Source organism: Salarias fasciatus, chromosome 11, assembly GCF_902148845.1.
Source record: "Salarias fasciatus chromosome 11, fSalaFa1.1, whole genome shotgun sequence".
Classification (NCBI taxonomy): Eukaryota; Metazoa; Chordata; class Actinopteri; order Blenniiformes; family Blenniidae; genus Salarias; species Salarias fasciatus.
In genome coordinates, this window is record NC_043755.1 from 5,497,028 (window position 1) to 5,557,774 (window position 60,747).

Genomic DNA, 60,747 nt, shown 5'->3' on the forward strand with positions numbered 1-60,747 from the left:
GTTTATAGTTCATCCAGTCACACAGTGCTTCATGTTTCTGAACTCCGTCACTGTGTCCACAGACCGGAGTCGTCTACTGGTCAACGATGCAGGTAAGATGTGAGCATTGTTGCAACATACACAGATTAAGAGAAACAGAAATAAAAACACATTTTAAAGTGATGTAACCATTTTATTTTCCTCCCTTGTTCCACTCCAGGCCGTGAACTTTGCCTTCATCCCCCCTGTGGCACGAACAGCGTTTGTGGGGGGCATCGCTCTGACCTTCACCATCTTTTTGTGTCACCTCAGACAACAACGTGGCAGCAAAACTGAATGAACCCGAGACCTTGCAGTTGCAAGATTTGGTAAAATGAGGACTTTAACTGAAGAGAGTTTAAGGAAAGACAGGACATTTGAATCCAACCAGGAAGGAAGTTAAACCAATCAGATCATTCACACGTCTGTGAATGATCTGATTGGTTGATGCGAATGAAGTGTGAATCTAAAAGAAAGACAAGGGTAGAAAATCCAATCCAATGTAATTTCAAATGTATGCATAGAGGTATGTATATACCTATGTGCAACATTCTATCCCACCAGTCACTATTGTGACCATTAACATACATGCTGATTCTGTACACACACCAAACTATGTTAATTTCAAATTTGTAGCCATACCCAAGCTCATGTGCGCTCAAAATGCTCCCATTATTTTGATGTTAATATATTTTACTAGCATTTTCTTTTAGGGCTTTGTGGCAGTCATCCTCTTCTAAAGGTACAAACAGGAAGTAAACAGCTCTAGTCATGTGACTATTTACTATTTACACCTTTCATCCAAGCACCGTGTTATTGTAGGAATAATTCCAGAAAATGCATCGAAAATCTCTCAGTTGCATTTTTAGAGTCTTAAAACTAAAAATACTTTTTTACGGTCACTATTGTGACCAATGGGTTGAAAAAGGACAAGAATAGAATAGAATAGAATAGAATAGAATAGAATAGAATAGAATAGAATAGAATTGAATAGAATAGAATAGAATAGAATAGAATATTACAGACTTATTGTCAGGACATTTGGGTTGTACATTTAACTTTATGAGTTCAAAAAGTGTAATTCAAGTATTGAAGAGGTTTAACCTTGCTGTGCTGCGCAGTGTGGTGTAATTATGTTTTAATTTCTGTCACCTTAAAGTATAATGATTCATTTTTGAAGTGAGAAAAACTATTTGTCACCATTGTGTGTCGCTATTCTGCGTACCGATTACTCAACTGTAAATTCATGACAATGATAACTATGCAAAACACGGACATTTAAATGAATTCAATGGAAATTTAAATTTGTGAAAATAAAAAATTGTTTATGTTTTGGACTTCTGTTCATGTCTCAACTAGACTGGCTGCAGGTTTTTTAATTCTGGATTCTTTAATTGCTTTGTTTGGATCCTTTTTGGATTTGGATACTTTCTACACCCAAAAAAGTATGCTATTTCCCAAGCAAAGAGACTCATTTTTATTAATCTGAAATCCAAAGTATTCCCTTCACATGATCAATGGATTAAAGATGTTTTTTATTTCATAAAATTGAAAAAAAAAAATATGTGATATCGACAAAAAAAAGTCTTGAAATTCTGAGGTTCAGTCGAAGATGACAGACTTATGCAATGAAGATCTCATGTCTGGCTATCGGATGATTTATTCATTTATTAATTTCACTTTCATACATTCATATCTAATTTCTATACAGCTTTTCTCTCTTTTTTCTATTTTCTACAATCATTATTGACAATTCGACTGTTGCTGGTGTTTTTTCTTTCTCTTGGGGTGATCCGTTTGTTGGGGAATTTGTAACTTTCACATGTGCGACTGTATCCGAGGGTTTTATGTCCTGGCTAAGTGACCTCTGTTGGACACAGTGTCTCCTCTCATTCTGCTTCGAGCTCTTCTTGGCTATAAATTAGGAATTATAGCTAAGTAATGTATTTGTTATTAATATGGTACAAAATTAATCCAGAAAAAATATTAAACATTAAAGCGCTTGTGGGTTCCCGATCACATCCTTTAAAGTGCATGTTCTCTCTCTGCATGCATTTGGAGAACCTACATTTTTTTAGGTGTAAATGTTGTGTGTGTGTGTGTGTGTGTGTCGTTGTTTGTTCCCTGATGGACTGGTGACCTACCCAGAATGCACCCTGCATTGGCACATTGCTGATGAGACGAGCTCTGAAGACTCTAATTTGGATAGAGTGACATAGATGGTGGTATAGAAGGTGGATGAATCGGACATTATCTTTAAAATACTATGATTTGACAAGGGCAGCAGTCGTAGTAGTAGTAGCATCAACCATAACGCGCGGTCTCCTCCACGAGAGGCGCTCGTGCTCGTGCTGTCTCATTCTGATCGAGCCAATCAGCGGCGCGAGACTACAGCTCTCCTGTTATCGCGAGAGCTCGACCCTTCCTTTTCCCTTTCCGCTCTGAGCCCAAGATGGTAGGTAACGCTAGCTGGAAATTTAAAGCTCGATAGTTTGATTATCCATCGCAATCCTCCGAGTTTAACTGTCTGATCTACCGAATAAGAACACTCACATGTTGTAATCATGACTTAAGTTCCAACCTGGGTGTTATTTAGTGTATATTGGCCACGCTAATCATGTTAGCTTAGGTTCTTTTGAAGCGATACCGGTGGCGTCCGGACAGCCCCGTTGAGCCTTCATGATAATCAAACGACTGTTTAAAATGTCTCTAATACTCAGCTTGGTGTTAATTATGTCGTTTTTGGGGTCAATGAATATTTTAGAGCGTTATGTAGTTAAGAATTCTGTTCGAGTGTGAGTTTTGCACCGCCTATGCTAACAGCTAGCTCTGTAATGTCAACGTGTGAATGGGCCACTGCTCCTTCACACACTGCTGAGATTATAAGTATTATCTGTTTCACATTTAAGGGTAAACTTTTAACGTAGAGACTGATTTGGATGTGAAAGCGTAGAATTTTGGTACCGAATGCTGAATCTGAAGACCGCCTGTGCTGATTGTACATTTGTTACTTTGTAAATAAAAGTTTTTCTTATCTTTTTAAGGGAGTTGACATCAGACACAACAAGGACCGCAAGGTTCGCAGGAAGGAGCCAAAGAGCCAGGATATCTACCTGAGGCTCCTGGTCAAGGTGAGCAGTTCTTGCATCTTAAGTAGTGGCACACGTGTCTCCTGTTTATGCTGTTCTTCCAGTCTGTATTCTTGATGGTGTGATTTTGTGCGTGTGTTTGACTGTTGCCTGGCCTTCTTGATGCAGCTGTACAGGTTCCTCGCTCGTCGCTCAAATGCTCCCTTCAACAAGGTGATCCTGAGGAGGCTGTTCATGAGCAGGACTAACAGGCCTCCCCTCTCCATCTCCCGTCTGGTCAGTCCCATTTCATGTAGCCAACCTTGAATTTGTAATGTTCGTTACTGTGACTAAATGAAACAAAGGATGTTTCTGTGCTCAGGAGTAGAGCTGCTGTCAAGACCTACATTGCTATGTAGAGTGTATTTTGCTGAGACTATTTCATGTTAGAAATGCATCGAATTGTATCAATGGCAACTGATTTCTGAAGAAATTCTGTTTCGAATATTGGGTGATGCATTTACAGCGTGACATTGGCTTTTTTGCCCCACTTGTCGTTGGTGATCAGATACCAATGCAATTATTGATCTGTTTTTGAAATGACAGTTAAAACAAGGAGAAAGTGTTTTTTAGGTTTTTTTTGAGTACAAAAAAAAACCTTGGTTCAAATGTTATTCCCAGTATTTTTGCTTCATTCCTGCATAATACGTTTTTGCTGTAAGTATTTCTTCCTAAAAGCGAAGCTTCGTTTTACATTTGCAAACTCTTTGCCGATTGAGCCTATTCCACATCAGACCATCTTATTCTTAACCTGATGATCTCAGATCAATGGATTGACACATTTTTTCATGTTCAGAGGTCCCAAATGAAGGCTATAAGCAAAGTGCGCATAGTTCCGTGACAGTTAAGATGATTACTGCCTTGCCGTTTAACTTCCTGGTTGTTATTGCCTTAAACACTGACACTGTGGGAAAAATATAGTGTTGTGTCAAATCTATCTCGCTTTTTCTACACTGTGCTGTCAGTTTAACAAATGTTTTTCATGCAAACTGGATACACCTTGTGTATGCGATTGCATTGCCAGTTAAAAAAGTTCTTGCTTTGCCAACAGATTCGTAAGATGAAGCAGCCCGGCCGTGAAAACAGAACTGCAGTTGTTGTGGGAACCATCACTGATGACGTCAGGATTCAGGATATCCCCAAACTCAAGGTAAAAAGAAGTCAGCCACTGTTAATCTTTGTGAAAGACCTCTACCTTTTTTTACCCGAACATTGAGCCTGTGGGCTGTCTCTGAAGAAATTGTCGTGCTTCTTAATCCACAGGTCTGCGCTCTGAGGGTAACTGACGGTGCCCGCCGCAGGATCCTGAAGTCAGGGGGTCAGGTGATGACCTTTGACCAGCTGGCTTTGGCTTCTCCTAAGGGACAAGGCACAGTGCTGCTGTCAGGTAAATACATATTTTGATTTGTTCCGTTCAGTTTGAGAAGTGCCGAAAAGGTGAGAGCGCTGTTTAAAAACCTATCTTACAGGAAGACGTTTCTCCTGCCATGTTTTTGAGTGATTGTTTACAAACTTGATTAAAAACTGGGGGAGCTCTCCTCTTAAAAACCACTGAAATTCATGGTCCTCTGATTGGAAATGTTCTGTTTGGCCTGCATCTTTTCTCGACGTGTTCATATTAATGACAGTTGATTTGTTGCTCACTTTTCTAGTTGAAATCGGTGTGCTTGTCACTGCGTAGACATAGGAAATAGATTTTGCCCAATATTTTTATTCTTGATCCAGTAAAACTACATCATGGTTATCAATTACCAGCAGCACTGTGCTGATAAAGACTATGAATTAGTGGAAGTTCTCAGCACTTTGCTCATGTTGCAGCACTCAAAATACTTCAGGGTCTCAGTTTAAATCAGCCAAATTCACAGGACTGTATTGTGAACAATAAAATGGTTTACACCTCATTGTTACACTGTGGTGTCACACGGTTTCATTTTGGAGTGCTAACATTGTAATATAAATTCAACATTTCCATCTTTTTTGGTTTTTAGAACTCTGTAGCAGGTAAATCAGCTTTACATGTCCAGTTAAATGCATTGAAAATGTTTGAGTGTTGTGTTAATTGGTCAAAGAACTTGATTTAACAGATGTCAATTGATAACTTTCTGCCCACGATATTATTTTAGTGACTAATCTGTGATGTTTCTGTCTTTCAGGACCCCGCAAAGCCAGAGAGGTGTACAGGCACTTCGGAAAAGCTCCTGGAACTCCTCACAGCCATACCAAGTACGTACATACTGACTGGTGCTTTTGTTGAAACCAAAGACTCTTCGGGCCCTTTCACAGCAGCTCTGTAAAATCTGGATTTTACATCAAATCAGGACTTTCTGGGGAAAATACTCATTTATGCATGTTTGAAAACTCACCTGAAGTCAGTTTCTAACTCTTTCTTTGTGTCTGCTTCTTCAGACTCGCACTGTCATTTTTTTTTTTTTTTTTTTATTTATTTATTTATTTATTTTTTTTTTTTTGCTATTCAGATGTATTGTGCTCCACATGACTTCCTCTTACTGCAGCTGTTCAATAGTCCGACAGTCAGCTTCGAGACTGAGCAATTTCAGGGGTCCAGAGTTCACCTCAAAGATCTGTTTCTGAGTTCAGCGGAGCTTTCTAAAATGCATAAATTAGTATTTTCCCATGAAGTCCTGATTTGGTCTAAGACCCAGATTTTACACGGCTGCTCTTAAAAGGCCCTTAAATGACTGACATCAAAGGGCTGTAGAATGAGGGACACTGGGTTTGCTGTTCATTCATTTTGGAGTTGGTGTGTATAAAATTATGGGCTCATCTGCTGCATGGTTGTGCTATGAAATTAGACCAAAAAAAGCACGATTTTATGTTTAAAGCCCTAATACTTGAATACTTGGACCCGAATCATATCATCTGGGTTTTGATTTAGCTCCTCCTTTTTCTCTTTAGTATCATATAAGCTACATAAAATGATAGTTGAACAAATTAAGCTATGGGAGAGCTTTTTCTTTAATGAGGAGTCCAAACCTCTGCCTCCTGTGAGTTCCATCAATGTTTCACTATTTCTGCTCTGCCCATTATAAGGTAGTTTTAACTGATCGGAACCTTCCTTTGAGGGTGTCGATGTGAAATTGGCAGTCAAAAGTGCGGTCTACCAGCCAGAATCATCTGATCTGGTGCTGTACACATGTTGACCTGCTCAGTCACGCCATCAGAACGTTTATATTGCATACAGACCCGTTGATAACAAAGCCGCTGTCAAAAAGCTACTAGATTGCAGTTAAGAAGACGCAGAGACAGAGGAGGTCCTGCTGATCAACAGATTTGTCAGGAAGCTGCTGGGACTGTGAGACACTTTGTTTACCGCTGCGTCCTGTTGACGTCACTGCGTGGATGACCGCGGCTCTTTATTGTGATTCGATCCCTCCGAATTCCAAGGAGTCAGTGACAAATTGCCTTTACCGGTCAGTTCGAGTGTGAGAATAGAGAAAGTGCGACTCACAGTGGACAAAATAAGAACAGCAGGTTGTTTTATTGAAAACGTGAAGTTGATGTCTTTATATTTTCCACACTTTATACTTTGACCCTCTTGTACTAAAACTGTTGCAGAGGAAGATTGATTTGGTTCTTTTTTAGCTTAGCTGTCAGATAATCAATCAAAAGTTACTTATCTGTGTATGAATACAAGTTTATTGGGGGGGTGGGGGGGGAGTGTTATTTCCTCATGTTTGTGTGAAATATTTGAGCTCTGAGTCTGATCTGTCACCATAGCTGGATGGTGATTCACAGGATGTTGTGAATACCTTTCCATGAGAGGTTGTTTTCAAATCCCTAATCAAATGCATTACAGGTGTTGTTATTGAATTACAATCCTTTTATGTATATATAATCAACCAGACTGATGGAACTGGGGCTGGTATGAGGGTAAAGAAATGCAGTGTGTCTTGCCGAAGGTTAAAGCTTTGTCTTTCTTTGTTTTCAGGCCCTATGTCCGCTCCAAGGGCAGGAAGTTCGAGAGAGCCCGTGGTCGCAGAGCCAGCCGTGGCTACAAGAACTAATCCACGTTTTTGTTTATCATGCCTTCTGTCAGAAATAAAAGATTGGCTGTAGAAATGAATTGTCTTGTGCTTTGTTTTTAATACTTTTCAACAAACACCCTAAACTGGCTTTTCTATTTAAGTCAGCTTCTGTAAATAAACCAGGATGTTGACTAATGGGGGGTAAGTGCCCCCCCAATCTTTGAGCAAAATTTAAAGTATGAGGGATTCTTTTGATCAGCGTTTATCGGCCGGCTGATAACAAATGGCCTGGCAGGAAGCGCTGCTCTGTCAATGATTGGAGAATGCGGGTGGGTGTTGCGGTGCTTTCCTTATCGTCATTGGGTTTCCTCTCCGCCGCTCAGAGCTGCTGCTGCGTCTCCAGACACTTCCTGAGCCGAGCACCGAGCCGCCGCTATATCACAGCACAGCGGCTATCTGTCGTCGAGAGCGGGGGGACAAGATGAGGTAATGCCGCCTTCTCCGTGGCTTCTGTTGCACCGTAATGGACCTTTTAGTGACCGTGTTCTCCCCGGGCAGAGGTTAAAGTGGGGAAAACGTGTTGTTTTCGCGTCGGTCGTGCTGCTGGAAGCACATAACGCCCGCTAGCTAAGCATGTCTGCTAACTTTGGTATGCCATTAAACCAGGTGGGAAGTCTCAACGGGACGTGTCAAAGTGTAACATTTCAGTTTTATCGTGGCGTGGGCGAACCATGGTAGAAATTTGAAATTTTAACTCGGGATATTGCAACTGGCTTGGACTTGGGCTACACGTTTACTAGCAAACTGCTAACCGATGCTAACTGTCGCCGCTGTGTTGCGTCTGTCACTTTACAGCAGCCGCCGTCTCTGAAAACCATTCCCTCCTTTTCGTATATGACTCAAACTGCTCCCTGCAGCATCAAACTCCTTCATCTCCTTCAGGATCGACAGCGTTTAATAAAAACGTCTTCGTGGCTTAACTGCGGCGTAGCTGTTAACACACAGCTAAAGTTAGCTTGCTAACAGGCTGGAGTATCGATTAAAGTTTAGCAGTGTGGCACAGCTTTGACATTTGATCATGACTGCTAATAAACAAATAGTTTACTGTCCTACTAAAAAATCCCCTCAGTTCAGAGTGTTTTGTCGGTGACACTTAGACCAAAAATACCCCGAAGTCACCCAACAGGAGCCTCATTGTGTGGGGGAGACAGAATTAGCCTGTTATTATTTCTGGGTGTCCCCGCCCTGCATTTCAAGGACGTAAGGTGCAACAATGGGCATCGGTGAGGTGCTTTTCTGTGGGTGAGCTTTATCAGGACAGGACATCAGCCAAGTATTGATTTTGTCTGCACGACGGCTTGCATAATGTTTCCTGCCTCTTAGAAAGATGTGAGGACATTAATAACAGTTGAAAGATAAAAAGTCCCGCGGTGCCACTAAAGTACTTAATTGTAATGATCAGGCCACTGTAGACTGGACATCTGTAATGAAAATGCTTTCATTGTTTGGAGTTTTCCATTGTATTCTGTGTGCTAGTTTTTGAGCTGACGTATTATGATCCTCTTTTTTTTTTCATTAGGAAAGTGTGACACAGCTAAACTGTGCATATTGTGAAAGCTGTTATATTCTGTAATCTCTATGTCAGCGATTTCAGACAGACGGAATGATAAGACAAATTTCAAAAGAGATGCTGTGTCCCTGCATTCAAACCAGACAACAATACAGAATACTAATTGTGGTTACACATTTTAAACTCATTCAGTCAAATTCAAGTGGAACAAAAGAGAATATTGTGGTTCTTTCCGTGCAACCTTTCATCCAAATGAAAGTGGTGCCTCAGCAATGCGGTCCAAGATGCGTGACTCTGAGTCACCGTGTGCTTGAGTTCTGACGTACCTTTGGTCAAAAGGGACGAGATGGATCTCGTATTGCTTCACCTTGTATCTGTAATCTCTTCCTCTTATCGTCGCGCTTCTTCTCTGAACTAGCTGCAGAAGTCTAATGCAAAGTAACTTTTTCTTACACAAGAAAATCCATTCACAGTGTAATCCCATTTATTGGGTGAGGTTTTTTTTTGTAGCCACTTCCTGTAAACATTCGATTTGAGACTCACTTGAAATCAATTTCACACTGGACTGTGACTCACTTGACGACTGTTGTCGTCGCTTGTCCTCACACAGGAACAAAGATCTTTGGGAGGGAACGTGAGGCTCCACTCGCAGACGTAAAGATGACATAAACTAAGGATCTGCCTGGAACTGTCTCCCCGTTTGTCTTTTGTTTCTGTTTTTATTTTTGTTCTTGTTGTATTTAGTTTTTCTTGTTGCCCCACCTGTCTTACCAAGTGTATCAGTAGTTTTACTCGGATGAATTGTTAATGTATCGCACTACTGTGTAAGGGACTGGCCTCTTCACTCCTCTTGTCTGCCTCCCATTTATCGCTGAGATTCGAGATAGCAATAGAGGTATCAAAGGTCTTGACAAATCTGCACTTATCATATCTACATGGAATTAATTACAGCACTTTCCATGCAACAGACTTTACAGAAATCCTTTCCTGTGCATTAATTTAATTTAATTGTTGTTGCCTCCTTGTTCAAGCAAGGTGTGTTGACTTTTTTTGTTCATACTTAAAATGGATCATTTTTAATGCAACTAAGTTTCACTTTTGTCTTTTTGTGTAATTATTTAAAGATTTGTTGTTATTGTCAAGTAGCTGCTTAGCTGCCTTATATTGCTCTCAGTATAGGTGGCATCAAGTTTAAATGTCAACTTATTTTTATACATATGCAATCTTTGTGAAGAACACTTTTGTTTGTTTAAATGACTGATTTTACATCTTGAAACTCTATTGTCTTTGAATATGTTGAAGTATTTCCCATCCACCTATCGGCTGGCAGCAGACTGTAGAAGCTCTTCAGATCAAACTGTGATGGGAGTTTTCCAACTGTGACCCTGAAATGACTGAAACTTAGTGGTTCCATTTCACCGGAGGATTACGCAGAAAAACAGGAGGTTTGAACTGGAACTAGTTCTTTTTTGCTTTGAAATGAAGAAACATATCTGAAAGGGACAAGTAAGAACCAAGCGTGTTTGTTTTTTTGTGACTTTGCGAGCACCGAACAGAACAACTGATTTTTAAGAGATTTTAATTTTCCCGAAGAGCGGCCAGACGACTGACACTCTTCCAGCCTGGGACCGTCGGAAACCATCACGTAAAGTCGGTCCGGCCGATAAACTTCCCCCACATTGAGCAGTGAAGATGCGATCCCCGGAACCGTCCTCGCCCTCCCCGGCAGAAGCCCTCCTTCACGGCCAGTTCGTCAGCTGGGGGTCCGGCGGCGGCAGCAACAATAACAGCTGCCCCAACAGCCCCGGCGGTCCGGGAGGGCTCTCCCCCGCCGCCTCCCCGACCCCGGCGCCGTCGTCCAACTACGCCTTGACCCTCACTCACACCCACATACACGTCCAGCGCCTGTCGCCGCGGCCGGGGAAAGAAGCCCGCCTCCTGCTGCCCCTGTCGGAGCTGGTGGGGTGCAGCTGCCCCCGGGCCCCCGCCCCCCCTCTGCTGGTGCTGTACTGGTACCCGCCGGGAAAACGGCGGAAAGGAGTGTCTCGGCGCCGGCAGGTGAGGGCCTACCTGGCAGAGAGCAGGCCCGAGGCCGAGCGGTGGTCGGCTGCCGTGCAGTGTCTGCTCAGGGGGGTGACCGTCACTGCTGACACAGGTGAGTTTGTTCCAGCCGCCGCTGCTTCCTTCATGTTGTGAAATCTGATGATTCCATTATCCTGTGTGACGTCAGCGCATTTCTTGAACGAAATGGAATGGATGGATAAGGGTTTTACTTTGTCTGACCTTTCTTTTAGTCACGGTTTCCTGTTGACTGCAGACAGCATCGTAATGAGGCTTTATTCCACGTTCGATTTATGTCCCCTTTGTATATGCTTACTAAGTTTAGCTTAATGTCATAGCGACCTAAGATCTCTCTGTAATGTGCAGCAGGTTGAGGTCACAAGTGGTTTCCTGAACGGCTCAGCGTTTTATTGGTTAACAACAGAATGACAAAGAACAAAAGGAGATTAACACTAATACTTTTTAAGAGGCTGTGAGATTTAGTGTTTAATTTGTTGTTTGTTTCTCTTGACTATGTTCCCCTCTGTGGTTCATTTGTCTAAAACTTTTTTATTGTCCTTCCTCTTATCTGTCGTGCACACATGGCCTGTATCATTTGATGTCAAATGTGGAGACAGAGGGTGGGGCTCTCTTTCCCATTTGCAATACCCCCAGCCCGAGTTATCGACCTGATAGCCAGACCCCCGCTCACTGCCCACTTTCCAAGTGTGCGTTCTTTTGTTTGTTTTTTTTCCACTGTTACCAACACGTTCAGCTTTCCTTTCCTCCTTTTGTAGTTGTGCTTCTTTTTTTCTTGGAGCCTATTAGTGATCGCTCCAGTAGATCTCTGTCGTGTTGTAAACCCACCACATCACTGTCTCATTCCCCAACAGCAGCACAGCTCTCATCCTTTACTGCTTATTCCCAGTCTGCTCTGGCTTCATTCATAGCTCACTGAACCTTTCTGAACCACAGCCTGATTCGATTCTGTACTTCTTTTTTTTTTTTTTTATGCCACTGAACAGTTTAGCTGTGGTTTGTTGGTTTTTTTTTGCTGATTTACTTGATTGTGGTTTATTGCATAACCCCGGATTATTTGAGAGTGCAGCCATTCACTCGTGAAATCTATCTAGCATTTGACTGATTTATAGTCACTATAAATTTGATTGTACTATGCTATCAGATTTAGAAAGAAGAGATATGAGGATTCAACTACATTTGTTTTATTGCTTCTTCTCACCAATCGGCTGTATATATTATTTAACTCATTTTCAAAGCTTTTTTTTTTATCACCGTTGATGGCTCCTTCAGGAATTAAACAGATGTGCTCTTTATTTCTTAATTTCAATGATAAACTAAATAACAGCAAAGAGTGAAAAAGGTTATTTGAGGTGAAATAAAGGCATCTTAAATGGTTGAATGCTCTCAAAAGTCCGGGGTTAGTCAGCGCTGTAAAAACAGCTTAGCTTATGTCCTAGTTGGCTGCCTTTGTAAATGCAGTGGACCACCTCCTTAGTTAAGAATAAAAAAAAAAACGGTGCAGATCTTTACTTATTCATGCTCTCCCTTTTGTGTTTTCTGAACAGAATTTTCAAGAAGTCTGCTACCTCGACCCCGGCGACTACTGTTACTGGTCAATCCCTTCAGTGGAAGGGGCCAGGCCATGCAGTGGTGCCAGACTCACATTCTGCCAATGATAAGAGAGGCCAACATCAGCTACAACCTCATTCAGACAGGTAACAGGATCTGCAACAGAAGAAACCCAAACACCACTTTCATAATTTATCTTTTTTCTTTCCATTTAAGTTGATTTCATCCGCTCATCCTCTGTGTGCACGTGGTCGGCTCAGAGGAGACCAGTGGTTCATAATTGATGTGCTGTTCTTTAGCATGAAAATCGCTACGTTATAAAGCAGCAAAGAACTGTGTCTGTTTATGATCCATCACAAAGAAAAGATAGGATCATTTTAGTGTTTAGAGCAACTTTAAAATGAAGTTTTCCAATCAGAAGATATCAGAAGAATAATAGATTTGTTTGTCTTTTCTCAGAACGTCAGAATCATGCCAGAGAGCTCATCAGAGAGATTTCTCTCCCGGAGTGGGACGGCATCATTATCGTCTCTGGGGACGGCCTGCTGCATGAGGTGAGGCGCTTTCGTTTGAAGAGCAGGGTGGCATTAGGGGTGAAGTAAAGCAGTAGTTGGTTTATCCTGAATTATTTCTACTTTTTTTTTTTAAATTACACTTCATTGTCCACCAGTGTGATGTTTCTATAATTTCTGTGTAATGTCACTTTAGGTCATTAATGGCCTGATGGAGCGCCCAGATTGGGAACAAGCAATAAAAACACCGGTCGGCATTCTACCCTGCGGCTCTGGGAATGCCCTGGCTGGCTCCATCAACCACCACGCAGGGTGAGTGTGTCTCTTATTTATAGCTGTAAATCGTGAGTCTTCTGTGACTGAAAAAAAACAACCTTCACAGCTCTAAACTGGACAGCTTCACATCTCAGTTTATACCTTGAAGCAGAGTTCTGAATTTCATCTGCCTATGTTTTGTGTGTGTCATTTAAATAATACAAAACACACCAGTGAACATTCAGAGGCCGTCGATATTTCCCTTCCTCTAAAGAAAGCAGAAGACTGTCTTGCACTTTTGTTTTTTACAGGTCAAACTTTATTAATGAGATGCTGTTGCTGGTGTTTTCTGTCTCCGTCAGGTATGACATGTGCCTTCGTGAGCCTCTCCTCCTGAACTGCTGCTTTCTGCTCAGCCGGGGCGGCGTCCGGCCCATGGATCTGGTCTCTGTGACGACCAGCCCGGCTCCCTCGAACAACAGCCGCGCTGCAGCACCCAGGAGACTTTTTTCCTTCCTCTCTGTCGCCTGGGGCTTTGTGTCCGATGTGGACATTGAGAGCGAGAGGTGATTGCGTACTTGCATGAGTTGTTGGGTTATTAAAGCAGAAGTGATGATTCATTTATGAGACATAACCCAGCCTTTTGAGGGGAAAAAAAAATCAGACATTCATTTGAAATGTGTGATTCTTCCAGGTACCGTGGCCTGGGCTCAGCTCGCTTCACCCTGGGCACCTTGGTGCGAATTGCTTCTCTGCGATCCTACAAAGGTCGTCTGTCCTACCTGCCTCCCTCCATGGTCGCCACGTCGCCAGATGCCACACCTCCCCCACCCAGGAGGCCGCTCTCCCGCAGCATCACCGAAGGCCTCGAGGGCTTCTGTCGAACACCCATCCATCGCACCTGCTCCGACATGGGCATCAGTGAGCAGAGGAGTCTCCGGAGAGGCGAGGGAGAGAGGGAGAAAGAGGAGAGGCAGAGGGAAAGGGAGAGAAGAAGGGAGAGAGCCAGGGGAGGAGGGACTGGTGTGGTAAGGGCAAGCAGCTTGGCAGAAGACAGAGAGAGGGAGGGGGAGATGGAGATGGAGGCAGAGGAAGAGAAGTCGGGGACCTGCTCGGAGAGGTCAGGAACAAGTTCGGAATCAAATGAGAGAGAGGAGTGCCTCATGGGGAGGGAGGACAGGTTATCGAGGATTAAGGATGAAGGGGAGGAACAGGGAACGATCGAGCAAGACTCTGGCGAGATGGAGGACGAGGAAGAAGACCTGGGGAAGGATGGGGAGGGCAGCGGGGGTTCGATGGAGGGGGAGGGAGTGTTGCATGCTAGAGAGCTGGGAGATAGCTATGGCGTGGACATGGGGCGGGAGGCGGATGAAGAGCCAGACGACCAGGATGAGCTTCTCCAAACCAGGCAAGCATTAAGAAAGAACTCCGCCCCTTCCAGCCAGATCGCCAACGCTCTGTTCAGCCAGCCCCTCAGTCAGCAGGTGGAGTCAGATTCCGGTACCTCGTTTGGGGACGAGGACATGGACTTGAATGGGACGTACTATCAGAAGGAACCTTACCCACTGGACGTTGCTCGGGAGCGAGCCCTCACCATCTCCTCGCCCTTTCGCCACTCTCCTTTCTCCTACAAGCCCAAGAACTTGGACCAAAACCAAAACGCCTCCCGGCCGAGGCCCCTGTCACTCCTCCAACACTCCCACTCAAACTCACTCCCTCCTAAACTCCCCTCCCTCTCCCTGTCTCTGTCACCCACGCCTCCATCCTCCCCTTCTTGCGCATCCCCACACGCTTCATCCTACCTCACCCCCCGTCCGAATACCCCGAGCTCCAGCTCGCCGTCCCCCTGTTTACGCACGCCGTCCTCTTCTTTTAACTTTGATATTGCTGAACCAGCAGGACCGCTCAAGAACCGTCCATTTGTCTCACTGCCTTTAAATCTACCAAGAGATGACTTGTTACCGCCCCTCGACCAGCCCCTCCCCACAAGAGACTGGGTCACCATCGAAGGGGACTTCGTCCTCGTCCTCGCCCTTTATCAGACCCACCTCGGGGCCGACCTCCACGCTGCACCCCAGGCCAGGTTCGACGACGGGCTGATCCACCTGACCTTCGTGCGGGCGGGGATCTCCAGAGCCACACTACTGAGACTGTTCTTCGCCATGGAACGAGGAACCCACCACTCCGTCAGCTCGCCGTACGTGAGCCACGTCAGCTGCAGGGCCTTCAGACTGCAGCCTCTGTCCGCACGGGGAACGCTCACCGTGGATGGAGAACTCGTCCCCTACGGGCCTCTGCAGGCGCAGGTCAGAAAACACTGATGGCTCTCTTTATACACTCTCTTGCCTTTATTGTCTCACTGCATTGAAATCCTTAAGAAATGAGGAACTTTTGTTCAGCATTGGTTTTAATATGTAGAAATATTTTCATAAATCAGCTTTGAATCAACCATTCTTATCAGTAATTATCATGTTTTTTAATTATTTATTCACCTTAGGACTTATTATAATGGTTTCTTTTGGCCTTCCTGTTTCAGGTTCATCCTTCCATGGCCCGTCTCATAGTCGGAGATTCAGGAGTGAAGATCACCAGATTCTGATTCAGGGAATGGTTGAATTGATTGACATATCAGCAGTCTACTGAATTACATCATATCTATGTTGCCATCGACACTCTATGAGAGAGGTTGAGATACTTAACGTAGCCAGAACAGCAGAAACTGCTTTTCTAGGGATTAATGAAAGGGATAACCCACCGAGCCACGCATCATTGGAGCATGACTGCAGGGATTATTAGCGAATTTGAAAATGGATGAGAAATGCGCCTCATTGCACAGCTGCAGGATTACGCTCGGGGAGCGTACCCTGACAAGCATGAAAAACTGCACAGCCCGGGATAATAAGAGGGAAAAACAATCGAATGTTTATGGTTTCGTTTGTGCAGATAGTGCATGTGTTGGATGTATACGTAGTAGTATGCATGCAGAGACGCACTGCCTGATTTTTTTTTATTTTTTATTTTTTTTGCCTTACAATGAGAGTGAGGGAATCAGCCTAAATTCACAGAAAGTTGTTTTCTAAGCTCGACATCTTACAGACTTAACAATGAGATTAAATCGTGCCAGTTCTCGATGAAAATTCACCCCTCTCGCTGTCTAAGTGTTTGAATAGAAAAGCTGAACTCCCTCAGAGGATTGCCTTATCTGCACTGTACATTACAGTTGTACCTTTGCCCTCTTGTCTGAAGACGCAAAATCTTAACCTCTGTCCACCTATCAGAGTCCACCCTCCACATGAAAAACAAAGCTGTTCTTATAAATTCAGAGATACTGGTAAAAGCCACCTACCTAATGTTGTCTTTAAGCATGCTACATAGCCACTGTTCACTGTCAGTGGAGGAAAATGCAGTCGTCAAGTGTTTGCTTGCTCATGCAAGTGATTCAGCGCAGGGCAGCCAGATGAAGCTTTTTGTGTTATTAGTAGAAACAATGGGGCCGTTGAACGGTGACCATCACTGACATTTTTATGTAATCTGCCTGTTTTTCTTAGCCAATGGATGCACGAAGACGATATCAGTGATGTCAGTTTTTGTAGCATATTGAACATAAATTGTCTGAACAAAGCAAGCTTTTTATGCCAGTGCTTTTAGCCTGTTCGTTTCCAGAAAATCTCAGAATCACAGCCTTAGGCCTCAGCACTATTTAGTGTCTACAATACGTCACTTGTCTCTGAGTAACCATCTTTCAAAGTGTAATTAGAAGACATTACTTGCCTCAGATAAGGTGTAAGTAGTGCATTTATTTTGCACAAAACTGGAGTTGAGACAGCACAGAGAATCACAACACTAGAATGCATAACATATTTTAGCTACGGCCTAAAGAGTAACACTGAGTCAGACACTTAGTTCCAAGAAGTGAATGCACTAGAATTTGGAGCCAACTCCAGCTACTAATACATGGATTTCATGACATTCATTGCCTGGAATTAGCTACATGTTGGTATTTGAACCCTCATAGCTTTCAGAAAGTGTAACTGACTTTTGACAAAATCATTTAGAAACTTTAAAAACCTGCTGCAGAGTTGAACAGGGACACGCAAACAACTAAAGTCCAGCCGAGCCGCAGTGTCAGATCACATATTGGAACATGAGATCATTTGGTTGAAAACAACACAAAAAAACACAGTTGAGAATTAACCAGCAGCATCCAGCACCGACTTGTGAAGAAAGTGAATGTCAGGGCTGTGAAATATTTGAGAATTAAAGAAAAAAAAAAAGATGCGATCCTAAATGAAACCAACCAGTGTCCTGAATGGGGAATTATTGTGTTGTAGAAATGAATTTTTTGATGATAAAACTTGCTGATATACTCAGTCTTGACAAAGTGTAAATCATTAGCATGTGCAATGCACCAATCAGTGAGACCACGTGCCAACTGCTTGGGCCATCATCGACTTACTGTAACGTCTCGGTCATGCCTGGACAAATCAATGCCTTTGTGAAATAAAGCCTGTAAATTCTGGCTGTTGATCATGAACTGTTTAAACCTGACTGCAGAACAAAAAAACAAAAGAAAAACAGTAAAACTTTTGCTTACCAGGCTTTTTTTTTTCCTTTTCTGTCTTTATATTCTCTCATCCGAGGGCACTAAGCAAGTAGTCTACCACAATTACACTGCGCTTATATAGCTACAGAATGTGAATACACAATTTCAAATCAATTACCAAATAGGAGAGTTTACACCTTTATTGGAGTTTCATTGCCAAAACATTTCCTCTTGAAGTTCAAGAGCATGGTGATAGTTTACCTTCCTCAGCATTTTGTTGTGTATGGCCACAGCTGGGACCACGGTGTTATATACCTATTTGATATGATCATGTCGGGGGGTATGTGCCATCAATATTTCTGTAGTGGGCCGCCTGCAATGAAATTGTAATTATTACTAAAAACTGGAACTACATAGAATGTAAGTTAATAGTTAAAATGGGTTTGAATAAATGTAATTTCATGAGTTTGTCTGCAGCAAATCAAGTGCATTGGTTTTTCTTTTGCTGATATGTTGTCACACCTTATTCCTTCCACACTGGTTGCAGTCACAGTTCCGGCACACAGCCGGTCAAACATCCCGATGGGCCGCAGAGGTTTCAGTGGTTACATGTCACACTGACATGAGGTTCATACTCTTCGCATCACATGAATGCAAAATTTTAGGAAGTCTTTGAAGGTAAGTCATTTGATTTGTTTATGTGAGCTTGAGTGTGAACCGGTGGTAGTTTGTGGGGATCTCACAAAGCTTTCCATCAGTGCTTTTATCTGATAATATGAAAAGAAATAACCTAGAATGACTTCCACTGACAAAGTGCAGCTGCAGCCATGAGGTTACTATATTTTCACTGAAACTCACACCTATTACAACCTTTTCTTCACCTCATCTCACATCCTTTCATCACTTTTGAATAAGACTCCAAGATACTTGAATTCCTCTAACTGGGAAAGGCAAACCATCTTTATGAGAGAAACATGGAATCAAACTCGGAGGTGCTGGTTCACATTCCAACCACTCAGCGCTTTAGTTGGGTTTCACTTCATGGAGGTTTTGTGTGTCTTTGTAAGACACTTGATTCCTTGTTCAGTTGCTTCATGTAAATTTGCAGAAGCGATTGACCTTTTAGCTACACAGTTTTTTTGGATGTAGATTTGTCTTCAAATGATTCTGTCCCTTTTTGGCAGTTTGTCTCTTTTGTGCATTGTTACTTGTTCTGCATTGCTTTGCACAAGTTGTTTTATCTCTTAAGGTGATTTTCATCTCTTTATTGTAGATACATGCTTCTTTTAGCTATTTGTCTCTATTCTCTACTTTTAAATCATTTTGTGTGAATTTACAGAGGTTAAATGTATCTTTTTGTCACGTTATAGTGGTTTTGTTTTGGTATACGAGGGGGGACCCAAAAGTTTCCGGACTGATTCTATTAATAAAAAAATACAATGAATTTCCAACTTTGGCTAGATGTCGCTACAGGATAGCCTCATGCATAACTGTGCCAGGTTTGGTCTTCCCCCGTGATGCGGTCAGCTGACAGTCACTGTTTATGTTGACAGAGTGACACCCCGCTCTTCGATTTTTCAAGATGGCGGATATCCACGGATATGCGCTCTGTCAAAACATTTTGTTTTTTATTGGGAAAACAGCGGCAGAAACACTCACCATGTTGCAGACATTCTTTAAGAAGGATTCTTAAGGTGTCTGAGTGGTTTGGGCCCTTTAAGAGCGATCAGATTACATCACGAAGACCAGGCACGCAGAGGACAACAATGCACTTCCAGAACAGAGGAAAACGTCACAAAAACTGAAGAAGACGTCGTGGTAGATCCACGCAGGACTTTTGATGGCATTGCAGATCTGATGGGAGTGTTGTGGAGATCCAGACAGATGATCCTCAGGCGGTTATTAGAAGCAGTGAGACGAAGGCACCCGGAAATGGCCGCATCGTAGCAGACAGCAGACCACAGGACGCCCCGTTACGCACTGAAGTAGCACCAAATGTTGTGCGTAAAGCATATTTTTGGACTAAAACCGCGACCAGCCAGCCTCCCCACCGCCATATTCACCTGATCTGGCCCCAGACGACTGCTTTTTGTTGTCAAAGATGAAACTGGAGCGGCAGCGGAAAGGTAAGACAGGCATACAGGCGGGGGAGGGAAAATCGAAGTTCTATCTTTCCGGCACAGTTACGCACAGTCATGGCGACTCTTCTGAACAGTGAAAATCTCGGGTGCAGCGTTGTATTCAAGCCAAAGGAGAGTATTTTGAAGGTGACAGTTTCAAATAATTGCGAAGATTAAAAAATAAAAGTTATAACCACAGTCCGGGAACTTTTGGGTCCACCCTCGTAATCTGTACTTCTTTGAGGTATTTCATATCTTTGTCAATTTTTGCATCTGTGTAGCCATTCTACATCACTTTCAGTTAGTTTTTAATTAAAAAAAAGTATGATCATATGTTTTAAACCTCATACCAAGGATGACCCGGGTTTGAATCCAGTTTATTACCCTGCCTTCATCCATAATCAGCTGGAATCAGCTCCAGCACCATGTGACCCATCCATCCATCCATCGTCTATAGCCTACTGCTTTATCCTGTTTGGAGTGCCGGAGCCGATTCCAGCTGACTTTGAGCGAATGAAGGATCCATTCTGGACAAGTCGCTAGTCTGTCACAGGATGAACACAAAGAGACAGAACATCATGAAGATTCACATTCACACCGAGGTGCAATGTGGGGTCTTTGGAATGTGGGAGGATACTGGAGTACCCAGAGGAAATATGTACAAGTGAGAAGAACATGCAATCTCCACACAGAGAGACTTGGCACATATTTGAATCCATGAGCATCTGTGAGGTGTGAGCTAATCACTGTTGCACCTTGAGGCTTGCCATATGACCTGAATTTGGATAAAGCAGTAAAGAAGCTGGGTTTATGGTCATTTTTGTGTTTTGTTTTTTTTTTCTTTGTCTCATTAAGTCTGTAGTTGTGATTATCTATATCTGCTGTTTTTTTCTAAAGTCACCTGTTACACTTATGTCACCTATTTCTGCTGCTTGGGTTTGTGTTTGTCTCTGAATATCTTGATCTTAGTTTTGTGTTCTTTTGTAGTCTCTGTCTCTCTGTTTTGGAGTATTCTTGTCTTTCAGGGCTGTTTTTTGTGTTGTTCTGGGCAGTAAGTCCATTCAGTAATCTCTCCAAATGAAGACCTCTATTTTGTTAAGAATCAAAAGACACAGGGATGATCCATCTTTTCTCCTCAGGCCAGTCTCTCTGTGCAGCAGCAGCAGCAGCAGCAGCAGCATGCTGAAAAGCTGCTGACCGGAAGTAGACCGCCTCATCTCTTCCTGTGTCGCCTCCTTCTTTGTCTCCGGCCCGACACCTCGACACCAGGGCACGTCTTCCCTTTTCCCCTTAAGTTCTGAGGATATATTTACACATATATCCTTTATTTTTGACATTGAATGACCGTCGACTCTGAACTATTTATGCCTAAAAGTAAAGCGCCGAAAATGGATGACCTGGACTACAGTAAGTGGCTGTTTGCTCTGGCTATCGCTAGCTCGCCGTGGCTACTTTATTAGCTCAGCTGTGATGGACTGATTGAAATGTTACATCGAGTTGAAAGCGACTGCGTGTATTCCCTCTTCAGAGAGTTTTCCCAGAAGCGTGACGCGTATGTAAATGAAATGAGGCTAACTGTGAGCCACTTGGCACAAAGCTAACTCAGTATTGATTGTTTGGTTGCGGTGCTCGTAGCTAAGTTTTTAGCTAACCTAGCTGCTCCGTGGCGTTAAACACCCGAACCTGCCTCCGGGTCACAGAAAGAGTCGCAAATATGAAATAATCACTGCGTCGGAGCAGCCCATCCCTGTAATTGTGGCACCGGCTGCTGGATGAGTGAATCAGACCATTTGTTTGATCCCGGCTGTGGGCGTGGTTGGTGCGCTGTGTTTCGCCGAGTAAACATCACAAACCGCTGCCCTCAGCTCCAAGGCTGCAGGGTTTGAACTTGATCTCCATTCTCTCCTGAAAATTCTACTGATCACGCCATTCTGAAAATCTTAGCTGCACACAGATCGTTTCATCTGTTACTGCTCAAGTATCTTTCCCTGAATATAAATCCCTCTTGGACCACAGAGCCATTTGATTTGATCTCTGTGTCTGTGTACTTTTCTCTACTTTACCTCGTCCACAGATTGCGTCTTTTATTTGCGCAAAGATCCGTCGATCGCACTGCGGATTGTATTGATACACATTAGCACGCAATGGTCAATAATGTTGATTTTACAAAGATGAGTGCCCTTATAAGTTGGCGTGTGTTGAAAATTGGAAACATCACCCACCTCTGGCATGTTGTGCAGACACTGAAATTGGGTGATTCGCATCCATCACCCTGCGCCTGGCTTATTGACATGTAGCAGGACCAAGACTGTTGTGCGTGGTTGTCATGTCTTAAGTGGAATTGAAGATGTGTTAAATGGCAGGGAAATACAGGAATATGCTGGTCATTTAGTACTGCTGCTAGTTTTTCATCAAACACCTTAAGAAGGTTTTCTCCTCTGAAGTAAAGCCAGAGACACATGCTGCTCAGTCACATAAATCACATTCATTACATTGTTAATTTAAAGTTTTCATCTTTCGTCAAGTCGTTTCTTTATGTGTGCATGTCTAATGTCACTTCTAACTTGTGGTGCTTTTAAGGTTTTGGTTGAAGTTGTGGTGGTTGAAAAAGCAGTTTTCCTCTCCTTACTTATATAGAGAGCTGTTTTTATTCTTCTACCAAAGTTGGCAGCACAAGTTACTCTTTAAACTGCATCACATTGTTGAAGCAGAGCCTGTCTGTGCATGCTGTTTCTATCCACAGACTGAACAGCTTTATTAAGTGAAGCAGCAGAAACAAAATGATTGAAAGATGCCTCTTGGTCTACTGTGGTGCATTGCCTTTAATGTTTATGTGTACTGTCTCCAGCGCTAACCTAATAAAGCTTAACAAATCAAAGTGCTTGACTGTAGACAGAAAACAGATGAAACACTGTACTTTGTCAAAGTGAATGACAATGAAATTCCACTCACTTTGCACTGGCAGTGAAATTTCAAATGAAACAAGAAGTATTTGCAAAGCCCATTAGCTTAGATTGACAAGCTGCAGTGCATGTATTTTTTGTTCCTTTGATTAACCATGCTTTTAAACTAATTACATTAATTTTATATTTGGCTGCAGATGCTTAAAAAGTGTCCTGAGATGCTTGAGTAACACGCGGTTTCTTTAATCCACTGTGAGCAGCTGCTTGCATTGTGTGGGCACGGTGACCGGCCGTTAGATGTGCGGCTGCAGCGGGGCAGAAATCATTCTTCTCCTCTTCCCTCGCAGTCCCAGTAGACCTGAGCCCCGAGGAGCGCTCGGAGCTGGAGGACATCCGCCGGAGGAAGGGCGTCCTGCTGCAGGAGATCCAGCGGCTCCGAGAGGAGCTGAGAGAGGCCATCCTGGAGGTGGAGGGGCTGGAGACCAGCACAGAGGGCAGGTAGTGGGGCGGTCCTCATCACGTCACTGCTTCATACTGAATGGAACATGACCCTTTGACCTTGTTTTTGGTCACTACTGATAGAGATTTCTGTGTTAATCTTTATTTTCTGCAGCAAAACCTTACAAAAAAGCCGTCATGTGGCCATGGGAAGGAAGAAATTCAACATGGACCCAAAAAAGGTATTCCTGTCAGCAGCTGTTCAGGTCTTCAGTGTGTGTTTCTCTTTCTGTGGTGAGGTGGCTGAGTGTGTTCTCGTGTCACAGGGCATTGTCTTTCTGGTGGAGAACGAGCTCCTCAGACACACTCCAGAGGACATCGCTCAGTTCCTGTACAAGGGAGAAGGCCTCAACAAGACGGCCATCGGAGATTATCTGGGTGAAAGGTGGGGAACGTTGAAATATCTTGTTTGTTCTTTTTTTGTTTTTTTTTTTTGTTTTTTTTGGCCAAATCATTTTGTAAATGCGATCTGGCTGCTGCTGTTCCGCAGGGACGACTTCAACATCAAAGTCCTCCAGGCTTTCGTCGACCTCCACGAGTTCACCGACCTCAACCTGGTCCAGGCCCTGAGGTAATCTGTGCCCACATATGGTGTTTTCTGTTTTGAGCTGAAAAAAAAATCCCCTTTGAAAGCTATCCAGTCTCACTGTGGTGATTAAACCCACTCAACAATGGAAAGTCCTGCCCTTGTTATCACCCCAGTTTGAGGATAGGAAAAAAATATTATGCAAGCGAGCAGCAGCCGCCGTGCTGCCGATTCTTGAAGGCAGAGTTTGTTCCCTCAGACGTGACCTCGAGCTCGACCTGTTCTCTGCAGACAGTTCCTGTGGAGTTTCCGTTTGCCCGGCGAAGCCCAGAAGATCGACAGAATGATGGAGGCCTTCGCTCAGAGATACTGCCACTGCAACCCCGGCGTCTTCCAGAGCACCGGTAAACATCCCCTCGCTCCAGAGTCACAGAAACACTGCTGATATCCACATGTCAGATGTTCCTGGATTTCTTTATTTTGCTTGTCGGACAATTCACTTTCTTTAAAATGTTAAAATTGCCGTTTGAAGAGAGAATGACTCGAGTATGCAGAGAAAGTACTACAATGGGATTTCAGTCATGCCTGGAATGCAAAATAAAAACAAAGTGTCCTTGGGACAGATAAGTTTTTTAGAAATGCGGTTATCAGTCATTTTGAGAGATTACATTGTGAGGCAGGTCTTTCCAGTTGAGAGGGAGACACTCTGTGAAGTTCCATCAACAACTGCTGTTTTTTAAATTGTGGTTTTATTTTTGAACCTCGTCTTGATTTGAAGGAGTTTTTCCCCGCTGCCTTTCATTTTTGCACAGTAATGTAGAGTTCATATTAAAACGTGATGCCGATCCATCTGTTAGGAGGTTTCTGCTCCGGCAGCCAAATGTTTCCCTAAATGTATAAACAAACAAAATAATCCAAGACTGAACTTTACAGCCTTGTCGGTGTTCGGCAGTCACACTGACAGATTCCAAGTTTTTGCTCGTCTGACTTTTCACTTCAGTTTTCTGCCATTCTCCGAAGTGAATCTTTTTCCAAGTTTTCATAAACTTATCAGAGCTGCTTTTTTTTTCCAAGTGAAAGTAAACAACGGTCACTTCCCAGAAGGTGTGCGCACAAACAGCTAACTTCTTCCTAGAAATGACCTGTAATGTGAATCCACAGAGTCGTGGCGATGCAAAAACACGGCTTTTAAAAGCAGCTTGTGGTCTTCGCGTTTCCTGAAATTGTTTGAGTGAGTAATGTCCTGCAGTGCCTTGTTTGAAGCGGTGTCTTGGGAGGTTGGTCGTAACGCCAGCAGCGGGCCTTTTGTTTGAACGACAGGAAGAGGAGAAAGTGGCGTTTATGAGTCTGCTGTTCATTCGCAAGCACTGATATCGGCGTCGGATCTCATCTGTCCGACTGTGCTTTTAATCGTAAAGCTTATCAGTTGGAGATAGTTTCACCAACAGCGATGTGTTAACTTCAGGTCTGACGGGGAAAAGATGACATATCAGCAGTTTGAAGATTAAACTATAAGAAGAGAAGTGGCTCAAAAGGAACACAGTCCTCAAACAGTGAGCACGTCTTGTTGTGTGATGGTTTTGCATGTCTCTCCTGTTTGCAGACACATGCTACGTGCTGTCATTTGCCATAATTATGCTGAACACGAGTCTCCATAACCCCAACGTGAGGGACAAACCCGGGGTGGACCGCTTCATCTCCATGAACCGCGGCATCAACGAGGGGGGAGACCTGCCCGAGGAGCTGCTCAGAGTATGATCCGCCGCACGCCGCCTCGCCTCCTCTCCACCCTCCCGCCGCTTCATTCGCTCATTTCTCCGTCTCGTCCTTCTCTTTTTGGTTTTAGAATCTGTACGAAAGTATTAAAAACGAGCCGTTCAAGATCCCCGAGGACGACGGCAACGACCTGACGCACACCTTCTTTAACCCGGACAGAGAGGGGTGGCTTCTGAAACTCGGTGAGACGATCCCAGCTCCTGTCTGAGAGCACCGCTGCTCCTCTGCATGTCGGTCTTTAACGTTTCTGACAAATCCAGTGTGTGTGTGTGTGTGTGTGTGTGTGTGTGTGTGTGTGTGTGTGTTGAAGATGTCACTGTAAGCCATCGCGAGTGGGATAAATGATGTCTGTTTGCCACTGTGATCTGTTCTCCTCTGTGGCTTGATGCTGCGATGAAGCCGCTCTGGTCTCTGAGGTTTGCCGCCTCTTTTACTCCACTTGAGCGATCAGCTGGCAGTGTCGTGGCGACAAACACACACACACACCACACACACACATCCGCAGCAGGACGGTTAGCACGGCACTGTCTGTCTCGTGCGGCATCAGTTGATGAAATGGAGACTGTTTTTCTTCTGCATGGCGGGGCCTGTGATCTGTGTGTCACTAATATGATCTTCTCTTCCTCCTCCATGTCTCTCTCTCTCTCTCTCTCTCTCTCTCTCTCTTTCTCCATTTGTCCTCTAAATCCTCTGGTTCCTTCTGTCTCTGCTTCTCCCCTGCGATTTCCACCCTCTCCTGCTGCTGCTTGTTTATTCAGGAGGTATGTACTGACAAAGTCGTTGTGGTTTCAAGTCGTAAAGCAAAACAATGAGAGACGTAGTTTATTGTTGGCCCAGAGGCCGTAGAGCAGCTTCTTGTACTTGCAGCCGTTATTTCTGGAACCTCCTGACGCTTATCGGCGCTGTGCTCCTGTTTCAGGGGGAAGGGTGAAAACCTGGAAACGCCGATGGTTCATCCTCACAGACAACTGCCTTTATTACTTTGAATATACAACAGTAAGTACTTTCTTAATTGTTCTTGTATATTTATTGAATAACTGGGTGCAGAGTGTCAGTATTTGCTCTTATGTATTTACACTTAGGGGGATATATCAACAATCTGACATTTTCTAGCATTAAAACACAGCTTTATTTCATGTTTATGTTACTGAAGGAAGCCAAAAAACAAACTTATAGTTTATTTGATGCTATTTACTTTGAGCTTTTCAGATGTTGCTTTAATTTGTTGAAGTGGTCTGACTGTTCAGCTTTAGCAGACTGTTACCAGTCTCAGCCTCTGCAGCTGAACTTCTCATGACTGGAAATGGAGAGCATCTTCAATCCTGAAATACAAGTCATCCGTGATTGTGTTCAGAAAGTTAAGATAAGTGTGAGAGGGGAAAAAACATGGGGATTTGATTCCTTTTTCCAACCCAAATAGATTGATTTTATTTTTGAAAGCAGGTTCCAGTTATAGGATTTAGATACGCTAGCTTTAACTTAGTTAAACGTTGCATTTTTTTGTGTCGTCAAACAGGATAAAGAACCACGAGGCATCATTCCCTTGGAAAATCTTAGTATTCGTGAAGTAGAAGACCCAAGAAAGCCAGTAAGTCTCTTCTTTCCTCCACACATTTGAATTATGACTAAAAACTGTTTTTTTGTCTTTCACTGTTGGTACGTAGTGATTATTAATCTAAACTGTTTCACCCTCTTCCCAACAGAACTGCTTTGAGCTGTACATCCCCAACAACCGCGGCCAGCTGATTAAAGCGTGCAAGACGGAGGCTGACGGCAGAGTGGTGGAGGGGAACCACATGGTGTACCGGATTTCTGCTCCCACACCCGAGGAGAAGGACGAATGGATTCACAGCATCAAGTACGTACAGGACTCGTGACCAGGTACCTGCGTGCCACGTGGCGCGGTGTATCGGCGAGCCTTCACGAGTACGAGCACTCCTTTAGGATTATCAACAAAAGAGGATTGGAATATTCCAGTTTTTGAGTGATGAATTGGAAATATGTGGAAGTTTTGACCTCAAAAGCCGGGTCAGTGAGTTCTAACGTCCGTGTTTCTGTCATTCGTCCAGGTCTGCTGTCAGCGTGGATCCCTTCTACGAAATGCTCGCCGCCAGGAAGAAACGTATATCACTGAAGAAGAAGGAGGAGCAGCCGTAGATTGTGCACTTCGTTTTCTTCCCGTCTTCCTTCGTCCCCGCTCCCCTCTGCCCGTCCTGAAACTTTTCTGAACCCCTTCTTCTTCTTCTCCCCCGGTCCTCCAACTCCTCCTCCTTCCTGTCCCGAGGACTCCCTCGCTCAGACTCTGAAAAGGCCACATGAGGAGTGAGGAGTCCAGCTGCTGTGGCTGCTTCTCCACATCTCAGTTGTTACTCGACCGCTGTTACACTCGACTGTCCCGCCGCGCCCGTCTGTCCCGCGGTCTCGCCACGCTCGTCTCTCACCGGTGGTTCCAGTGGCCTGTGAAGCGTGCGTTCGGCCATCTTCACACCGCTGCTGATCATCTTTACGGCACCTTTTTGGTCCTGTTCAGGCCTCTCAGCCACACTTGCTCAACTTGGGAGAGGAGGATGTTAAACTGCTGTGATCGTCATCATCTTCTCAGGTGATGGTGAGTTTCAAAGCCTTATCTTCCTGGTGGAACTCAAGTGTCTTCATTTACCACCCAAAAAAAAAAAAAAACTTGAACACAGCTTTTCACAACTTTTAATCTAATATTAAAAAAAAAAAAAAAAAACTAAATTAAAAGTTCAATCAGCATCGGTGTGAATATGGTCGCGACGCACCAAGCAAGCGGAGTAGCTCTCTGATCAGTGCGGCCTGAATAAGACATTGCCTTTCTTGATTGTGCGTCGCCCAGACAAAATGTGAATTCACTTTCGAAACACTAACGAACTTCAGTTCTTGCTGGAAAGCGGAGCGATGAACCAGCTGGAGGCGATTCCACAGGACTTTTGTGATCGTATTACATCGACATGACCACGCCCCATACTGAGGTACTGTAAGCATTATGTGAAGAGCATCTTTACTGTATAGTTACACAGAAGTATTGCCAAGTTAACTGTTAATCTTTCAATACAGTCGAGTCTCTGAGCAAAAAAAAAAAAGAAAAGAAGAAGTTAGTAACACATGGAAGAAGCTGGTTTCCCTGCAGGCAGCATCTTGATTCAGCTCGCTGAGGAAGTATATATTTTCTTTAGCATGTTTTTTTTTTTTTTTTTTTTACATGTGTGAGCAATAGCAGAGTAGAAAAACCATAGATGGAAGGCTTGTTAACTACTCCTTTAAAACACTATAACTGAGCAGTAACTCACATCATGGCAGATGTAACGTTCCAGCATGCGACTCGCTCATCTCTCACCAGTAAACCGCCGCTCTGTCCGCTAGCGTCAGTCTGAACTCATCACAAAGGCAGCTCATTACGATGTACACTCTCTGTAAATAGATGTTTAGCATATTTGTTTACGATACACATAGAAATTATTTAATTTATTCTTTATCTTTTGTTAAAATCCGATTTTGTACGAGCTACTGTATTACTGCATGTCGGTTAAAAACGGAGTCGTCGCTTGTAGGTGCCGATGGATCTCTGATCATGCTAGTGCACTGATTTGAAAAGTGTTAGTGTTCCCTGTTGACTCGGAAAACTTTATTATTATAGTTGATTCCTGCTTAGAGTAAATTTTCCTGTTCAGTTGTAGTTTCTTTTAAAAATGAGAGAATTAGGACACTTTTGTATAGTCTGATTTAATTGTTTTTTTTGTTTGTTTTTTCTTTTGTGTGAATCAGGCTCTAAAAACACACAGATCAGTGTCGCTGCTCAGAATTTATAAACTGGAGATTATAACGTTTTGTCTTACAACGATTTAAAGAAAATGAAGAGTAAAAACAAGGAACACTAATAAATGTTTGATTCATTATGTAAAAGCAAACGAACTTGGATGAAATGAATCATGAACGAGTTTAGATGTAAATTTCGCTTCACATCCAGTTGATGAACCAGTCGTCTGATGAATTGATGCTCTAGATGGTAGGAATAATAATTGTCCTCTGCACTTTATCATTTTTTTTAGCATTTTTTGAGAAAATGCTCTTGCTCTGACTGATACTCTTTAGTGCCCTCTTGTGGTAACCACATACACTACAATATGCTAAAGGATGAACTGTGAAAGAACCCCCCCTCCCCGACATGAAACGCCTGTGGTCGGTCTCCGGTTGTAGCGGCACCAGGTCTTCACCAACAGGTTTGTCAGTGCTGAGTTCTCTCTGCTGGATCTCCTGACCGGCAGACCGAGGGAGGCTTCCTTTTTCTTCCCTCCTGGATGAGACTGACAGAGGCCTAACTTTCTGCTTCCACGTTTTGTGCTCGTGTACAGCACAGGGATCGTCCGCAGGCCTTCGCTTTCTGGGTATTCTTGAAGTGCAAAGGTGCCAAAAAGACAAACAAAAACTCTTCACATTTCCTGCTAAACACAACATCGAACACTGAAACGATCTGACTGGAACAGATCCACTGTTTCCTTCCACCCCAGGTCCACTTCCTTCGGAAAAAAATGTGTTTTATTTTTGTGTTTATTTATTTTTAGTTACTGTGAGGTGAAGATGGATAGATCATCTGTAAATGTAGCAAAAAGGAAAACCACAAAATATTGGTGCCAGTAAACTACTGTGTAACAATAAAAGGTAAACAGAGGAGACTGTCGGCTGCGTGTTTTTATTCCTCCCAGCGGTGAAAATCACTTTTTGCCGTTAGCAATGGCTTGTGGAAGTTTTTTGTTTGTGCAAAGTTTTCTTTGTAAACAGTTCAGCAGGTGTCTGGTGTTTTCTTGTTTTACGGGTTTTGTATCTAAAACAGGAGTTTTCCTTGAGCACAACAAAGAGCCACGAAGTCTTTTGTGAGCCTGCCGGCTTGAGTTCTAAACGGTCCGATGAGGATTAAAATTATTAATGCAAACCGTGGTAATCATTAAACCATTTGTCTCACGTGAAACTCAACAAAAAACACAAGGCACAAAACGTCCACACCTTTATTTACACTCTTCAAAGAAATACCTGACAGTGGCAAAGGCCCGACCTCTTTAAAATACCAAGTTTTATAGTCTGTACAGTTATAAACACACCATCAAGGCCAGATTTACATCATACAAAATCCACAGCAGTGCAGCATTTTCCTGACTCATAAAGGAAAAACGTGAGAAATGTCTGATGATGATGAAAAATGCATTAAAACTGTATAAAAGTTTCAAAAAATTAAAGATCCCGAACGTTTTCTGTCTGTTTACAGGAGACCCGATGTGTTATAAAAGAGGAGTCAGAGTTCAAGTTGTAAAACCAACAGAGGCTGAAAAAAAGATCTAAATTCTGCTCGACGGGCTCTTCAGTCTGTTTTTCAGAAAGCGGAGCGTGGATCTACCTATGACACACAGATTCAAGAAATTACAAAAAAGTGCGACACAAAATTATTTTAATCCTACAATTTCTTTGGTATGTTAGCCGTATGTTTCATGGAAACCTTTAAAAAGAGAATCCACAGTGAAAAATGACCTCTGGGGGGGAAAAGAAAATAATAAAATCTATGAATTTTATTCCACTAACTACATACAGTTTGTCACTTCACCACAACAGAACCCATGTGAGGCCTGCGCACGGCGGCTCAGGCCTGATGTATGTAAATGTATTATTAACAGTATGACAATATGTCACATACAGCACTTATCTTTTCAAAATAAAACACAAACTCAAGACAGATCATGGCCGATAACTAAGGCCCAAGACCACTAAGTCCCTACAGATGATTCACCGTGTTGAGTTTTTTTTAAAAAATAATTATTTAGAAAAGGTTTAAATAAACTTAAAATAAAGGCATTGTCTCTGAGTCTGGAGGAGCTGGTGCGACTGAGAGATGGTCCTGAAGTCTTCCCTTTCAATAGTGCTTCTTCTCCATTAGTCTCTACAACGTAACGGACGTTCTCTTTATGTTCCCAGGTTTCTTCTTCCTCTGCTTGGCTGCTTTCAGTGGCAGGGATCGAACGGGTATCTGGCGACGCCGCCGTGAAGCTCCACCTCCGTCTCGGACCAGGAGATGACGTCTCCCTTGAGGTGGCTGCTGCAGGACGCCAGGCTGTAGACGTCGCTGGCGCTCAGGACGTGCGACCACATGTGCAGGTCCGACATCTCGCCCACGAACGACTGCGTGGCGTCAAACCGGCCCCCCAGGGTGTCCTGGACAGAGGAGGCAGCGGAGGTCAGAGTGGGCCTTTAGAACGCTTCTAAATGGGCCAATCTGCGTTATTCTCAATTCAAGAAGAGTTCATATGTTTGTAAAAACACCACGAGCGGAGTTTACCTGCTCCTGGCCCAGGATGAAGACCCCTCCGGGTTTGATGGGGTGCCAGGGGGACAGGTTGAGCCCGGACCCCCTCTGCACGCCGTCCTGGTAGGCCTCCCACTGGCCGTCCCGCGTGGACCAAGTCACACAGATGTGGTGCCACTTCCCGTCGCTCACAGACAGAGGTAACGTCACCGCCTGCAGGGGAGGAGGGGGGAAGGTCACAGGTCACACTGATATGAGCCTGTCCCCAGACGGTCAACACACTTTCCAAGTATTGGTGATTCAGTTTTGAGTAACATTTCAATTTCACATCGTATTTCACCCTGAATTCATTTTGTGTGTATTTTTTTTTTTTTTTTATCATAAATTTGCCGAATAAACCTCAAAAGTTTTAATGAATCCTGACTCGATGTGACAAAGTGACTTCCCCAGACCTCTGAGATGAAATGTGACTCACCTTGTCGTCGATCAGCAGCTCCAGCGGGTTGTTCCCCCACTCGATGAGCACCAGCTCGTTGGCCTGTCCGGGCGCAGAGTAGGAGAAGGGGGTTCCCAGTCCGGGCCCGACGCCCGCCTTCATCCAGAGGCACAGCGTCAGAGCGAAGATCTCCTGCAGCAGGGTCCGCTTCACCCGACCGTACATGTAGTTCGTCCTCATGGGGAAGCTGATCTGGAAGGCGTCGGGACTCTTTGCCTGCTTCCTGCCGGATCCTGTTGAAGGAGAGTGAAGCGAAGTGTTGGCTGCTCTAATCTGGAGTTTTTAAACTTATTGAAACGGCTGCGTTTCAGCTTCACGGCGTTGTTTACCTGAGAGGTGCAGCTGATTGAGCATCGTCTCCAGTTTGTTGGAATGGAATCCGACCCGCGGCGCCGGCGCTCTGTACCCGGTGTGTGGGAGGTAGCTGTGGTCGTCTGCCTCATTGCTGTGGTGGACGCCGCCGGCGTCGTCCTCATCCTCGTCCTCTTCATCGTCGTGGTGGTCATCGCTGTGGCTGTCGTCACGACGATCCGCGTGGTCGCCATCGTCACCGTGATCGTTGTGGTGGTCGTCGTGGCGATCGTCGTGGTGGCTGTCGGCGTGGTCGTCGTCCGAGTGTTCGTCCGAGTGTTCGTCGTGCTCGTGGTCGTGCTCGTGGTCATGCTCGTGGTCGTGGTGGTCGCCGTGACCGCCATCGTCGTTGTGGCCGCCGTCGTCGCCGTGGGGGTCGGTGTGATGGTGCAGCTGCTCCTCCAGAGCGCTGATCTTCCTCTGCAGCAGTTCCTTCAGAGAGCTGGAGTAAGCAATGGACGTGTTCCTCTTCTGCTGAGCAAGGTGAGAACACACAGGTGAAGGGCTGAAAACTCTCGCACTGATACAAAACCGGCCTGAAAGAACAAGAGGAGTAAACGTCTGCGTGTTTTTCTGAATACGACCAAACGTCAGAAAACAGTTTTACTTCGACTCTGCAGTCATTGTTTCCCTGCATCCTCTTCTGCCTCTCAGGTAATCCTGGCTTTGTCCAGGTGCCTGCCCTGATTACTAGTCTGTCAAGGGAGATCACGATAATTACTGCTGATCTTAGACGACCCCCCCCCCCCCCCCCACACACACACACACACACACACACTCACTCAATCTATACAGCCCTGACATCTGCCTGTGATCACCACCTGGGAATACGGCCCGCACAACAAGGACAATTATGCGCACAAAGAAAATCAAAACTACCCATAAACTTTCACATCTCCAGTATTTTCCTCAGGTGACGTCGACCTCTGAGGCCACTGAGGCCCCTGGGCGTCCACTGAGGGACATCAGAGTGGCTCTCTAGCCAAGGGAGCCCGTGGATTTATGTGATTAAGTAATTCATTGTTCTTTGTCCAAAGTACTTAGTGGAAATGCCACTTTGGGACTCGATTACTCGGCAGACGAACCAGTGAGGATGACATTAATGTGTCCGAGCGGGGAGAGAGCCTCGTGTGGACACATGGCACGCCACACGCCTCCTCATTCGCGGTTCGTGTTGACTTTACACACTGTAGCAGCCTTTCTTCTGTGAGTTTGTGTGGAAGTTTTGCCGTGCCGCTGCTCACCTGCAGGTTTTCCAGCCGCTCCTTCAGCGCCTGCAGCATCCTCTCCATCTGCTCCGGCGATGATGTGACGTCCCCCGGCGCCACATGTTTATCCTTCCCCTGGTTGCTGCCGCCGTGCCCTCCGTCCGATCGTTGCCCCCCCACAGGGTGCACAGAGGGGTAGTGCGGCGAGTCCGGGATGAGGTTGCTGTTTCCATGGCGATGGTTGCTATAGTGGCCGTTGTCGGCGTACGCGTGGTGGCCGGGATGCGAGTGCGAGCCGGTGCCTCGGTGGTCGTCGTGCGGCGCCGTGCCCCGTCCGAAGCCCTCGCACAGGGCCAGCTTGGCCGTCAGCTCCCGGATGGTTTCCCTCTGGTCCAGGATGGTCTCCTTCTGCTGAACCAGACTCTCCCTCAGGTGGAGGATGGTGGCTTTGGCCTCCTCGCTCGCCCCCCACCAGCCGGCCGGAGGTGGGCTCTGATGGCCCGGTGGCCCGCCGGGCCCCGCCGCCCCGGCGCTCGGCCCTCCCAAAGGGAAGCAGGAAGGGTTTGCATCCACGGGAATCGGGGTGCAGACGAAGCGCGGGTGGCCTCCGTAGTCATAGTCGGGCCCCGAGGTGGCACAGGCAGGACAGAGGAGGAGCGAAAGTACAGACAAGAGAAGGAACAGCTGCGGAGACTGAAAGTTCCTCATGATCCTCATCCACACTTCAGCCAGAAATCCTAAGGAGCTTGGCTTGGCTTCAGAACGCTCGATGCCAGCTGAAGTGAAGGTTGTGTTGACTTCTGTCGGGCTGCAAGCGAAGCATCAGAGTGCAGCAAAAAAAATAAAACACTCAGAACACAAAGCCTCCACTCATCCGTAAAGGAAGCAAAACACGTCTTGTTTTTTCTTCTTGAGAATTGTTTGATTCGTGGATTAATCCTCTCTGTCACCGAGGAACTGGAAGAACCTGGGAAAGAAAGTACAGGATGTGAGAAACAGCAGAACAGAGCAGAACGTTCACCAGTCCTGCCAACAACCTTTTTATCGGTAGCTTCAGTGTAAACCCCAAACAAATCACCAGTAGTGTAAAACAGGACGAAACCCTAACCCTAGATCCGTATTGCGTTATTGGGATGAATCTGAACATTAATTCAACTTTGATTGTTGGTGTTCGCCAAAAGCAGCAGTAATGGCAGAGAAGCCAAAAATATCAGACTTTTGAATATGATTTTTTTTTTTTTTTTTTAAATAGATTCACAGATGTGGTCTGTGTGGTGCTGAGTGTCGTGGAGTCAAGCTGCCCTCACTGTAACTGTAACTTGTCCTTCATTATACAGGGTCGGCATTTGGAAATGGCACACACGTGATGTGGCAGCTCAACCTCACTGACCACCTGTCGCTCGCAGTGACCAGCCTCTCCTGTGCGAGTGTGTGTGTGTGTGTTTCATACATACATGATTTACTGTATTTTATCAATAATAGAACAATCTGAATTGATATAGAGCAATATTTAAGCCAAGAGTTGACTTTATGTTGGTGAAACCGTCAAACTAACACTTAAACATTTTTTTTCTTTGAAGCCTCAGAAAATGGAGGGAAAAAAAATCAGTTTTCACTTTTAAATTGAGAAGTGTCTTTGCAAGATGTTTGCCTTTTTCTTCATCTTGACGCGTGATCGCACTTTGTGGCAGGCTCACTCTGTGTGTGTGTGTGTGTGTGTGTGTGTGTGTGTGTGTGTGTGTGTGTGTGTGTGTGTGTGTGTGTGTGTGTGTGTGTGTGTCATTCCTGTTGTGATTTGCGGGGCTTAGAGGAGGGACAGATGGTCGAGGCAGAGACCCATGTCACACCCAATCTCTGCCGTTCAGCTCTGAGTTTATTACCACCCACAGGTCGGTCAATTAACCTAATTGCCAACAGTTGTTGTGCTAACTTTGGGTGTGTGTGTGTGTGTGTGTAATCCACTGTGAATACTGTAGTCATGCAGCAGCATATGGTCGCGGTGGATATTTAAGTAGTGTGATTAGTCTCAAATTAAAAACTGACAAGTGCAGTTGGACCTGTGCTTAAACCGCACAGCTCTGCATCAGTAAACAGACAGAGATGAGGCTAAATCTGTGAGCGTCAGGGCGTCACAAAGCTGGGTGCAAACAGTGTCGTCTACAGAGTGGAGATCCTGTTTAAAGATGCTGGAATAATATGTTGTTTAAGCAGCAGAAAAATCAAACAGTCAGTCAAAAGCAGCATTGTACGTATATCAAGTGAAGTCTAATTTCAGTTTGTTTAAGGATGACAGAGGATTGTGCATTCATTATTTAAAACTAATAATGTTTTACACGTCTGTTTATCGTGAAGCTTTCTAACAAATCCCATGAAATATGATCAGTTCTTTCATTGAAAAACTTTTCTCATCTTATCAGAAACAACAGAGCAACGTGAAGGCTTTTTACTGTTTTATATCACTCTTTTGATAAAAACACACAGATCTACCTGGCTGCATTTTTGACAGAAAATCCAATGTTTTTAAGAGATAACGCCATATATCAAAGATTTATTTTTTTCATGTGCAGTCACACCACACAAACTTTCAAGTACAGTTAAAGACCCTGAATTTCAATCAGTTAAAGACCCTTCAAACAGTTAAACACTACTCTTCTCCTTTTGTTAGTGTTTTTAATAATGCACTCCACTTCTCTTAGCAGTAGCGTTACTGGCTCTCATCCCACTGACATTACTGACACACTGGTACAGATTTAGAGGAGTGTGTGTGTCAGTGTGTCTGTGGCTCTTTGATTGGAAATTTAATAAACATTTGAGTTTTTACCTTGGAGTTGTGAGTCCGCGCTGTGAGTTTGTCAGCCAGTCCACCTCCTCTCTGACCAGATTGGGAGGGATTTACTCCGGAGGAGAGCTCATCTCTTTCTATCCCTCCTTCATTGTCTCTACCTCTCTTTTCTCTCCTCCTCTCCTCCCCTCCTCCTAGAAGGCCACACCTCTCTTCCTGTCAGACCTTTTGGCCCATTCTCAACACCTATACCAGGGCTCTGGAGTATTTATAACCAAAAGAGTCATTTTCAGGATTTTCCACCAAATAAAATTTGTCTGGAGCCACAAAACACATTGATGATCTGAAATGAAGAACAAATAAGAAGTGATATATATACAAAAACTAAGGTTATATTTATGAAGTTTCATAGGGACAATTTAGATGTTTTTAATTACATTTTAGCTTTTGTGGACATGTTAGGGAATGTTTTTTTACTCTTTTTTAAACTTTTTCTCATTTTAGCCACAAAACACACTACAGCTGCTCAGTGCTTCCATTGTTACTGCAGTTTGAGCAACACTAGCAGTTTGTTTTTATTCCCCTTTTTCCCTTCATTTTTTTTTTCTTTTTAATAATTTTTCTGTTTCCCTTTTTCCTTTCTACCATCTTTTCTTTTTCCCCATTTTAATTATTCTTTTTTATTTTTTCAATATCATTTTTGTTTTCTTTTTTCTTTTTAATTGTTATCTTTTTCTCCATTTCATTTCTTTTTTTCGTTCCCTGAAAAAAAAAAAACCCACACTAACAATTCTAAGCATTTTAGTTTAACACATGCAAAAAAAAAAAAAGAAAGAAAGAAAAATTGGGCGTAGCTTTAACAGTTTTCTCCCCTATTTTTTTTTTTTTTAGCCATTTTGGCTGTTTTTATCCTGGGGGTGAGATCAGTTTTGAAAATCAGTGTGGAATGCAAAAAACAAAGACAAAATCTAAGGTGAAAACAACATTTTCATTTACAAATCAAATTCTGAAAGTTTTAGGGAACAGCTCCAGAGGGGCTGAAGGGCCAAATTTGGCTCCAGAGCCACAGGTTGGAGACCCCTGATCTGTACTTTTATTTGCCTACACTCTCAGAAGTAAATTCTTCCTAAAAAGTCACACTAAGAAGAAAAAAATTGGGCATTTCCACTTTTTCTTGAAACGTGACCTAAAATCAGCAGTCATGTGAAGCAGAGCAGTGTCGTCTCGCCTCCCGCCTCGTCCGGCACACGTCACTCAGCTCACCTAGATCCCTGCACGGGAGTGATTGGCCTGATTAATTCCCCGTCTGACCGGCGGCCAGTGAGGCGGCAGCAGCAGGACGGCAGATGGCTGCTCGGAGGTCGACGGAAATCACACACAAACAAACAATGACGCCGGCCCGTTGATTACAGAGCAGACACTTATAGTTACATTTACATTAGATAACAGGCTCAGACAGGCGGCATATGCTGGCCTCCTCTTCCTCCTCTGGTTCAACCAAACCAAAGGTTACTGGTGTCGAAAAGACAAACTGGACCACAGGTGCGTCTCCAAAAGTTAGACAATCATTGGAAAGTAAACTATTGTCAGAAACGCATATGAACCGAAATGTTTCTAAAGTTCACTGCTTAATTACGAACTCAAATACAAAGAATAAAACATATAAATGACTGAAAAGATTAAGTTTTACCCAAAACATTTTAGAATACAGATAAGTATCACTGGCAAACATTAAAATTTCCACTGTATTCCATATTCTGAGAAGCAGTTGTTTGCTGATGCTACATTTTTTTCATTTCATAGATTCAAAACTGCCAACAGCTTCATGGATGGAATCTAAAACAAACTGTTCAAATCAGAGTAAGGGATCCATCCATCTGAGGACCAATGCTGCCAAATAAAATATTGTTCAAATATTTTTTAAAAAACAATCCAAACAGATTTCCAACACGTCCTTCTCGTCAGTTTGCGGCCAGAGGGAGGATTACAGAGGTGATCTGCTGGGTTAATAGGGTGAGGAGTCTGTGCCTTGGCTCTTGACTTGTGCTCTGAGTGCGTCAGCGTGTCTCACCACAGTGAGTTTTTCCACCACAGTCTGAATTTCAATCATGATTAGACAGGTTTTCCTACACACTTGGCTGTGAACCTTTCCGCAGGTCAGCCACTGAGCTGAGATGAGTTTTTAAAATGCGACGAGGTGCTTCAGATAAAAAGTGCAGCTCTGAGTCAGCGCTGGTGCTGCAAAGTTGAGAGTCGGCTGTGGTGGTGAGCCTGAAATGTTTTCTGAAAAATAATTTAAAAAGGGACAATCAGAAATGACTTATGGTTTAAAAACTGGTAGATTAAGTGGTTGTACTTGAGAATATAATTCCATAATTTCATTTCATAAGAGTACAAGTATCCTAAATAACACTTATGATAATTACAATTATGATAAGCTAAGAATTTGTAACCTGGTACTTTTACCCATGAGTTCTACTGTTAATCTGACTTAAGGTTGTCAGATTTCAAAACATCTTGACATGAAATTCATTGGGTTTTTTTGGGGTTTTTTTTTTTGGGGGGGGGGTATTTTTTTGATAAAGATATTAATTTTTCTACACACACCCATCTCCTATAGGAACATGGCGAAGAAAAGATCCACCTCGGACAGGCGGCCAGTCCATCACAGGGTGAACAGACGACACACACAGAATCATCGTATAAACTATCAGTTATGAAGAGAGAGAGGGAAAGAGCCCAGGTACAAAAACCAACACAGGCATAGGGAGAACATGCAAACTCCAATCAGTGAGACCTGAGTGTGGATCAGGCAAACCAGGGTCTTTATGCTGTGAGGTGAGAATACTAAATAATACAACGAACTGATGAGCAGAAGGACACATTATGAACTTTAAATTGTTCATGGTAAAGTGTTAAGTGTCATTTCTTATAGTGAAATAAATAATTTGCTTGTTGCTTAAAACAGGAGTATATTGAAATGTGTATATTATAAGTATATTCTATGTAGTTTACCTGTCCCGTTTCTCTTTGCAGGGCCTCTAAAAGCTCCACCGTGTTGGATGAGAAGTGTCGACGCGCAGCCGTTCTCAGATCTCTCCAGAGATGCTCAGTCGGATTCCAGCCTTGGCTCTGGCCGGGCCGCTCAAGGTCGTCCACTGAGTTGTCCTGAAGCCACTCCTGTGATCTCTCGGTTGCGTGCCCGGGGTCATCGTCCTGCTGAAAGATGAACCGCTGCCCCGGTCCGAGGTCAGGAGTTCACCGCTGCATTCAGGCGTCATGTCTGAAGAAAACCAGGCAGCGTTCATCCCCAGGTCAGTACCATCCCTACAGTGGAGCACGGTGGTGGCAGCATCATGCTGTGAGGATGCTGTGAAGATGTTTTTCAGCAGCAGGAACTGGGAGACGAGTCATGATAGAGGAACAGATGGTATTGTTAGTCTCATACGACCAGAAGATTTGGTTTCTGGGTTTTGACAGCCATCCAGCTCCAGGTTCTCTGTAACATCCTGCTGGTTTCAAACGCCTTCCGTTTATAGATGACAGAGGCCGCTGTGTTCATTAGGCCCTTCAAAGCAGCAGAAACCTTTATGTAACCTTCCCCTGATTTATCTTTGGAGACAATCTTGTCTTTGAGGTTTACAGATAATTCTTTTGACTTCATGCTTGGTTTGTGCTCTGGCATGGGGTGTCAATAGTGTTGTATAGACAGATAAACATCAAATCAACTGTAATCAACACAGGAGGACTCCGTTTAAGCTCCAAAAACGTGATCTAAATAAAAGGATACATCTGAGATCATTTAAAATCTGAGAACATTCAAAAAAATGCAAAAAGTGAAGCAATGTCAATATTGTTTTCTGGATACGCTTGTAACATTTTAAGATCAGTCATTAACTGTTTTTAGAAAACTATGAAAACCTTCTTTTTGTAGCCTCAGCAGATGGGAGAGGTGTTGTCCAGTCATCTTTACTGTTAATAGGTCAACACGAGCCGAGTCCTCCTGTCTGTCAAGCTCCTTAGCGTGTGTGAATTAGGCCCCGAGGAAGCGAGCGGACACAAACAGCTTTGCGGCTCAGATCCAAGGACACAAGACCACAGACGCTCCAGCATCCCCCTGAAAGAACACTGGAACCAGTGACCCAGAACCCAGCGGAGCAGGAGGAGGACAGGACACCATGTCCAGGCTCTGGAGAGCAGAGCAGCTCACACACTGCCCACTGCTGGAAACACACACTTTTATCAGGTTTTATTAATGGAGGTTTGATTTGTAATGATCATAAGCAACACAGTGTTTTTGCCTGCAGAGTGAATGTGAACAAATATATTAAACGGCAGTGATTTGTGACAATAGCAGAAAACACATAATCTAATCAATGAGCTGAATACCTTTAGCTTTCACTCACAAAGCCTCCATATCGACACACACACAGTGAAATACAGGTGTTTGTGTTGTGTTTTGTTCAACCTGCTCTCCTGTTAACTGTCACAAAGGAGTCACACTACTCATGCTTCAGTCGCGTGCAAGGAAGTGCAGCAGGAGGGACGCCACACCATCGCCCCCTAACGGGGAACCCTTGTAACTGCAGAGCAGGCAAATGATGCTGATTTCATTTGAAAGTACACAAATAATTGCTTTTTTTTGTAGGATCAACATAAACTTTATTGATATCAAACACGACACATGGGATGGAAAAGTTTTGGTCCTTTTTCCTATTTGTGATTCAGTTTGGACATGACATGTGAGCAGCACGTGAGTGATCTGCTGCCCTCTAGTGGCAACAACTTACTAATGCAGCTTTCACTTTTCAAACACTGAAACTGAACTTCCTGGAATTCTCTGTTACTACTACTGCTTTATTAAAGATGCAAAACACTTTTTTTTAATATCACTTTAATTTAAGTGAAATACATCATCTAGAAAATTGGTTTAATTTATCTGAGTTTTTTTTTTTAAACGGATCCGGCAGTAATACTTATATACGCATCATGTATCACTGTTGTCACCTCATCAAAATTTTAATTATCTTTATCTCTTTCTCAATGATTTTTTTCTGCCCTTTAATTCCTGTAAAAGATGTAATGATATTTATTAGTTCCCTCTAAATGTAGCTGTCACCAACCAGAGCTTTGAAAGCAACAGTTGTCAAGTAAATGTAGGAATACTTTAAATTGAATTTCAAATAAAACATAACAAACATATAACCAGCAAAAATCTTAATTTTTCCTGACAAGCCCAAAAGTAGTTAACACTAATGTCTCATAATTTAAAGACCTTGTTAAATTCTGCATCCATGTGAAACCACTAGACACATGCAGCAGGTGCAGTGGGTGACTGGAGTTAGAGGCTCCAGTGTGGTTGAAGCTCATCTTCCCACACTTTGAAAGCCTCTCAAGTTTGTCCTCAAATGCGTTTAACTTTGACTCCTCTCAGACAAAGTGAAGTCTAAACCCAGGTTTCAGAGGCTCCTGACAAATTAACAAAATGCAGAACTGAGACAGAGCAGATTGGATAAATCTCAGCAATAAAAGCTAGCAGTAGAGGAGCCAGCTCGGCACTGGTGTTTATGGAGAGCCTGGCTGATGGCCCTGCTAGAGTACATTAAAAACAAGAGGTGCAGCACTTGAGTAAATCTGCTTTAATAACACATCTCCCCTCCTGCAGTCTTTGCTCACTTTTTCCACTACTTTAAACTCCGCTTTGTTTCACCTTCAAATTTTTTTATATGAGCCTTTAATCTCCTGCTCAGTTTATTGCAGTAAATGAAAGGGCCGGCTGTGTCCGTGCAGGGCCTCTTCCTCCTCCTCCTCCTCCTCCTCCTCCTCCTCCTCTGGCCCTCTCTCAGAATGAGAATGGGGAGCAGGAATGTGTGATGGGCCGGGTGTATGTAGGCCAGCAGAGTGCAGCCTCTGTCTCTGCCTCAAAAAGTTCAAGTCATTATTCTCCTGCTGCTGCTATTCAGACGAGGTCCCGTTAGCTCATTGTTATTCTGGCCGAGTGAGAGAGGGAGGCAGAGAGAGGCTGCAGAGAGAGAGAGAGAGAGAGAGAGAGAGAGAGAGAGAGAGAGAGAGAGAGAGAGAGAGAGAGAGAGAGAGAGAGAGAGAGAGAGAGAGAGAGAGAGAGAGAGAGAGAGAGAGAGAGAGAGAGAGGGGAGGTGCAGCAGGAGGTTCACACACTGGAGGGTTTTCTGCAGGAGTGAAGGCATCTCGGTAATCGGCTCAGTTGAGAGGAAAGGTACTGAACGGCACCGAAAGTCTGACCCTGATTCCTGAGAGAGAGAGAGAGAGAGAGAGAAGAGAGAGAGAGAGAGAGAGAGAGAGAGAGAGAGAGAGAGAGAGAGAGAGAGCTGTGAAAAGGGGTGGAGGGAGGGGAGAGTTGAGATTTAGTGCTCTGCTGGATGAAACAACCCCCCACCAACTAACGGAGAGGGAAAGCAGCCTAATGGGAAAAGAAAGAGGGGGTGTTCTACTGTTCATTTCACTCTGAAAGACGCACAGGAAGCTTTTTTCTCGTCCCCCGCAATGAGATCAGAAAAGGTATGTAACTTCTTCTTCTCTTTCTTTTTTTTAAGCAGCTGAATTATTTGATACTGTTGCACGGACGGAGCTGAGGATCAACAGGTAGCTGTTCCAGAGTTTCCTCATGGCATGCTGCTGCTCTGCTGCTCTGCTGCTGCTGCTGCTCTGCTCTGCTCTGTAGTCCAAATGATTGATCTTTGTCATCAGGACACTTTGCATGTGTTTTTATTGTGACCTAAAATACTTTAGTGGACCTCTATTCTAACCCATGTGACACTGATGAGTTTTTTTCTAACTTGTATTGCAATTTAAAACCCAATGTCATTTATGTTTTGTAGCCGGTTTAATCTGAATTTAATTGTAATGGTTGAGGAAGTTGTTGAAATAGAAGGAGGTGGTGTGGAAATTGAAAAAAAAAAAATTACATTTTTAGTTGGTGTTTGGAAAATTGCAAGTAAATGCAAGCTCAACACAACTTCAGCTGAAGACCCTCTCAGAGATGCATGTGATCTTTCTTATTCTGTGAATGTACATACAGTAGTCCATCCTGCACAAATCCAGCTGTTTTTAGTGAAGTTTTGATTACATTGAAGATGCTCAGCACACTTTTCCTTAAGACGCATCTGCATGCACATTTTTCCAATTCTTTGTGTTGTTTATTTGCTAGGATTTGCTCAGGAAAACATAAAGATCGCAACTTCTTTATCTATAAACACTCTTGGTTGAAATATTCAGCTTATTTAGTTTGCCCTGCATGCAGCCTCGTCTATTTATTCCAAAAAACCCAAATATTTTCAGAAATCAAAAGAGGCTGGAGCACATGAATGCACCTTCTGTGTTAGTTCTCCAACCACCTGCAGAATGTTGCTGCTGCATCCTGACACTCGCAGCAGTTCTTCCTCCACATCCAGAATGACAAAAGCTGTGTGTGTTTTGTGTTCCCGCACGTCGCTTTGAAGAACATTCACGCCATAAAACAGGCAAGTTGAACTAAATGTTAGGACAAAAGCTCTTTGCACGGCAGCAGACTCGTCTCCCCCTGACAAATTAAAGGCAGCACTGGGGTGGCCTTAATGAGCGAGAGTCTGGAAATGTTTGCTTTGTGTCATATACCATCAGTTGATCTGGGTCAACGTTTTCTCTGTAATCGCACGGAGGCAACAAAGAAGGGCTGCATGAAGCACCGGGGACCTGTGTGAGTCTCTCTCCATCCAACCCAGACTGGAAATCCTCTGACCCCGGAGCGCTCGGCCCTTCTTGATCGTCCTCTCTGCCGAGGAAACGTTGTTGTCGCCTGTTTATTCAGAGCTCTGACACCTGTGACTCTGGCTGGAAGGAGCCCATTGTTCTTATCCAAAATGGCAGCACTGGCCTGGCACACGAATCTTGGAGAAATATTTGGGTTCCAATGTTTTGAGGCGATAGTGTAAAGAAACTGGCAGCAGAAACTCAAGTGGGAAAATAACACATGAAACCCAAGCAGATCCTCTTCAGTTGCTGTGATGGTTTGGTGAATTTAAAGTCCTGATGCACATTTAAACCGTCCATTTTAAACATTTTAGCTAAAGAGCAGGATAATTGGTTTGACATGTTACTTTTTAGTTTGTATGTTGAGGTTTATCAGTATGTATTTGACTAAATAATAAAGAGAAAGGAAGATGTAGCACTTTGATTTAGGTTTTAAATCCACCTGTCTGTCTGAAACCTAAATACCTAACATTTAACTGATAATAGTAATAATATCACCCGTGACAGTTAGAGCTGCACCAGGGTCAGTATCAGAAGCTAAAGTAATAAAAAAAAGGCACAGATGAAGGCAGTCACTGACTTCTCCTTGGAAAAATTGCGTGAAGAAGGAGAGGAAATGCAGAAATAAACTATCTAATTATTCAGTTTATTTCTTCATCTGGCTCTGGTTGGAGAAGTTGATTATTTTTCTTGCATAAAGTGGACACAGACTCTTTCATTTTCCACTTGCGACATTAATATCAGGATGGAAATATCCCCACCGGTTACAATGTTTTCCTCAACGTCTCAGCGCACTAGTCAACAGACTCCTAAGCACTTTCAGATGTGCGAGAGGAGATAAACACTTTTCACCAGTGGAAGTTATCACAAAGTGTAGTTAAGATTGCTTTGTTGAAATCCACACAGTAATCACACTACAGTCATCATGGAGGCTCCACCTCTGATATCTATGATGTGTGGTCATGTCTGTTCACAGAAAAAACAAGTCATTTTATATTTAAAAAGGTTCATTTAGCTCAATTTTGGCATTTTCCTTGAATGGAAAAAAAAAGTCAAAAGATTGGAATAAATAAAACCCAAACAGCGCCACTGATGGAGGTGAAGTTAAATCCGTCTTAACTTGTGCACTTTGAGTTGTTTGACAGTGAAAATCAGTCGTTTCTTTGTTATTTTGTGTTTGTCTGCCTTCTTACAGCAGGTTGGTGTCTGCTGTGAAGCTTAGAGACGGTGACAGGAGCAGGAATAGACAACGAGAGCCACATAACCGCTGGAAGAACGTGAGAGGAAGTCAGCATGTCTCGAACCGACGAGGTCAACAAGATGACGGAAAATGTCTACAAGGTACAAGTGGAAGATATGTCAGTTTTGGGAGGATTTTTAAAAAGTTTTTTCTCTTCATTTTTTGTTGCAGTCTTTGGATTCATATGATATTTATACGATTTGTTGCCAACAGGGGATTTTGGACCAGTTTAATCCCAGTCTGAAGAACTTTGTGACGATGGGGAAACACTACGAGAAAGCCCTGACAGGTTCGCCAAACACAACTTGGCTTGGATTTTTGTTCTTCCTTTCTGGAAAAAAAAAGTTTCCAAAATAGTTTTTCAGTCTTCTTTTAAAGTTGACTTTCTTCCCCAGGAGTGACCGTGGCTGCCAAAGGGTACTTCGACGCCCTGGTGAAACTGGGAGAACTGGCGAGCGACAGCCAAGGCTCCAAAGAGCTGGGTGAGCGGAGACGGAAGTCCAAACGTGAAACGTCTTTTAGAGCTAATGGAGTGACCGTGACAGCTGGTGAGGAGAGGAAAAGGGTCTGCGAGCGAGAAGATGAAGACGAGAGGGGATGAGGAAACGTGGGGAGAGAGAAAGAGAGAACAGAGAGCGAGGGAGAGAGTGGGGCCATTGTTGGGAGATTAACAACACCACATGACCTCATTGTAATGCTGAAAACAGCGGGGGAGGCAGGCAGGAGTGTCGGAGGGCGAGATGCCAGCCACCACCGACTGCAGCGCGACCGGGGGACGGACTCACGGCTGACCGCCACTTTGCCGATCGCAAAAATGTGTCCAAGCAGCGAGTTTTACAATGTTTTATATCAATTTGTTATCATCGGACAATGAATTCAATCACGTTATCACAGAACAGACACAAATCTCCAACATTTAGCTTTCATCACCCTCACTTCTGAACATGCCTCCACTGCTCCCTGCAGGTGACACACTGTTTCAGATGGCCGAGGTCCACAGACAGATCCAGGTGCAGCTGGAAGACGTGGTAAGACCGCCAGCTAAAAATCTGATCACCTCACATCTTTTGACGCGTTAGCGCAGTGCGTTTTAAAATCTGTGGTGCATTTTGAATTCCTCGACAGTTGAAGCTGTTTCACTCCGAGCTGCTCGCCCAGTTGGAGCAGAAGCTGGAGCTGGACATCAAATACCTCACAGTAAGACGGTTCCTTGGTTTGAAATCACACACTAACCCTAACCCTAACCCTAACCCTACCCATGCATGTTTTTCTCTCAGGCCACTCTCAAAAAGTACCAGGGTGAGCGGAGGTCCAAATCGGAGTCCATCGAGCGCTGCCAGTCCCAGCTGAAGAAGCTGCGCAGGAAGAGCCAGGGCAGCCGTCACCCCAACAAATACGGAGACCGAGAGATGCAGGTAACGGGAAGGCAAAGGTGGAAACCGTCAAACGTTTTGTTTTCAGCGTGCAGAGAGTGAGGGGAAGGTGGTACGGCGACAGTGACGCCTTTCATTTGAGAAATCTTTCCAATACGCCAATCCTAAACATCAGCTTTACTGCAGATTATAAATCAGAGTTGTATGAGTGTTTGTGTGAGGAACAGGCTGCTATGAACAACATAATCTGTTTCAGCTGATTTTTTTCCCCTTCTTTTTTTTAAGAAAATAAGCAACTTAGGGTAAAATCTTTGAGCTGGAAGAAACATGAGTGACATAAGAGGGTGAGAGGATTTGGCTGCTTGGATGGGAAGTCAAAGAGGAGGAATACATAAGAGGGAAAGGTCACTGGGGGAGAGGGGAGGGTTTTATGTGCGAGATTTTGTTATCATGAGGCGACAGGCAGGATGTGACGTCCCTCAAGCCTCCAGGCTTCTGTGTGAGTCTCCACAATGTACATTAAAGGTCATGTTATCTTTGAGTGTGACCATAAATGCAGGACTGCGAGGGTCTGCGGTGAAAATCTTTGCTGTTTTTCCTGCAGTTTGTGGAGCTGATGAGCCGTCGGCAGGGCGAGCTGGACACGCTGGTGGCCGCAGGTTACAGATCGGCCCTGACTGAGGAGAGGAGACGATACTGCTTCCTGGTGGACAGACAGTGTTGTGTCACCAAACTCCTCATCAACTACCACTCAAAGGTGATTTAACCAAACGGGAGAAAACGTGGAAGGATGGAATATGTAAACTGTTTTATTTACTCATTTTAACCTGTTTTGACTTAATAGTTTTAATGATAATAAATTACATTGAACTTTTCAGATTTGCACTAATAAGCAAGAGAGTTTAACTCCTTTTGTGTTTTGGAACAAATCACAGGTGAGAGAGCTGCTGTCCCAGAAACTCTCCTCGTGGCAGCAGTCGTGCTCTCAGCCCACCAAGCTGCCGGAGCGCGCGCTCAACCTGCTGCGTCACACTGCGCCTCAGGGCTCGGGCGCCGCCGGGATCGCCGAGGTCCTCCGCCACACCAAACTCGGCTCGGCTCAGCCTGAACAGGTTTGGCCTCTTTAAATGTCATTCACACTGCGAATGTTTCACAGAAGCCTAAACTGTTTTTTTTAAAAGTCCTTAAAGGACCTTTGAGAGAAAATATTTATTCAAATGTTCAGTTTGTTATCATTTCTTTAGAAAGTCTTTGTCATGAAGTATGAGTCAGTTCAACAGTCACACAAGGACACAGGCACATCTACAGTTGTTTTTTAATTGCAATTTTAATTTTGAAAGGATGACAGATCACAAAAAAGAAAGACGAAAAGCTACTGCAAGCCCAGGGAGAAGATGAAAACTCTACACAGAAAGACCAGAAGCCTGGAGCAAGCCTGTTGGTTGTCCAGACCTCTACGTCACTCACGAGTCACGACTGACACCTGATACACTATTGAAGTTTGTCTTTGCATAGGTTTAAATTCAGTGATCTTTGTGTGTTGTGGTGTGATGTTTTGCACTACTGGAACATTGTAAGAAGACCAGGTTGTCTGTGGAGAGTTTGCATGTTATCCCTGTGCCTGTGTGAGTGTTTCTCAGATTAGTTTCATCAAACTGTCTGACTCTGAGTCTTCAGCGGGTGTGGACGTCTGCAGATGGTTATCTTTCTCTCTGAGCAGGTTTATGAGGCGACGCCTAACTGATGATAGTTCTTCTTATTTTTCAGAGGCTTTCCGTCCAAGAAGTGCCTCCTCTGCTGAACGGGGACTCCAGCCGCTCCCAGCAGCAGCGCTCCCTCCCCTCCTCCTCCTCCCAGAGCGACGGCTGTCCTCCTCAGGGCTCCCCACACACTTTCCGCTCCTCCTCCTCCGCCGGAGGAGCAGCTGGCGGCTCGTCCAGAGGAGCGTCTCCTCAGCACACCAGCACGCCTGTCAGTGCGTCGGCCAGCCCGCTCCCTGAGAGCGGCGCCAGCGGCAGCGCGAGCGGCAGCGCCAGCCCGGCCGCCTCCACGCCGACGCCGTCCGGCGGCGCCGCTCAGCAGGGCTCCCTCCTCCTGGCCGCCAACACGTCCAACCTCTCCCCCAGTCTGATCCCCTCCACGGTGATGTCCCTCAGCCAGATCTCCCCGGCCAGCAGCTCCTCGCAGGGCATGACGCTCCCGATCCCCCACAGCGCCCCCCACAGTCCCCCGCTGCCCCACAGCGCGCCTCTGTCCAGGTCCATGACTCCGGTGCAGCTGCTGCAGCAGGCGGCGGCGCCGGGAGGGAGCAGCACTCTGTCCCCGTCCCATAACCCCTGGCTGCTGAAGGCGGCGGAGGTGTCTGGGACTGCGACGCTCCCGCTGCCCAGGAGGCCCGCCAGCGAGATGAGGCTCGGCGCCTTTCAGGGTACAACCTGCTTCCGTTTATTTTTCACTTTTGCTGTAAGTTTCGCCATCCCAACACTTGTAAATCTGTTCTTCTCCTCCTCCCCGCTGAAGGCTCCAGTCTGCCCAGGGTCCTGCCTCTGTCCGGACCCACGCGGGTGGAGGCCATGTTTGCTCACACGGCTGGAGCATCGGATGGCGGCGGTGGTTCAAGTGTGGTGGGCGGGGCTTGCTTACTGCACTTCCTGCCTGGTGACTACATCACCCTGCTGATCTCCGAGCCGAGAGATGGGTGGCACTACGGCCAGAATGAGCGGACCGGACGGTACGACTCCTCCACAAAACAAACCCACACCCTCAGTTTGTCTTTAAGCCTTTAACTGCATCTTAAACTGAAAAAATACAACTTTCAAACATGTTTATTTTGCAAGATGATATAATTAAATTTATCATTACAATATAATGTAAATTAATAATTAATTACAACTATTAAATAACTACCACAGTTTCTATCACCTAAAAAATTGTTGTAAAGCTGCTGTCTCTCTCTGTTCTGAGTGGGTTGTCCTTTTCTTTTGCCTTAGCAAAAGTCTTACTCTACAGCGTCTGTGACATATTAGCAGCCTGAAATAAACCTTTGTTTATATTTTTGGAAATTATTTGGCACTGCATATTGTTAGTTCGCCTTAGCTAAAATATTCCTGTTTTAACTCTAATGCTGATGGCGTCATAAAGGAAAGGGGCTCTCCCTTTTGAACTTATCAGAAAAATGCTTCAAGGAATTTGTGTTGCAGTTTTAAGTCATGTGATTCATGGCTGCCTCTGATCTTGTCAACTTTTTGTGATAAATCAATCTTTGTTTGCCTTGTCATGTAATCTCCGTGACATTTGCCTCCACAGGAAAGGCTGGTTCCCTTTCTCCTACACTCAGCCTCAGCACAGTAAGACTGATCACCTGGAGAGGTAAGCAAGGCCACGACTGGTCATTCTTGACTTTATCTATGGCAGACAGCGTGATGATCACGAATGTATTGTATAGCTTTAAAACAACAACATTGTTGTTTTAAAGCTAAGTGTCATTAGGAATCATCTGAAAGCTGCGTTGTTGCGACGATATTCTCTTTCTACTCTCAGTCTTGATAAACCAAAACATCTTTCATGGCAGCTGCACAGAAAGTCACAGGAGCTCAGAAGCTGTTGACTCTTCAATCTTTCCACTGGCAGCGACTCCTTCCTCTCTCTCTCTTCAGCAGCAACACTGTTCGCAGAAAATCAACATATCCTTAATCTCTATTTTCCTGTGTATTCTTTCCCCTCTGCCTGTGACCTTCCTCGCAGCTCTCTCTTCTTATCTAAAGCTAACAGCACCAGCACCGGCCAGCTCGACAAGCTGGTGTCGCCGGCCCTCACGCCCGAGTCAGAGGAGGAGCGCTCCCTTCCTCCCCAGAGGGTCAGCACCTTCCGGCCCCGCCCGTACAGCATGGCCGACACCCACAAGGTCAGGAACGCTAAACCTGTGGGAGAATACCGGGGGCTGACTGGGAATGCGTCTGCACAGCTGATGGAGGGAGACGCAGGTGTTTTATAACCATGTAGAAATCTTCTGCCTTCCAGATCTCCGCAGAGCTGGCCTCTCCTCCGCCTTCCCCCACCAGGTAATTTTCTAACAACTCATAAAGGGCCAGGCCGCCAATTTAAAATGGCAGTTTACTGACTTTTCATATAAAAGTTATAAAATCTGTTGTGTAATGTCCGCTGGGGCTCAACGAGAGCTTTAGTAAATCTGTGGATTTGGCTTTTAGACAAAGTTCTAACAGTTTGTGTTTTATACACTCAGAAAAAGTGAATAATGACAAACATGAGTGGTTATTGGGCAAAAACAGCAGATATTTGAAATGTGTTGGTACTGTTTCACCTTTACTGTACTTGCAACCTCATTTATTTATTTATTTACTTATTTATTTATTTATTCATACCACAGTGAAACAATTATGAGACTTTCACTTTTACATTTAACTTAAAACTAGCAAATTCACAAATACAGTAACAGTATTTTCTCTGTTCGATTATCAAGTTAGGGTTTATACAAATCTGCATCACAAAGGACTTTAATCATGAGTTTTACCTGTGTTTGTCTTAAGTTGTTGTATTACCTGTGTACACTGTGTCACTCTCTTGCAGGCCTAATCCATTTGCCCACATCCGACTCAGAAAAACCGTCACCAACGATCGCTCAGCTCCAATCATCGAGTAATCGATTGCGCTCTCTGCTTTTCCTCACTCCATCCTGAAAACAGCACATCCAGTTGTCTTTAACGCTCAATGAACGCTAGTTTCCGTAGAGTTTTAAATTTTATCACTTTAAATCACGCATGTTACATGTGCTCAAAAAGGCTGTTTAAAATAAAAAGATGTTCACTTTGATTTTTCAGAAATATGACTGAATTCAGTTGGAATGTTTGTGAGGTCCCTAAGAAAAAAGAAAAGCCCCAGTGGGACGCCTCAAAATACTGCTTGTGTCAACTGTGGGCAGTGAAATGAACTGTAGACTAGTTCTAATGAAACAACATGTTTGCAGTTCTTAGCTTAGAGATGATCGTAACAGTACTCGCTCGCCCAGAATAACTAACACTTTATAAAATCTGTCCTCGCCTTTGAAGGATGCCTCTTGCTTCTCACACTGTTTATCGGTGTGTGTTTCTGTGCCATATTCTCAGAACGTGTTACTGTTCAGGTCACGTACAGACTGGATCCTCAGAGCAGGTCGTGCACTTTGACTGTGGTGAAGTGTTTTGGGACGAGGACAGGCTCCTTCTCCATCGCTCTCTTAGATTTTATAGGAAGGCTGCCATATTCCTGGTTCCTGTCGAGGTGAACTTCTTAACGTATTAAACTTTTTGAAAGCGTTTAGACAAGACGTGGGCATATTTTATTGAGAGTGACACACTTAAGTTATTTCTGTGTCACCTGTGTTTTAGTTATTGATCTTGAGCATTGTTCAAGAGTCACGAATGAGTCTTATATTTATGCCTGTTAACACTCATGTTGATTCTGCTGCTGTAAGGAAACGTTTTAGTATTTGTGAGTGTGAACTACTGGAGTATTTCAGCTCTGTACATGGATGATTTCTGCAAAAAAAAAAAAAAAAAAAAAAGAGCAACTTCCAAACTACATTTCTACATTTGGAATACTCGGCTTCGAAAAGTCTCCTGAGATTACAACAAGATGATTTAATGTAATTCCGTAAAAATGGAACAATTAAAAAAAAAGAGAAGAAAAACTGAGAATCTTCACAGATGATAAAATATCGTAGTTGAACATTTGGATAGTGGCACTATTGAAAGAAATGTTTTCATAGAAAGTAGCATGTTGTGGAGGGTTTCAGGTCTTATGAATGAGAGATTTGCGTGCTCGGTCTCTGGGTTTGACGTCTTCTTGGTTCCTTTTCAGTTCCAGATCTAAAGCTGTGTGTTCACCAGTCAGACCGAACAGAATCCTAAAGAGAGACGTGAAAGCCGGGACTTACAATAGGATTATTATGTTGTTGGAGGAAATGAAACTCTGAAAGTGATGAAGAAAGTAAACGGGAAGTTGACCGACGTCCGAGCAGGTGTAGAGACATCAGAAGTCGTCCTCTGTCGCGCTGCACTCTCCACTGAAGGACGGAAGTGAAATGTTGCGTCCGTGTAAACAGAAATGTTTAAATGGCCTTTAAATGCTGTAATCCTTCTGCATCGCGAAGATTGAATATATCACCTGCAGAAATCGTAGTGAGTCGTTAATAACCGCCTGTACATTCATTTCTTTAGTTCTCCCTCTATTTTAAAGGTGACAGCATAATGATTGACTTAATACTTACTCCTGCTTGTAAATAGAGCTAAGATATGTGTGATTGTATGACTTTTATTTGACTTCTTCTCTAACTGATTTTTCACTTTGGTAGAACATTTGAACTTTGTGTTTGTCTCATCATAAAGTCTTCTGAGCTGCAGAGGAGTTCAGTTTTCAACACTCAGGTAAAAGAAATGACACAGTGAAACCATGAAGCATTCTGGGAACTCTATTGCCTGCATAAAGGTTTTAAGTGTGACTTTGAATTAAGTTTCTCCTGCAGGGTTTAGCCTTTTAAAGAAATGCATGTCTGAATAGAATTCATGGTTGTGGCCGATAAAATTTAAGTAAGATTAACTGTGCCGAGTTTTTTTCAGTTATTATTAAGAAAATAATATTAGTCTTAATTGATATCATGCTCCTATAGAGAAAGCGTAGCTCAAATTAATTCCATGTGACATGACAAAACAAAATCAAAAACACAGGTTTGTTGAAGAAAGCGAACAGCACTAAAGCTGAAAAGTTGAATGTTTTGTCAGTTGTTCTTACTCACATGACCACAGATAGGAACTGAAAAGACTTAATTGTGATGCTGATTGGCCTCAGATTAAAAACATATTAAAAATCTGAAGAATTATTCAAATAATTTAACTTTTTTTTTTATTTACATTTTGGCTTGAAAGATAATATGAGAAAGAATAAAGCAAAAAAAAAAAAAACTGAATTATTTCAGTTTATTAATAATTCTAATCCCATCTCATTATCTGAAATGCAGATGTAATAATTGAGACATCACAAAAATTGGTTTAATGAATGAAACTTTTATGTCTAAAATGACACATCTACTGTGCTTAATGAGTGTCAGATGAATTTATTCAGTGATTATTTTAATAGTTGGGCACCAATTTGTGATGATGTTTACAAGTCTTTTCCACAGCTGATCTTTTTTCTCTGCTGAAGGGAACACGAGGTTCAAAACTGTTGTACTAAAGTGAACTATCATTTAGAATTTGCACACAGGTTCCTGCAGAAACCTGTGGTTCTGTGAAAAAACAGCAGCATTGTAAAGACGGCGGTTGTTGTATCAAAATGAAATCCCGGTGACTGCAGAAATTATATTATGAAAAACACTGCTGAGAAACACTGAATATTGACATATTGTGAAATAAAAGTTATATGAAGTAAACTTGTCTTTAGTCTTGTTGTGACTGCATTGTCAGTTTGCTACATCTTCTGAAACTGAGATTTGAGTATCAACATTACAAACGTCTGACGTCTAACACTAGCAGTGTGTTTTGACAGTGTTATTCTGATTTGAGAACCACATATTAAGTATTTAAACTGTGTTGAAGCTAACTTTCTAATTCATATTATCTTGTTTGGAGAAACAAACTGAAATCTTAATCCTGTGTTTTTTTGATTGAAGAATGTATTTTTCCCATCAATGCAAATGTCCCCACTGGACAAATAAAGGACTATCTCAGCTTATTAGTGCCAATTTAAGAAATCGGATTCTCAAACGTAATGGATACATTTATTGCATTTGAAAGAAATTTTTATCCCTTTGGAGTCAACTTAAAACCTACATTTTGGGCTTGCTCTGCTTTAATATGCAGATATACGAGTTTCTCTTGTGCTTTGTTCCTCAAAGGTCATCAGACTTTTACACACATATCTAATGTGTCTGTAAATCATTGATTTCGTTTGGTGCTTGTGTGAAAGTAAAGGTCAACCCTGATAACTTTATAACTGCATATATTTTACCTTAGCATATAATCCTTACTGGAATGGTATTAGGAATATCAGTTAAAATTCTATTAGTTGGTAGGGTACTGAAAATGTACTGAAACACTTCCCACTGAAAGCATTACAACAATAGAATTAAATAGAATCTTTATTGGTGGACATTGACAATTGGAGCAACTATGCAGACAGATATGAACAAGGGACAATCATAACTTTTTAAGCCACTCCAAATTATTTCCTTTTGGTTCACATGGATGGGCCGGAACATCTGGCATGTTTCCATCATCTCGGACTGGAACTACAAAACAAAAATAAAAAGGTTTAAACCACTCTAAATCAACGTGTGTGAGGGCTAAATGATTTCCCAAAGCTTTATCAAGCAAACATCAAACGGAGGATGAAATCTGCATTCAGACCAACAGCTGTGTTTACCTGGGTAGCTGTATGGAATAGCTCTATTCAGCATGGTTGTGTATTTTGTGAGGGGGCTGATGAATGGAAGGAGGGCACCTAATGGAAGAAAATGTTGTTAGTGAACACATTCTACATTATTGACACCCCACACAATGCTGAAAGTACATCAGTCTGCTGTATAATAGAAAATAAAATGCAGAATAAATACAATGCATGTAGTCGTGTGCACTTGTTCCTGCTCACTCCCTTCAGTAATCAGACAAGACATAAAAATCTTACTGCTCAGCGTCAGCCAGTCAAATCTTCAAAACCCCCTTTGATGTATCAAAACTTGTAAACATTCAAGTTTGTGCTTTTCTGTGGCTTTTACTGGCATAAAAGCAGCAACATTCCAGTAACTACAACAGTCTGCAGCAAACTGAACTTGGATGTATTGGACAGTCCAATATTTAGATCAGTTAAAAAAGGCTTTCAAGTGGATTTGACATACTTAAAGTCAGCTTTAAGACAATCCAAACACAGGAGATGATGTTTACACAAAATGCAGCTTCCATTGTAGCTGTAGACTTAAGATGTCCTTCACAACTACACAAATCTGAGCTTCATGAAAGAAATTAATAGCACCATTCGGATACAAGGAAATTCGCGGTGCTTAATAAAATATATAATAAAAGAAAAAAAATACATTAAACCAGGCGCAATGTTAAAGCATCATTAAGATAGAGGTAATAAAATAAGTGAAATCAGTCATTTAATGGAAAATTTGAGCAAATAATAGTTTTTGAAGGCCTTATTTAAAAAGAAGTGTGTTTCAGATGACTTCAGGAGTTCAGATCATGTGTTCCACAGGTGAGGATATCAGGAACTAAAAGCTGCTTCTGTCTCTGGAACAGTCAAACTCTTCCTGAAGACCCCAGGGGTCTGGGTATTTCATACTCTACTAGTAAAACTGAAATGTATTCAAGGTTTTATAGTCAAGAAGTGAGACTTCAAAGTCTGTCTTTTGACGCACAGGGAGTCAGTGCAAAGACTGAGCTCAGGTGTCAAGTGCTCCAGATGACAGAAGGTTTTCCACTTACCGAGCAGACCGATCCCGCAGGAGGCCACGATAACAGGCTCCTTGTTCCAGGCATTCTTCAGGAAAGCTGCGATTCCTGCAGAGAAACACAGGAGCAGGTTGAAGCCGACAGCCTGCGGAGCTACGTGTAGTCCGCTACAGCGAGCTAACGACAGCAACACAACCAAGGTCACGTTTTTCTGGTCTATTGTAATAAACAGCATGCAGCTGAAGTTAGTCTAATCCGTCAGCTTTGTGATTTGGAATATCTTATATGTTTATTTTCGCTTCCCCGGGTCCTTGGTAAAGCTAAATGTGATGATTAAAGATCCAAAAGATGACAAAATACACACGTACCCGCCATGTTGTCGGTGTAGTTCCACCGCAGGTGCTCATGGGAAATGTATTATATTAGAATGACGTCATATTTCTGCGCCGATGAACGTAAACACGAATTCAAATAAAGAGTGGAACTAAAGAGACACTCGTGGTAACAACATTGAGCTAAATTTCCGATTTTTAAATACATTTGGTGATGAAATCGTTTGCTGCGAAGCTTCGCCAGCTGCTGTAATGTAAGTAGAACGATGTTTTAACTTCACTCGGAAAAAAACCAACACGAGAAGATATGACCCATAATGCTTTATCCAACTGGTTTCACTTAACTTACAGTCATCCAGTTTTCTTAACCTTTTTTGGAATATATTCTCTTTTAGCGTATGGGTTGGTTAGTGTTAGGTTAACCTCTCTCTCTCTAATAAATCTCATGATTTTCTCTCCTTTCTTTTCCTTTCTTCACTTATGATTCATTACAGGGAAGGTGTTTTTATAATTTATAATTTCATAATAGTTTTACATTTTTTCTAAAATTATATCGCTTTAGTACAAGTCAAGAAAACATCTATGGTTTTTGAAACTCTTTGATTTGTACTAACCTTGTTGTACTTGAGATAAATAAATGTTGAATGATTACTATTACAGTCTTTCCATTCTGTAGGTCGTTGAAGCTGTAGTCCTGAAATCAGTCACTGTCCCTGGAAAATAACTCATAACTTTTTTTTTTAATTGTTCCTAATTCCAGAGGAACTTGTTGGTTTCCAGATGATGGAGGATTTCTCTGGTTTGACCCTGCCTCCTTTGTTTGGAGGACACATCCTGGAGGCAGAGCTGGAGCCTGGTGGCCTGGAGCTCGGTCCAGGAGAGGTAAAGTCAATAGTATAGAAATGCTTTACGGATTCCTTGGTCAGAGTATTGCTGGGTTAAGTTAAATGTATAATATTCCAATTACTTGTATGAATATTATGTCATATTTCAACCAATGTGACAAAAATTGCAGTGTGAACAATGGGTGGAACAATACTCAGTCTGACTAATGTGGAATAGGGAAAAAGCGCATTTTAGATGTCTTTGTTATTGTTATTTTTGAGTCTTGTCATGTGTAATGATACATAGTGTAGACAACAACACACAAACAAACAAACAAAAAACAAATTAGTCTGGAAGCATGCTTGGTTTCTTCAGGTGGAACTGGGACCAGGAAGCAATGAGCTTCTAGAGAGCACAGCGCAAGAGGATGAAGAGAGAAGAGCTCTTGATAAAAGAAAATATCTCGCTCTGAGCAGAAGGTGTAAAGAAATTGAACAGGTGTGTTTAAACATCCCATGTATGTGTGTAATAGTGCACACACTACTAGCCTGTATGTCTTTTGAAATCAGTGCTTGACTTCTGATGTGAATTTGATACGATTATGTTCATATTTTCTACAATGGTAAATTTTCTGATATATATCTGCGTCCATGTCATATTTCAAATGTATAGATTTTCTATAATTATTCACCTGATGCTGTTGTTGTTAATATGACGTAACAACACAGTAACTTATCATTTGTTCCTTTCGTGTATTACTTTGTTCAGGTAAATCAGAAGATTTTGGGTCGACTCCACCAAGTGCAGAGAGTTACACGACGCTTGAAGAAGGAACGAAGGTATAGAAACTTCTTACAATGAGTTATAAATACAAAAGTTCTTGCATGTTTCTCATGAAGTTTCCCTCTTCATGTCTTTTGTTGTTCACAGGTTTCTCATGAAAACGTTAGATGCTCATGGAGATGATTATAGAAATGCTCAGCTCACCATATTGCTTGAGGTAAGGACTATTGATAAATTTAAAAACAAATTTTGTAACTGCATTTTTTATATGTGATCACATATTGGTATTTAATGCTCGTGTGTTCCCTGATGTCTGTTTCAGGATGAGCCTGGAGTCAGTTTAGATGCTGCTACTGGGGTGGAGGATGAAAAACTCAACGGTGTTTCTGGCTCAAGCGTGTCTGCGGTGCCGCAATACACAGCTGGACCGAAGAAGAAGAGGCACCGAATTCCTCGGCAAGAAAAGGATAAAGAGCAGCAGGTGATGTAACAGTTACCCTGAACTGTTGTAATTCCCCAAAATACGCTTGTTCATGCACTGTTTCCATTAAAACGGATATTGAAGTGGATAAATCGGACAAAGGATTTTGGGGAAGAGGAAGAGATTGACGGATGGAGTTTAGGAGGCTGTTGGAACAATAGAGGAGGCAGAGGGTCTGGACTGATGCGATCATCTAAACGTTGAAGAAGAAGAAGATAATTAAAATACAGTCTAAATTATAAGATGTTTGACCAGGAAATATGCTCATATAGAAGTTACGATTATGATAACCAAGCAGACATTACTTTTTTCAATCGTATCGGTGCACAGACCTTTGTGCAAAAATATGTTTAACTGGAAATTTGCTGGTTCAAAACCCACAACAGGTTGCAGGCTGCATTTGGAAGAGCATCTGGCTTCCAGTGGTGCCATTCAGAAATGCTCAGACTTCGAGTACTTTATGTATCCGATCGGCCGTCTACCTCGCTTAGCCAAAAAAAAATAACAAAGGTAGAATAAATGCACGGAGTGTGTGGGAAGGTACAATAAAATAGCATACAAAATATTCATGTCACAAGATCACAAGGGAACAAAATCCCTCACTTGTCCCCCACAAAGCAGATCGCATGATCTGCTGTGGCAACTTGGAAAGAGACTGTCGAAATAAACACTCTCTCTTTCTTTTCCTCTTTCTGTCTCTCTCTCTGTCTCTTTCTCTGTCTCTACGAGGCCTACAAGACTTTAGTTTTATTTTTATTTTTTTTTATGAACATTTGTCTCTTGATCTAAATGGCCTGACCTGACCTGCCCCTGCTGGCAGCTGTTAGTGAAGGATGTTTGATTTTGTGTTGACTGGATTCGTGTTCCTCTTCACAGACTGAACCAGACATGTCGGTGTTGGCAGAAACACAGTTTGGAGAAATGCCCAGCCCGACCTCTCTGTCCCACTGATCAATGCACGGCCGAGGATGTGATAATGAGGACGAGACTGAAGAATCCCTCCTCAGTCTGGCTTTGCACAGCGTGTAGTTTCACTTGTGGGGTGCAGACTGATTCAGTTTGTCTCATGCATATGTTTGTTTTGTAAATATTCTGGAATTTGATTCACAATTATGAGTAGTGCACAGTCAAAAAGGAAAGTTATTATTGTTATTTACTTGTTTGCTATCGATATTAAAGCAACCACACACTATGTTTTATTTTATTATTGTGGAGTAAACATTTCCTAAATGCGCTGAAGTAATTTGTTGAGATTGTTCACACCCCCATATCTGGCCTGATACAGGTTAGGTTTCCAAGACTCACTGTGATCACCCATTTTTATGAAGGCAGCGTCTCAGGAAAGACTTTAACTGAACATTTCCTTCATCTTCTTTGATGCTTACATTATACATAAGATGATAGACAAATCTGAACTGACATTAATGTGACTGTTCAGTTTTCAAGAGACACCGTGTTGAAGCCACAATCAAAGTGTCCATTTCAACACAGGGTTTGGATTTTTCAATATGGTAATCACACACATAATCTAAAATACCTCAAAACATTTATTTGTACTTTATGGAGTCATCAGAGTACATGCTGTGTTATTAACCCTTTTTACGGCAAGTGACTGTTTCTGGTAACTTTGGCACATTTAGATCAGAGCACACGAGACTGTGCTGAACTTTGACATTAGTACTGTTTTTATTTGCTGCTTCAAAAAGAAAATCATTTAAATGTTTGCTTTGCCCTTTTTGCTTTTGCCATTTTTTTAGTCATTTACATTTAGGATGTTTTTTTTCCCCCACAATTATTCCTTTATGGTATCAAACCTCAGTTGCTGTATGATGTGGCAACAAGAGTTTTTTGAAATCCATGGGAGAAATACCTTGAAATCCTTAAGCCATAT

General features: G+C 43.2%; 8 protein-coding genes across 9 annotated transcripts in view; 6 read left to right on the forward strand and 2 right to left on the reverse strand.

Moving 5' to 3' along the window:
• Window positions 1–319, forward strand: part of LOC115397464 (mpv17-like protein) — a 1,253-nt gene extending 934 nt beyond the window's left edge. Inside the window, exons 3-4 of the mRNA XM_030103797.1 lie at window positions 63–92; window positions 200–319. Coding sequence (XP_029959657.1) covers window positions 63–92; window positions 200–319 — 150 coding nt within the window. The remainder of the gene's footprint in view (window positions 1–62; window positions 93–199) is intronic.
• Window positions 320–2,394: 2,075 nt separating this feature from the next.
• rpl18 (ribosomal protein L18) lies at window positions 2,395–7,230 on the forward strand. Its single transcript, XM_030103794.1, has 7 exons — window positions 2,395–2,473; window positions 3,063–3,149; window positions 3,276–3,383; window positions 4,198–4,296; window positions 4,410–4,533; window positions 5,300–5,369; window positions 7,096–7,230. The coding sequence occupies exons 1-7, from the start codon at window positions 2,471–2,473 to the stop codon at window positions 7,169–7,171; spliced, it is 567 nt and encodes a 188-aa protein (XP_029959654.1). The 5' UTR covers window positions 2,395–2,470; the 3' UTR covers window positions 7,172–7,230.
• Window positions 7,231–7,494: 264 nt separating this feature from the next.
• Window positions 7,495–17,655, forward strand: sphk2 (sphingosine kinase 2). Its single transcript, XM_030103725.1, has 8 exons — window positions 7,495–7,618; window positions 9,313–10,857; window positions 12,329–12,478; window positions 12,792–12,886; window positions 13,041–13,156; window positions 13,462–13,665; window positions 13,794–15,405; window positions 15,636–17,655. The coding sequence occupies exons 2-8, from the start codon at window positions 10,395–10,397 to the stop codon at window positions 15,696–15,698; spliced, it is 2,703 nt and encodes a 900-aa protein (XP_029959585.1). The 5' UTR covers window positions 7,495–7,618; window positions 9,313–10,394; the 3' UTR covers window positions 15,699–17,655.
• A 3,332-nt stretch (window positions 17,656–20,987) lies between these two features.
• cyth2 (cytohesin 2) lies at window positions 20,988–30,010 on the forward strand. 2 transcript variants are annotated; one of them, XM_030103772.1, is made up of 12 exons: window positions 20,988–21,169; window positions 23,013–23,163; window positions 23,279–23,345; window positions 23,430–23,548; window positions 23,654–23,734; window positions 23,981–24,093; window positions 25,293–25,441; window positions 25,536–25,647; window positions 26,385–26,461; window positions 26,982–27,053; window positions 27,169–27,323; window positions 27,535–30,010. In XM_030103772.1, exons 1-12 carry the CDS (start codon window positions 21,103–21,105, stop codon window positions 27,620–27,622), a joined length of 1,251 nt encoding a protein of 416 aa, XP_029959632.1. In that variant the 5' UTR covers window positions 20,988–21,102; the 3' UTR covers window positions 27,623–30,010. The 2 variants fall into 2 exon arrangements, with proteins under 2 accessions (XP_029959632.1, XP_029959633.1); XM_030103773.1 differs by lacking the exon at window positions 20,988–21,169 and having other exon boundaries at window positions 23,279–23,344; window positions 23,428–23,548; window positions 25,536–25,648; window positions 26,383–26,461.
• A 1,436-nt stretch (window positions 30,011–31,446) lies between these two features.
• Window positions 31,447–34,642, reverse strand: LOC115397433 (neuronal pentraxin-1). The gene is made up of 5 exons (XM_030103747.1): window positions 33,867–34,642; window positions 32,601–33,093; window positions 32,251–32,504; window positions 31,809–31,988; window positions 31,447–31,684 (listed from the first exon to the last, which is right to left on the reverse strand). The coding sequence occupies exons 1-5, from the start codon at window positions 34,545–34,547 to the stop codon at window positions 31,475–31,477; spliced, it is 1,818 nt and encodes a 605-aa protein (XP_029959607.1). The 5' UTR covers window positions 34,548–34,642; the 3' UTR covers window positions 31,447–31,474.
• Window positions 34,643–42,749: 8,107 nt separating this feature from the next.
• On the forward strand, window positions 42,750–51,716 carry LOC115397431 (brain-specific angiogenesis inhibitor 1-associated protein 2). Its single transcript, XM_030103739.1, has 15 exons — window positions 42,750–43,149; window positions 45,575–45,720; window positions 45,833–45,908; window positions 46,015–46,101; window positions 46,586–46,647; window positions 46,745–46,816; window positions 46,897–47,034; window positions 47,597–47,749; window positions 47,928–48,104; window positions 48,760–49,420; window positions 49,513–49,723; window positions 50,299–50,361; window positions 50,737–50,896; window positions 51,013–51,053; window positions 51,580–51,716. Exons 2-15 carry the CDS (start codon window positions 45,673–45,675, stop codon window positions 51,650–51,652), a joined length of 2,022 nt encoding a protein of 673 aa, XP_029959599.1. The 5' UTR covers window positions 42,750–43,149; window positions 45,575–45,672; the 3' UTR covers window positions 51,653–51,716.
• Window positions 51,717–55,100: 3,384 nt separating this feature from the next.
• On the reverse strand, window positions 55,101–56,843 carry ndufa3 (NADH:ubiquinone oxidoreductase subunit A3). The gene is made up of 4 exons (XM_030103798.1): window positions 56,804–56,843; window positions 56,469–56,543; window positions 55,408–55,485; window positions 55,101–55,273 (listed from the first exon to the last, which is right to left on the reverse strand). Exons 1-4 carry the CDS (start codon window positions 56,808–56,810, stop codon window positions 55,182–55,184), a joined length of 252 nt encoding a protein of 83 aa, XP_029959658.1. The 5' UTR covers window positions 56,811–56,843; the 3' UTR covers window positions 55,101–55,181.
• A 39-nt stretch (window positions 56,844–56,882) lies between these two features.
• tfpt (TCF3 (E2A) fusion partner) lies at window positions 56,883–60,330 on the forward strand. The gene is made up of 7 exons (XM_030103791.1): window positions 56,883–57,021; window positions 57,528–57,649; window positions 57,968–58,090; window positions 58,361–58,431; window positions 58,523–58,592; window positions 58,698–58,856; window positions 59,733–60,330. Exons 2-7 carry the CDS (start codon window positions 57,548–57,550, stop codon window positions 59,805–59,807), a joined length of 600 nt encoding a protein of 199 aa, XP_029959651.1. The 5' UTR covers window positions 56,883–57,021; window positions 57,528–57,547; the 3' UTR covers window positions 59,808–60,330.
• Window positions 60,331–60,747: the final 417 nt, after the last annotated feature.

Coding starts and splice junctions, on each gene's coding strand:
- sphk2 (XM_030103725.1), top strand. CDS start 10,395: ATGCGATCCCCGGAACCGTCCTCGCCCTCCCCGGCAGAAGCCCTCCTT. Junction 12,479..12,791: donor CTACAACCTCATTCAGACAG/GTAACAGGATCT, acceptor GTCTTTTCTCAG/AACGTCAGAATCATGCCAGA. Junction 13,666..13,793: donor GTGGACATTGAGAGCGAGAG/GTGATTGCGTAC, acceptor TGATTCTTCCAG/GTACCGTGGCCTGGGCTCAG.
- ndufa3 (XM_030103798.1), bottom strand. Junction 55,486..56,468: donor CTGCGGGATCGGTCTGCTCG/GTAAGTGGAAAA, acceptor TTCTTCCATTAG/GTGCCCTCCTTCCATTCATC. Junction 55,274..55,407: donor TATTCCATACAGCTACCCAG/GTAAACACAGCT, acceptor TTTGTTTTGTAG/TTCCAGTCCGAGATGATGGA.
- tfpt (XM_030103791.1), top strand. CDS start 57,548: ATGATGGAGGATTTCTCTGGTTTGACCCTGCCTCCTTTGTTTGGAGGA. Junction 58,091..58,360: donor GGTGTAAAGAAATTGAACAG/GTGTGTTTAAAC, acceptor TACTTTGTTCAG/GTAAATCAGAAGATTTTGGG. Junction 58,857..59,732: donor AAAAGGATAAAGAGCAGCAG/GTGATGTAACAG, acceptor TCCTCTTCACAG/ACTGAACCAGACATGTCGGT.
- LOC115397433 (XM_030103747.1), bottom strand. CDS start 34,547: ATGAGGATCATGAGGAACTTTCAGTCTCCGCAGCTGTTCCTTCTCTTG. Junction 33,094..33,866: donor AGCGGCTGGAAAACCTGCAG/GTGAGCAGCGGC, acceptor CTTGCTCAGCAG/AAGAGGAACACGTCCATTGC. Junction 31,989..32,250: donor AGCTGCTGATCGACGACAAG/GTGAGTCACATT, acceptor CCTCCCCTGCAG/GCGGTGACGTTACCTCTGTC.
- cyth2 (XM_030103772.1), top strand. CDS start 21,103: ATGACCGTCGACTCTGAACTATTTATGCCTAAAAGTAAAGCGCCGAAA. Junction 25,442..25,535: donor TGCCCGAGGAGCTGCTCAGA/GTATGATCCGCC, acceptor TTTTGGTTTTAG/AATCTGTACGAAAGTATTAA. Junction 27,054..27,168: donor TAGAAGACCCAAGAAAGCCA/GTAAGTCTCTTC, acceptor TCTTCCCAACAG/AACTGCTTTGAGCTGTACAT.
- LOC115397431 (XM_030103739.1), top strand. CDS start 45,673: ATGTCTCGAACCGACGAGGTCAACAAGATGACGGAAAATGTCTACAAG. Junction 46,817..46,896: donor TGGACATCAAATACCTCACA/GTAAGACGGTTC, acceptor TTTTTCTCTCAG/GCCACTCTCAAAAAGTACCA. Junction 50,897..51,012: donor GCATGGCCGACACCCACAAG/GTCAGGAACGCT, acceptor TCTGCCTTCCAG/ATCTCCGCAGAGCTGGCCTC.
- rpl18 (XM_030103794.1), top strand. Junction 4,534..5,299: donor AGGCACAGTGCTGCTGTCAG/GTAAATACATAT, acceptor TCTGTCTTTCAG/GACCCCGCAAAGCCAGAGAG. Junction 5,370..7,095: donor ACTCCTCACAGCCATACCAA/GTACGTACATAC, acceptor CTTTGTTTTCAG/GCCCTATGTCCGCTCCAAGG.